The sequence below is a fragment of the Ochotona princeps genome, chromosome 3 (assembly GCF_030435755.1).
Source record: "Ochotona princeps isolate mOchPri1 chromosome 3, mOchPri1.hap1, whole genome shotgun sequence".
Taxonomy (NCBI): Eukaryota; Metazoa; Chordata; class Mammalia; order Lagomorpha; family Ochotonidae; genus Ochotona; species Ochotona princeps.
In genome coordinates, this window is record NC_080834.1 from 6,672,288 (window position 1) to 6,736,541 (window position 64,254).

The 64,254-nt window shown below is 39.7% G+C and overlaps 1 protein-coding gene across 1 annotated transcript; it reads right to left on the reverse strand.

Moving 5' to 3' along the window:
- Window positions 1-37,357: 37,357 nt before the first annotated feature.
- On the reverse strand, window positions 37,358-60,446 carry LOC105942475 (phospholipid scramblase 1-like). The gene is made up of 7 exons (XM_058661156.1): window positions 60,389-60,446; window positions 58,520-58,684; window positions 57,545-57,584; window positions 54,714-54,934; window positions 45,173-45,334; window positions 42,450-42,611; window positions 37,358-37,508 (listed from the first exon to the last, which is right to left on the reverse strand). Exons 2-7 carry the CDS (start codon window positions 58,610-58,612, stop codon window positions 37,479-37,481), a joined length of 708 nt encoding a protein of 235 aa, XP_058517139.1. The 5' UTR covers window positions 58,613-58,684; window positions 60,389-60,446; the 3' UTR covers window positions 37,358-37,478.
- Window positions 60,447-64,254: the final 3,808 nt, after the last annotated feature.

A 64,254-nucleotide genomic window follows, 5' to 3' on the forward strand; every position in this document is an offset into this window, starting at 1 on the left:
AGTGTTTGCTGCTTTAATTTCATCTGCACAAATTCACAGGAGTAGGATATCTGGGAACATGGTATATGTATTTTCAGATTTCTAAGGAATATTTCATACTGTCCTCCTTCATTATTGTAGAAGTTTAGAATCCCACCAGCAGTGGGTTAAGGTACCTGTTTTCACACATTCTTGCCAGAATCTACTGGGTTTTGTTCTCTGGTGATAGTAATTCCTCTTCTCTTCTTTCTCCTGCTCCTTCTTTTGCCTTTCCCTTAAGGTTAGAAATCCTAGGCATTTTTTATGTGTCAGTTGACTATTTGTATTTTACTTTTGAAAAGTAGCTGTTCACAGCTTTTGTCCATTTCCTAAGTGTATTAATTGTTCTGAGTTTCTGGAGCTCTGTATAGATCTCAGATACTAATCCTGTATGATTTCAGGAACTTACGGGTGTTTTACTCCATTCAGTTGGTTGCCACATGGTTGACAGTTCTCTTTGCAGTGCAGGTTCTTGTGTGTGCTGGGAAATGCTATCTCACCAGCTGGCTTGGACAGAGTGAGGGCCACATGGACATCTCCACCGTCATAAGGCAACACTCCAATTGTCCTGTACCTGACAGAAATTCAAAATGTAAGTAGGCAGAGCTCCACCATAATTAACAGCATGAGTATGTGATTTAAGTGAGTCCAAACATGTGAAAACCAAAAAGTAAGGTTGAGAGGTTATAATGAAGAATAGATAGCACATACATTATGCTCCAATTGTAAATATGTAACTTTTATTTAAATGTAAAAAAACATATTAAATAAGCATTTTTGGATAAAGAATCTAATTCATGATTGGTAGAATACAGTTGGAGATCAGAAGAGCAAAACTTTTAAGGCCAAATATTGAAACTAATATATTATTGTATACATAATATATATTATTGCAATATTAATATGGTATGTGATGAAGCTAAGCTATATTTGCTGTATTTTAATGCTTCTTATATTACACATGACACAGAAGAGAAAATACACAATTTGCTTCATTGCTAACGTGACGATGCCCTCTGCCAGGGCTGCTCTCATCCATAAGAGTTGTGTATTGCACAACCCTGAATGTGATTTAATTATTTTCCTGTCCCTGTCTTCAAATTCTTAGTTTTTGAACAATGAACTTTTCAGTTTTAGTTCACCCTGAATCCAGCAAATTATATAGCTGATGCTGTTTCTGAAAAAATTCTGTAAAGTGCTCTTTATTTGCATAGTTCTGAGCAGTTTGATAAATTGCTGACTGATCAACTAACAGAGTTATTTTGGACAAACTTCAGACTGATACAGTTCGGTTCATCTTTACTAAAGAAGCTTTCACTCTCAGACTTCAGTGTGCTAGGGTCCAGAAGGATGGCTCAGTGGCCAAATCCTCACCTCGCAAGTGCCAGTGTCCCACATGGGTACCGGTTCATGTCCTGACTGTTTCACTCCCCATTTAGCTGCTGCTTGTGGCCTGAGACAGCAGTACAAGATGCCCAAAGCCTTGGAAACTTGCAGCTGTTTGGGACACCCCATTGGAGGCTCCTGGCTGCTGGTTTTGGATCAGCTCAGCTCCAGCCATTGGCTTTGGCATTCACATATTGTTATAAAAATTGTAAATATTCTGGCCAAACTTCAGTCAAAGCTTCCTCAAACTAAAACTTTGTGAAACCCAAAAATGAATCCATAAGTGAGAATTATCTAAAAGTTATGCTTTCAATTAGTTCTTTTCCTATGCATTTTATTTTGTGAATGCAGTTGGGTTAATATTTTAGCTAGAAAGAAAGTGAGATACTGATTAAATGAATGCCATGATATTAAAGCGAGCCCTATTAGCATAAATCCTTCTCAGCAGCATTTCCCAGAAATCACTCCTGATCACGGAGCTGGCTATCTACGCCCCTCTCAGGCAGGGGGATCGTGGGGCTCCCTAGACTTCTGATTTTCTTTTTCACTTTTCGTCTTCTCTATCCTGAGATATGAAACTTATATATTTAATGGTTGTTTCTCTGGAAAGACACAATGTGATTGAGACCATGCTTCTCTCAGAAAATAAGGTTTTTCTTTTCTAGAATAGGCCAATTACTTTCAAGAGGGCAAAATCACTATTCAGATTATCCATTATGATCTCATGAATGACAACAATGAGAATAGTAACCATGGGTTCTGTAAACAAGCAGTTGTGTGTTGTTTCTGGGCAGACGTTTTAAGAACCAGTCTGTGCTGTGCTGTGCTGTGTCTTTCTCTTTATATCTGGTACCTCCCTCCCCACGTGCTAGCCCTTAGGAAGGGTAAGATCAAACATGAAATCTTCTCAGCCTGCTGTCCTTGAGTGTCTGAGGACGAAAATTTCTGCATGATCTGCTTGGACTTACAAGCAAGAAATAAATGAGTCTTTTAAACTTCTTTTAAATGTCTCTGGGGTTGCTTATTGCAGACCCATACCCTTGTTACAGGAACTGACAATCCATCCAGGTACATCACATATTCTGATGAGATAGATTTCTGCTAGTAACTATCAGCTTCTCCCTTTAGAAGTAATCTGCTGTCTCCAATTTGTTATGATCTGTGGAAGTCATTTCATTTATGTATTTATTTATGTCAGGCACATAGATGCTTCATAGAAATTTGAGTTTGTGTTACTGCAATGTATTCTACACCAGGAATAATTGTGTTTTGCAAGTGATATGTGAAATGTTTAAAATCATCCAGGCAGGATAAATATTAAAAGAGATAACTTTAAAATAAAGTTCAGAGAGTGGAGTCTTCGTTGATGGTGCATCCATCAGCTAAAAAGAGAGTAACTGCACTTTATGCACTGCCTTGTTTTCACACTTGTGTTGTGAGTGCTTCTTCACGTTTTGAGAATGAGTGGACGCTGGGAATCATTTGACCATCAGGATGCAGAGAAAGAAATATAGGATATGAACTGCCAAAATTAGAAGGAGTCATTTTTGTTTGTAGGCAAATATAACAATATGTCACATTATAGGAAGTGATTTGCAAGCAATCTAAGTTCTCTATATCTTGCCAAGCATATTGTTTAGAAAGAACTATTCAGAATAATCAATTGTTCTACCGTAAATAAATAACTCAATTAAATCAATCAACACAGGTAGGTTAAAAAATGTACCCGAGTTACAGATTTAAACTAATTGAGGGCCCAGCGGCGTGGCCTAGCGGCTAAAGTCATTGCCTTGAAGGCCCCGGGATCCCATATGGGCGCAGGTTCTAATCCCGGCAGCTCCACTTCCCATCCAGCTCCCTGCTTGTGGCCTGGGAAAGCAGTTGAGGACGGCCCAATGCCTTGGGACCCTGCACCCACGTGGGAGACCTGGAAGAGGTTCCTGGTTCCCGGCTTCGGACCGGCGCGCATCTGCCCGTTGCGGCTCACTTGGGGAGTGAGTCATCAGACGGAGGATCTTCCTGTCTGTCTCTCCTCCTCTGTGTATATCTGGCTGTAATAAAAAAAATGAATAAATCTTTAAAAAAAAACTAATTGAGTGTTAAGAAATATATCTTTTAATTCCGCTTTCTATCTGAACACATCCCATAGGCAAGCTGGGACAGCAGGGGCCTGTGGAACCCTGTTGAGAAGAGGCTCCGGGAAAGAGGAGGCGGAGGGCCACTCCCCCACAGTGTGCTCCTACCCCCCCGTGAGTCCTTGGATGTGTTTTGTGATCTCCCTGAAGATAGGCAGACATCTGTGCTCTGTCTAGTCGATCAAGGACAGACAGTACTCTTTACTCCCTGTTTCAATAACTCTTTGACTAAGTTGTCTTGTTAGCTTCTTTGTACTCTCTGTTCTTAGACATGATCTCATTCAGAGTTATGTCTGAACTATTTACTCAGAAAATGTATAAAAACTGAAACAGTGGAAATAAACTTTGTCAGTTGCCAAAAGAGAGCACTGTCCCTCCACTTCTCCAGGTCATATCTCCTCCCCAACTTCTATGCAAGCAACTGTGACCCAAAGCAAAACTAAAAATTTCTGTCCTTGTTATATTAAAATATGTCATTGGGCAGTGTACAAATCATGAGGCAGCTATCTTATAGCTCTGGTTGCCCTAACAACTCCGCAGGAATTCAGAGTTGTTCTCATTTCTCTACTACTTATACTTAGTAGTACGACAGAGTTCTTATTCTTCAACTCAGTTCACGGCCCTGGAAGAGAGTTTCCTTCATATTGTATAGAGCAGAATGAAGAAACAATCAAGGAAAACGCATATGCCTGTTATTTATTTATTTATTTATTTATGCACATATGTATTTAGAAGATTTATTCATTTGCTTGAAAGGCAGAGAAGAAGAACTTTCCTCCATCCGTTGGCTCACTTTCCACATGGCCGCATCACTTAGAGATGGGTCAGGTGGAAGCCTGGAGGCGGGATCTCCCTCTGAGTGTCACACATGAACAAAAGGGCCCAAAGACTCCGACCATCCTCTGCTGCTTTCCAGGTCCATCACTAAGGAGCTGGATCAAAGCGGAATGACACTCATTTGGGAGATCCACCCTGTAGGTGACCCTTCACCACAGTGCTGGCTGCTAAGTTTTAAAGACAGCACAACTCAGTTCTATTTGACCTTACTTTGCTTTCTCCACAATTTTAGAGAAGGGGGGATTGTCAGAAATAATTCTTTTTATTTCAGGTTTCTCATGGAATTGGGCACTTTATTATGGGATAAGAGGTTATGGTATAACGATGTTAAGAGGACAGGTACAACCTCTAACACAACTAACTTCCACTCAAGATGTTTCCCTGTGAAGAAAGCAGGATTTGAGAACACTTCTGATCCTGCTCTGGCTCCTCTTTAGAGAGCAGCGATGTGTGGTTGGACTGAGGGTTTGAAAGAAGAAGCTGTAAAAGAGCAGTTCAGCCGTGTCTCGTTGAACAGGGAGCCAGTTCCCAGGGGTCTTGGGTTTCTAGCTTTCCCATGCAATAAGATGCATAGTCACAGGGCTCCATAAAAAGGGCTGCTTTTGTCCTAATCTGCTGAGGCAGTGAGAGTACTGTTGCTTCTGTGCTCTTCTGTGGAGCTCGTGTTGCCAGGGAATGTATCCGTGTGCTCTAAGCATTGTACCAGGATAAAATGCGTGCCTGTTTAATTTCTATTCTTCTCTTTCAGGTGGTTGCATTCACAGAAAATAGATGGTTTTGTGATCCCTCAAAAAAAGAAAAAAAAAAAAGCAGGGCCCAGTCAGTAACCTAGCGGCCAAAGTCCTTGCCTTGTACATACTGGAATTCCATATGGCCTCTGGTTCATGTCCCTGCGGCCCCACTTCCCACCCAGCTCCCTGCCTGCGGCCTGGGAAAGCAGTCAAGGACAGCCCAAAGCCTTGGGACCACGCACCCCGTGTAGGAGATGATGAATAAACTGGCTCCTGGCTCCTGACTTCGAATCAGCACAGCTCTGGCTTTTGCGGCCAATTGGGGATTGAATCAACAGTCAGGAAGATCTTCCTAGCTATTTCTTCTCCTCTCTCTATATCTGACTTTTCAATAAAAATAAAATAAATCTTTAATAAAAAATACAACAATATGAACATATTTTCTGTTTTTGGAAGTTACAAAGACATTGGTGAAGAAAATAGAACCATATCTCCCTGATTTGCATGGGCTGGAATGAATCCAGGAACTTGGGTCTCCCACAAGAGTATAGGGGCCCAAAGACATGAGCTGTGTTCCTTTACTTTCCTAGGTATACTAGCAGGGAGCTGTATTGGAAGTAAAGACTCCAGGACTCAAACTGGTGCTCATATGAAATGCTGTTTTAGGATGTGGCTTAACCTACCGCTCCCAATCCCACGCTTCCCCCAGCCGCTGAAAGTTTACCCTTGATTGTGATTACTAACCGTGAAAGGATACGGACGAAACAATAGATGAATAAATAGAATAAATCATCGACGGTCATGGCATAGATATTTGAAATGCTTTTGGATTTGTAGTTTAATAATCTAGTCATTCCTTCATGTTTGAAAGAGTGCTGTGAGATTACTCCGGATTACTGAGATGTACTCTAGTACAATGTAATTTAAGATAATTTAAGAATGCATAAAGATGAAAAAATAGCTTTTATCGGCATGCTTTGAACTTGATTTTTTAATATTTATTTATTTATATTGGAAAAGCAAATTTTACAGAGAGGAGATACAGAGAGAAAAGTCTTCCATCTACTGGTTCTCTCCACAAGTGGCCACAATGGATGGAGCTGAGCCAATCTGGAGCCAGGAGACAGGAGCTTCTTCTGGGTCTCCTGCGTGGGTGCCGGTACCCGAGGCTTTGGGTGGTCCTTGATTGTTTTCCCAGGCCACAAGCAGGTAGCTGGATGAGAAATGGGGCAGCCAGGACCTGAGTCAGTGTCCATAATGTGATCCTGGAGTGTACAAGGTGAAGATTCAGCCACTGGGCCACCACACCAGGCTCCAAGCTTTAAACTCTTGAAAGATTTTGAGTGTGATCACAAGAATATTGGGCAAAATGAGTGAAGCCATAGCTACAGTTCTGCTCCTGTCTATTGATGCCCAGTGGGACTGGACATGTGACCTGGGTCTTTCTCACTTCCCTCACCTGTACATTAGTTTATACAGAACATAATACTCACAGTTCTTCTGAACACTAAAATGCTTATTTCTTTTTAAAAATCTTTACATATTAGTATTATAATAATTATCTAGCATGTACATAATTTCATAAAGAAGGATGTAAGTTTCATGGTATCCCATTTGTGCTTCTTTTATTTTCATTTTATTTTTTTATAATCAAATATTCATCTGCTGGCTTACTCCCCAGATGGTGGCAATGGCCAGAGCTGAGCCAGCGTCTTCTTTTTTTTTTAAGATTTATTTTTATTGGACAGTTAAATATAAGGAGAGGAGGAGAGACAGGAAGATCTTCCATCAGATGACTCGTTCCCCAAGTGACTAATGGCTAGAGCTGAACCTATCTGAACCAAGGAACCAGGAGACTCTTCCAGGTCTCCCACAACAGTACACGGTCCCCAGGCTTTGGGCCATCCTCGACTGCCTTCCCAAGGCCACAAGCAGGGAGTTGGATGGGAAGTGGGGCCACTGGGATTAGAACCGGCGCCCGTACAGGATCCCAGTGCGTGCGAGTCAAGGACTTTGGCTGCTAGGCTTGTTGCGCTGGGCCTTTTGCTTATTTTGTTTGGTTTTATGGTAAGGAGGGACAAAGATTGTGTGCAGCAGTAATTGTGCAAAATTAAATAATATTTTGCTTTTCTGATTGGTTCTCTCTGGTATTCTTCATATGCCTCCCTTTGTGTAGGCATACATTTCTGATGTTTTTTATTTCCTAAATCCATTTTGCTTTGATCTAGACTTCCATAATAGCAATAAAAACTACGTACATATAAGCAGTGACTGTTAGCTACAACCGTAAAGAAAATACACTTTTGAGACTATCAAGTAAATCATCTTTCAGGAGGGAGTTTTCTAAGACACGTATTTTCTATGCCTGAATTGTAAAACAGTCACTACCTATTAACTGAATGGTTTATTAGATAATAAAACAAACATGAAAGCAAATTGTCAAAAGATCTGGAATTCCACATGATAATGATAGAAACATCATGTGTCTCACCTCACCTAGAGAAAAACTAAATATCTTTTTAATTTATTTCCCAGAATAATTCAAAAGTAGAAAGCCATTTTTATACCAAATCCATGCATGCCTCTCCTACTTATGTCACGGCTACTTATGGCAATATTTCAACGAAGACAATATGAGGCTCCAAACATTGTGAAGTAAGTGTAATTACAAAAGTGTTTTCATGGAAAGCTGAGCTCTGAGGGAAATCAGAGAGTTCTAGAAGGCAAAAGGCAAGGAGCCAGATAAAGACAATGAATGTTGACTGGGTGGCTCGTTGCCTGCAGTGTGCAGGCAAGCAGCTGCCAAGGTCCTGGAGCAGGAGGATTTAATGTCACCCATTTCATCCAGACAGGGATGAGCACTGGACACTTAACAGAGTATGTTATAACAGAGATTCCCAATAAACTGGGAAAGTCCTTGGTAGAACAGGAAAAGTGAGAAGATGGGCTGTTTGAACCTCTGTCTGGTGTACAATAAGAGTTACTCACTGAAAATTTAATATCCAATTTTGTCAACATGAAATAGGGTTTCATGTTGAAAATAGCTGAGAATAAACACAAAAGAAGGTTTGCATCAGGCAACACCAAGGAGGCCCTGGCAGAGGGAGAAGCAGCCTATGTGGAAAGACACATCTTTCTCACAATATAGTTGGCAACATGTCGCCTTTCTCCATTATCTTTGCTTCCCTGTACTTTTGTTCTATACAGAGAAACCAAGTATCACACAGAAATGGGTCACGTGACATAGTGGTTCAAGGTGTTACCTTTGGATTTAGCCTCAAATCATGTTTAAGGGCAAATATTTGCTGAGTAACCTTGTGCAAAATATTGGAACCATCTATAAAATGGAAATTATCATGGCAACTTATTTCACAGACTTGCTACAGCAACTGAGTGAGTTAATATACAGGAAGTGCTTAGAACAAAACCACGGCTATAATAAAGAAAGCATTAAAGGGCAACAGCTGTTCTTATCATTATCAGCATAACCATTTTCATCATTATTATTGCAGGTAATTAGTTACATTATCTCACATATTTGATAATGAGGTTGGTTTTTCTTCATGTATGTCCAGATGTACCTCCATCTGGTCTGAAATTAAATTTTGATGTAAACCTAGCAACGGAACATCTCTAAATTAGGTGGTTTCACATGACTGGCTTCTTTATTGAGAAATGAATAGAATGAAGAATTGCAGAAAATTTAAAGCAACTGTTAACTAACTAATGGGCTGGCATTGTTTCACAAGCCACAGTCTGTAATGTACCTCACGTCACAGTGCCTGTCTCAGTCCGGCCAACACCACTTCCGATCCAGCTGCCTGCTCCTGTTCCTGGAGCGCAAGTGCTTGGGCTCCTACCACATTTGTGGGAGGGCAGGATGGAGTTCCTCATTTCTAGCTTCAGCCTGCCCCAACCTAGCTGTTGCTGCTGTTGGGGAGAGCTCATTGTGTATCTCTGCTTCTCTCTCTCTCTCTCTCTCTCTCTCTCTCTCTCTCTCTCTCTCTCTCTCTCTTTCTCTCTTTCCCCCTCACTTTTCCTTTCAAATAATTGCATAATATTTGAAAATGGGAAAGGATGATCCTCTATGCATGTAAATCTGTATCAAGGGAAAAAATAAATACATCTTCTCATAAAAATTAAAATGCATATGTATTTTTTCTTTTTCCTCTGTGAGACAGTGGTTGGGGGTGGAGTTGAGATCAATGAGGGAAAAATCTGGGGTAAGATGAGTTTAAGAAATCTGGAGAAGATGATAGGAGAAGACAGTCTTGAGGGAGAAGAGGGCAAAGGTCTGCTTCTGGAATCTCCTGGGCTGCTGTTTGCCAACCATAAACATTGATTTGTCTTCCTTTGCATACAGCCACCTGTTTCAGACTTCTAATTATTCAACAAAGACAGCAGATTTCATGTTCTGAAAAGACTGATTCTTAGCTTTATACAACATATAATCCAGATTTAAGAACTGAGTTCCTTTCTCAGAACAAGTTAGCATTAGATAGTCCAAGGATTGCTTAGTTGAGGAGTACTTTTACATTTTCAGGTTTCTGACTTCATATAGAGGAAACTTAAGACACTCGTCACATAATGAAGATGGAACGCTGTTGACGACCACATTGGATGACGTTGGTGAGGCTGTGATCTGCTGTCTTACTGGCAGCCCTGATGGGTTAAATGGCATCGCAAAGCAAGCAGACGTTTACTTGGGTATCATTCGCTGAAGCCAGGAACTCAGGACAGATGTTCTGTACTGGCAGGAATCTGACGAATTCACCATCACCTACTGCCTCCCCCGTACACGGTTAGTCGGAAGGCACAGTTGAGAGGTAGAGCTAGCAGTCACATGCTGCTACTGATGTGAGATGTGGGGATCTTAGCCTGTTCCCTAGGAATAAAACTACTTCAACATTTGGCTTTCTAAATCAAAGATATGACTTAGAAAACAAGGGAAAATGAGTTATTTTTATTGGCAGCAATTCTATTGGTAATAATAACACAGACTGGTTAAGTTGTAAAGAAGGGGTTTTTTTGGCTCATAATTCTGGTTCAGAGTGAAGGGTCCCATGCCACCTGCTGACGACTTTCCTCCAGGCTGTCACCTGGTGACACACAAGGAGCTTGGTGTGTGTGTGTGTGTGTGTGTGTGTGTGTGTTCCCTCTCCTTCTCCCTGTCAATCCACCAGTACTGAGTCATGCAGGATGTGTCAGTTTGATGACCACATTTAGTACTGACTCACCTGCCCCAGAGTCTTCACCTCTTTCTACTCTGGTGACACCTCACAATGGACCTCATACATGTATATTAGTTTTAAAAGGGAAAGACCAGCACAACGTAATATGTGTACAGATATACACATATGTGACAAATGTACAGATGAGTTCCCATAGGCACTGTCCTTTTGTGTGCGGGAGCCTCCGTGTGTTTGCATGGCGAAGGTGCTATTATAGCAAAATTAAGAACAACAGCAAGGGTGGCAATAGTCACCCATTAAAAAGAGAGTGGTTGGGCATGTGCAGGGTCACGATGGCCTTTGTGCGAGGCTGTGCTTTGGGCAGTCTTTTGTGAGTGATCCCTGTTATCGGACACGTGTGCCTGAGATTTTTTTTTCATAGACTTCTTGCTCTATTTGCTTGCTTCCTGGTTACGACCAGACGAAACGACTTCTGTTCAACTCTGACAAGTTTTACAATTGCACCCGTTACCATTGCTACGTTGTCTTGGCAAGCCATGAGGCTTAAATTGGTTTTCTTTGGATTGTATGCTAGGAACTAGGCAGTAACCCTGCTATGCGGAGTTACCTGAAAGTGTCATTTAAAATAAACAATTTGCTGTTGTTGAATCTAAAGCTAATGCTGAATTCAATGAAATTACAGTGGGAAAAAAATTAAATCTCTTTAAAGGAAACAATCTAAATGATTATTTTTTAGTTCAGTGAATGTTTGTAAACAGCTACCTGTCAAATGCTTCTGTAAGTTATGTAGATCCTTCTTATCTTGATTCTCATTTCTCATCTTCCAAAGGTGACCAAAACCTTCACCCATAAGAAATGACAGCTTTGCAGTTTGAGGCTTAATTACCTATGCCACAATGCCAACGTCTAGGCTTGATTCTTAAGACTAAAAGCTTGTGGCAACACACCAGCCAGTGTGGGTCACCTTACAAGGACTTTTTCAGTTGCTGGATTGCCCTGTTCTCCAGCTGCACCAGCCCAGTGCCTTGTAGATCATGGGACAGATAGAATCGTCCCAAGATTTTGCAATATTTTGTCATTTACTGTGCTTGAATAGCATGCCTTTAAGATGGGCTTGATTCACCACTGTGGGACATGGCATGTATAGCAATATTTTTAACCTAAGATTGTGGTTTGTTGGTTACCCCTACACCAGGAGAGACTCGGTGTTAACAGGTCAGTGGCTGTGTCCACATACACACACATACTTTGTCTACTCACTCACTGATAATAGAATAAGATGATCTGTCTGTCATTGTTTGATGGGCGCTAAGCCTGTGGGATTCCGTTTGTACAGATCAGGCAAGGCCCTGGGGACAGCTCAAGGAACAGGACATACACTTGCTCTACCACCTGTTGTGTTTCAATAAACTTTGACAAACACATGAGCACCCTGGGAAAGTTCTATCTTCCCTTTATCTCTGTGCATCCACTTTGTTCAGCAACCTGCAGTATGTCTTGCTCCTGGATGGCTGTAGAGCATAGTTTGATAAAGACATCTGCTTCCTGATTACCTGATGGTGACATAAGGCCGTGAACTGCTACAGGGTGCAGTGACAAGTCATCACGGATCCTTCTATCCACTTCCTACGTTCTGCCACATTCCCTACCCCCAAGTGGGTGTTCTCAAGAGTCAGCTCATGGTTCATCATTTTCTTCTCTTGTTTTCCATGACCTGATTGGAAATAATGCAGCCTTTTTTGGTGGCCCAATTGGCATAAAGAGAGATGAGGGTCATTCCAGAACAGATTGCAGTCATATAGACTGCGACTCTGCCCCACTGGCTTCCCGGGTGTACCCAGAACCCAAACCTAATTGTATCTGCTTTAGAACATTCAATACTATGCTATGAATGGAGACTGCCTCACCACATAATTATCAATGCTTTCCACCTCTTGGAAATCAAATGGGAACTTTTCACAAACCTGTGAACTTGCTGAAACATTGTGTTTTTAGCAAAAGAGGAGCTTCAGTTATTGAAAAATAAAGGTAGAGTTAAGAAAGGAGGGAAATGTGACATTAGTTTTGAACATCACTGTCAACCTTAGCCTGAGAAAATGAAGCCGAATAGTAACAGAACTGTAAAGCTGAGACCTCAGCCAATCCTAAGGAGGACTTCAGTAAGGAAAGCAAAGTTAGTGTGACCTCACTGTGGAGTTCTCAACAGTCTTGAGAACTGAGACAATGAATTCCCATTGCTGTTTTATGGTAAGGTCAAGAAAATCACAATTTATTCTGCAAAGTACAACCAGTCAAATCAACACGATGTGCGGTAACCATGGTTTAAGCTAGAACTCTAACGGAATGGCTTCAAGGCACAGTCCACCTTGCAGATGGACAGAGACACAGTCAGAGAGAACTTGAAAAAGAAAATAGGGTTTGTGTGAACATGCGGAAAATGCGCCAATCTCGTTAATGAATGGCAACACGATGAGCTTTTTCTTTTAGGGATTGAACATAGTCGTACAACGATCTTCAACAACAGCTTGTTGAACAAAGCAGCTATCATCCGAGCCATGTGAAGACATCCTTTTGCACCTGTCACTACATTCTGTCATTAGGTGACAGAGAAAGGCAATAATGCAACAGGCTCAGTGTGAAATCACTCCTTCCACTCTAGGATATGGAGAATTCTGATACAGGGTAAAAACAGAAATCTGAAGTAATCAAATGAAAGACAGTTAGGTCGAAATGGAATCAGTTCTTCAGAATATTTCTTAGAAGCTGGAGCAAATGCCTAAAGAAAAATGAAAAAAAAAATCATCAAAGAATGAGAAAAAGTAAAATCTAGACTAAAGCATTGAAAGTGAATGAAGCCGGAAGTTTTTAAGCAGATCACACAAAACAAAACAAAAATACTTGTAGCAAGCTGCTTTCTTTTGAAAAATATATTTATTTGGGCCCAGAGAAATAGCCTAGTTGCTAGAGTTCTCGCCTTGCATGCACCAGGATCCCATATGGTGTAGGTTTGTGTCCTGGCTATGCCACTTCCCATCCAGCTTCCTGCTTGTGACCTGGGAAACCAATCGAGGATGGCCCAAGGTGTTGGGACCTTGCAGTCCTGCGGGAGACCCAGAAGAAGTTCCTGGCTTTGGATAGGCTCAGCTCCCACCATTGTGGCCACTTGGGGAGTGAAGCAAGCAACAAAGCTTTTTCTCTGTGTCAATCTGCCGCTCCAATTAAAAAATAATAAATATAGATATGATTTATATAAAGGTCGGAATTACAGAGAGAGGGGAGAGACAGCCAGAGAAAGAGAGACAGAGAGAGGAAGAGAATGATCGTCTATCCATTGATTCTCTCCCTGAGTGATCGCAGTAACCAGGTCTGGAACATGCCAAAACAGGGATCCTGGAACCTGAGCTGGGTCTACCACATGGGTACAGCTGCCCAAGCACTCCGACCATCTTCTACTGCACACAGGCAGGAAGCTAGATCATACGTGGAACAGCTGGGATTCGAACTGGGACCCAGACTGACACCCATACAGAATGACGGCATTTTGCAGGTTGCAGCTTGAAACGGTACACCTTAATGCAGTCACCAAACACTTTAACCCGAAGACACTCATGATAACAAATGCTGAAATGCAACCAACATTTTGGAGCAAATATCCAGAGATTTTCATGCAATTCATGAAAATCAGTGCTTTAATCTAAGATAGAAATCCCTAATGCTTTTTAAAAATTATTTCAAAATAATTTGTTTCTAAAAATTTCTAATAGATTTCTAAAATGTTCAACTGTTGGGAAAGAGTGACAAGCATATATAATGCATACATAAATTAAATGATACCTCAAGGTAACCATGTCTGAATATTTCTCTCATCACTGTGCTTTCGGAATAATTATTTTCAATTTACTTCTCAATATACAGCTTCTTAATACTCTATACTCGAACATATGACAGTTATAAGTTTTTTCTGATCTGCTTTATACTTTCATTTTGTGAACGTATCATGATGTATTACATTCTATCGGTATTTAGTATTTGTTTATAATTTTGACATAAAAATTCAAATGTTAGAATATCTCTAAACTCCAGAACAAGCAGTTGTAAAAGGATAGAGTACTTTTCAAAGATTTATTTATTTTTATTGGAAAGCATATTTTACAGAGATGGAGAGAGATCTTCCATCTGCTGGCTCACTCCCTAAATGGCGCCAATTGTCAGAGCTGAGCAGATCCAAAGCTGGGATCCAGGAGCTTCTTCCAGGTCTCCTACACATGTGCAGGTTCCTAAGGACTTGAGCCATCCTCCAACACTTTCTCAGGACATACTCAGAGAGGTGGATTGGAAACAGAGCAGCCAGGAATCACTGGTCCCTGTATGGTATGCTGGCACCACGGGGCAGTGGATAGAGTATTTCTAAAAAATGTTTTTAGTGAAGATAAAAATTTGATACACCAAAATTTGTCTCTATTTCATCAGAATTAGCATGTTTTAATCTACAGATTTGTGTCCTTCTATATCAAAAAGAGATGAACATTGCGAATTTTCCTTTCGTTCAAGTTGGGCGCATGTTTTGTTTTCACTTCCCCAGGCCATCTGCTCTGATTTTATTTACTGTGTTTTAACGAAAATTCTGGAGAGGATCAACACCAACATGTTGGATGAATAAACAGACAGGGAGAGAGACTTAGGTTTCAAAATTGGTTGAAATATCTGGCAGATGGTCATTCCAAAATCTGCAGAGTCTGTGGATAGGCAAGAGGTCTGGGTACAGGCTGATGCTGGAGTTCAAGTTCAAAGACCATCTGCTGGCCTGACTCTGTCTTCTTCCTGGATGGCCAGTCTGTTCAAGTTCTTCAGCAGATGACGTGAGAACCACACACGACCAACCATAATCTACCATGTCAAAATCTACTGATAAACATTAATGTCACCTAAAACAGAACATTACAGGACTATCTAAAACAGTATTGGAGCGAATGCGTGGGAAATTAGAAGGCCTATCCAAGATGAAACAGAAAGTTAACCATAACAGTGGCAAAGTAATAGTGAGATCCATGTGTTATAAACCAGTGAAGAAAGTTGGCGCAGATGAAAGTACCAACACAGGAGCTCATGAAACACAAGGAAATTTGCAGTTGGTTTTTGATTTCAGAGTCCTGTGTGTTAAACACGAAACATACAAGGCAGTTTTGAGAATGTTGGATGAGGTTTTCTGGTCCAGCTGATTCCTAAGATGGAATCATTCCATGATCACGCCAGCAAAATAACACGTTTTGCCAGTTCCCAGAGTGATGTTTACTTTGCAAAGTCAGAGCACGCACAGGGTACAGTCTCTTCAACTTCCCCTGCTTTGTCCTGGCTGACCTCTGTCCTTGCTACACCTGGGTTTAGCCAATGTCTCTTACTTCCTAAGCTTTTCCTGGAATTGGGTAATTTTTAGACTTCAGGCACGTGGTGAGACTGACAGCTTCATGTGCCTGTGCTGCAGAAAACAAGGAACAACAACAACAAAAAAAAAAATTGGGAGTTCTGAAACAGACAAGATGAAGGAGATGCAAATCCCTTGGCAACTGCTTCTTCTGTGTTCTGGTTACCTTGGTTACTGAAACATAACACATGAAAAGGTTAGCACTTTTCAATTGCAGGGTTAATTGGGATCAAATGTTAGTGTAATTTTAGAACCTGTTTTGTTGAGAGGAAAACATTGAAAAACTCAGGTACTTTGTTTTGTTTTCCTCTGAATTTCAGAAGCCAAAATGCCTGGTTTTAAATTGTAGACCATCCACAAGCAATACAAAAATTTTCCAAGTTGTTAACATTTTTCTTGTTATTGGCTTAACCACTCTCTACCTCTGCCTCACTACCCACGTATGTGCATGTGTGTAATCATTTTTATCTGAAGCACTGTGGTAAATTGCAAGCATAGTACTGCTTTACTTCCTAATTCTTCAATATTCACTTAATATTAACATAATATACTTATCAAATTAGAATATTGACACTGATAAATATATATACAAGTTCTAATTGCTTGGTTTATGATTCACATTGCATTAAAGTATTACTTTAATACTTGAAATATTGTGCTTCATGGTTATTAAGCAAGTTGAATTTGTTTTTCACTCAATTCTATGTACTGAACAAGTTTTCAATTTAATATAGAGATATATCATAAACTGTCTTCCTGTATAACGTTGTATTTAAAATATTTATTTTTGTACTGTAAACTCACCACAATGGAATTCATCAACGTAATAGCCAACTTTTTTCGAAAAAAAAATGAAAGGAATATGCATGCAAAACAGTGGAATACAACTAAAATTACAGTTTGTCATAACAGAGTTAAATGAAACAGACCATCTTGGTTAGTATGCAGTCCCATAACTCTTCAACATTAGGCACTTATTAAGTTGCAGTGTTACTGCTCATTTATACACCTTAAAATTACACTAGACTGTGAAATTAGTGCGAGCAGATACCTTGTCTCCTTCATTAGCCAATATTTTGTAGCTGTTGAATTGATTCAGTGAGTAAACAAGTGCATAGTTAGGAAGAAGCAGACGTTTTGCACCTGCCAGCTGATTAGGAAGCAGGTGCATCAGGAGAGAGCTGCCCCAACTTCCTCTTACCTACACACACTGACCCACGCTTCCATCCGTTCACACCATGTTTTCTAACTCTGCAAGAGGAAACACGCCCTCCTCGTACCTCGCTTCCCTTTTCATCTTCACTGTTCTTCATTCTTGTTTCCTTGGTCATACAAAGTATTTTTCTCTTATAACTTCATCTTTTTCTTTATTTAATTGATTCGCTGGCTCTTCGTGAAACTTTAAACTTAGATTTACAATCCAAGAAAAGCGTCAGCAGTTTTGTTCATTTTTGCAATATAGTCACCATATGACGAGCTTATTATCTATTTCCTCTGTTTTGTTTTCCGTTTGTTTCCCAGCTATATGCAACCTGGATTTATTTCCAAATACTAGCACTTCAATAAGATCCCTCTGGCTTAACTCATCAATGACCTCTACCAAACATAGTGGAAATGACTTAATTCACAGCTAGTCAGCCCACAATATGTAGCCAGTGCTCCCCAATACTTCTCAAATTGTGTCTCTATATATTTATACTCCATGTTTTTCATTTATATGTTTTTCATTTATATTCCATGGAATGATGGTTCTCTCCATTTGAATGCAGCCGTTATTATCCAGTCAAATACAATTCTAACCATGTTATTCCTGTTTCAGTCTTTCAATGTCTCACTGACACATCCAGCATAAAGCACAACTTGAAAGCATTTGTTGTTTCTTTCCCTACTCTTCCTAGAATTGTGCTCATTGGAGCCCAACTTGTACCAAACTCTCCACATAACACACCATTGTATCTTTCCCTTGGCTCATGGCTTTTCCTGCTGGTTTACCTGTGACTTTCCAATTTCTATTTCTGCCCTTTACTGAAGCCAGGAGCCAGGACAACTCCTACTTCAGATTTGGCTCAGGTTTAACCCTGAAAGTTTTCAAACTTCTCACCATCTTCCCTTCCCTATATTGGGTTAAATATTCTTTCTGTGAGTTCACCAGTGTCTGCCTCATTGTCATCCACACAAAACGATACAAGCACACATCTGCTTTACTTCCTGATTCTTAACTTCATGGGGGAAAATCGTGTCTGCAATTAATACAGTAACTAGTGATGATTAAATTTAACATTTCCTGAATGGACATCTTACATTTTATGGGAACATTTAGTGAGTGTCAAGTTCATGAAAACAGAATAAGCCAACACATATTATTTGTTCCATGTTTTTTTTATTTGACCTAGTTTTATTTACACTATGATGAAAGAGTTTTTAATGCATTCTAAAAACTAATGAAACACCAAAAAACATTTTTGCTTTATGTTTTTATGGTAATTGATATGATCCTCTTTATCAGTTAGATAACCAGTGAATATTAAGTTTCTTTTCATTTACCTTGGAGTGGGGGAGACTGCCAAATTAGAATGTTCTTAGCTTGAGAAATGTTATTGAATTTCCCAGAAAATTATACTGAGTTTCATCCACAAGCTGATGAGACACATTGCATGATGTTTTCCTTCTAATATTTACTTGTTTTCAAGAAAGCTCGGCTAAATCTTCAGCGATTTACTTGTAAAAGCAGGTGGAGTTTCCTGAATGAGCTTCATGTTGTCAAGAAACTATAGAGGAATTTTTAAGTAATGGAGTAAATATTTTTAAATGATTATGAATCGTGAGACTTTGACACATAATGGCTGAAAGGATTTTGTTTCTATTAATTTTTTTACAAATACGAATGTTTTGAATATGTCTTTCTATCCTGATGACTTGGATTACAACAGAATAGAAAATCAAAAGCATCATGCTGCCATGATGTTCTACATCAAGAAAGGTATTGTAATCTCTATGACTTTTCCATCTATTCCGCCTATGCCTTGCTGTTTGGACTATACTGTTATCCATGCGTAGATGGTGCTATTTTATTGTCAGATCTGCACATCCACCAAGATGTTTTGTTAAATAAAGGATTTGTGAGTCATAGTTACACAATTCAAAACTTAAATATCTGCACTCTTATTGTCTGCCTTTGCTCTCAGCACAATACTAGCTTCTGACATCTTTGTAGGAAGGGACATCAATACAGGGCCCTTCATCAGTTTGGTCTCATACGGCCAGAACCAAAATGGAAGCAGATCATAAATATCACTAACTTGATTCAGAGCCAAAGAATGGCAAGGTGGGAGCCAGTGCGATAACTCAGCAGGCTGAATTTCCACCTGTAAGGACCAACATCCCATATGGGCACTGACTCAATACCATGTCCAGCTCCCTGCCTGTGACCTGAGGAAACAGTCAAAGATAGCCCAAATCCTGGGACCCTGTGCCCGTGCGGGAGACCTAGGAGATGTTCCTGGCTCCTGGCTTCAGACTGCCTGAGATCTAGTCATTGAGGCACTTGGAGAGTGAACCAGCAGATCCTTCTCTGTGTCTCTCCCTCTCTCTGAAATCTACCTTTCCAGAAAGATAAATGAGTCTTCCAAAAAATGGAGAGATGGGAGCTTACTTTTCTGATCAACTTCTCAGATTTTCGCACGGGAGGTTTATTCAAGTCTATTCACAGAACAGGCAGGGGGTTCTCAAACTTTAGACACCACCATTCCCCTACTCCCCCACCCCCCACCCCATCTGTAATTCAGTGTTTCTGGTCAGGGTCTGATTGGCATATCATCTAATTTGGAAATTCTTTTATAGTAAATGTTGAGGTCTACTGGGGGGTCACTGAGGTGGCAATCTTGTATCCGGTCAGACCATGAATGAACTTCCGGTTCCAGGACATCATGTTCTCAAAGAAAAGCATCGTGTGGAGGGGTGAAGCTGGGGTGCAGAAACTGGCAAGATATGCAAGTATTACCCAGGTACCATATTACTCTAGCAAAATAAAAAAAAAAGAATATTGGAACTCACAGTCATACATGCATCTTAGCCTACACATCAACTTGACCCTTGATGGGTGACCTTTGTGTTGCCACAGGAGAAAAAAAAATCACTTGCTTGCTCTAGGAACAGTTATGGCTTGTTGCTCTCCCATGTCTGGGAAAGGGTGCTGAGTCCTCAGGTTGTCTCAGTCATGCTATGGTGAGATCCCCAACTCTGGTTCCATTTGTGTTTGAATTCTAGCTTTCCAATTCAATCACACAAGGGAAATTCGGGGAGTTTCCAAACTTCCTTAAACCCCAATAGCTTCCAACGTAATGAGGGAATCATTGTATTGCCTTCTTAGATGCTTCTCATAAGATTAAATGTATCAACAATGAGAACTGCTTTTGAGAGAATTTGCTAAATATGTTGACTATTTTCACAACCATATATAACTTAAAAGAGAAGGTCAAGTGAGTAAATTTATGCCATTGAGCACTTGATTTAATTCAATTGGTTTCATATTTGTCATTGATAAAATGAACTTTGTACTTTCTGTCCTCTTTATCCCATAAAGGTTGAATCTGGTTTCTCTCACAAAGATTCCGAGTGGCCAGGAGCAAGCATTTCATTTTATTGGTGGGAGCTCAAAACAGCAGTTCAGTAAGAATCAGAGCCGTATGTCCTGTATTTCATTTGGCTCTCATACATGTCATTGGGCAATGAAACCCAGTTCATCTTAAACAGCCCCACTATCCAGTTCACATTGGTGCCAGCAGGTGGCACCATCTGTCTAGCCATGCCTGCGCCTGATAGAATTCGTCCCCTATGCCAGCATCTGCCAGCTGATGCTGTGGTAAAGTCCAACCCACCCACACCCACTCTGGCTTACCCATAAACCAGGAGCTACAGTCAGCCCAGCCTGCTCTTCCCCTGATCCAGCTCATATGTAGGCCATCAGATGTTGTGGCCCTGTTAGGCCTGGTCAGCCCTATCCCAGCTCTCATGATCACCAGTGCGAATAGTGGCCCAGTAGAGGGGCCCCTGCAGCCCCCCACTGTGTCCATCCTCCACGCCCCCGGGTTTCACATGTGCTGGTTGGGTGCCCAGTCTGGCACAGCCTGCCCCACCTCGGCATTTGCCAGTGGATGCTATAGCCTGGCCGGGCCTGGCCCACCTCCAATTCCAGCTCACACTTGTGGTGTCTACAGCCGAGCACAGTTCTGCCAGCCCCCAGTCCTGGCCTTCATGTGGACTGGCTGGTATTGCATCCTGACACAGCCCAATCCACACTCCATTGTGGTACTCAGATTCTCCAGCAGTTGATGTGAACTGACCCAGCCTAGCCTGCCCTCGACCTGCGCCAAATGTGTGCCGGTGGGTACCGTGTTGTGGCCTGGTCTCAGCTGCTTCCCATCTTGGTTCTTGCATGCACCTGCAGAGAGTGTGTCCCAACAGAAGAGTTCTCCAATCTCCTTCATCAAGATCTCTCCCAGTGCCTTGCACAAATCAATGGGTCCATGCGCCAGCCTTACTTACTCCACCTCCTGTCCCACAGGAGCAGTGGCCTTTCCTTACCAACCCTCACCCATTCTAATTCTTGTTGTTTTAGATATTAATCGAATGTTAAAGTAGGAAAGCTAACACTTTATTTTGATCACATTTCCAACGCTCAGAACTAAATATTACAATGACCTTCCTCACGTTGCAGAATAAAAATCTAACTCATTTATGTAAGGAAGCGTATTCACCATACACATTTTTTTTTTAAGAAATAGGATGAAATATGTGATCTGATTTCTGTTTCTAGTTCCACCATGTGTGGTTTGGGCATTAGAAGTTAGATGCTTTGTATATATTCTCAGAAGTGGGATAGCTGGTTCATGTGGTACACCAATTTTCAGTTGTCTCAGCACCTTTAAAACTGGCTTCCAGGTACACCCATGTTTAGTTTTGCCTTCCAAGAGTAAAGATTTTCTTGTAGAAAATTCCATTACTCAAATAGCCTGGTCTCTAGATACTTGGAAACCAAGAAATACCCACATATATTCATATATCTCACATTTTTAGTCAAAGTTAAGATCACATTGTCTTAATTAAAAGTACAGGTTTTGGATAGGAGAAGATGGCCGACCTGGGAGGACGGGCATAGAAAGGGAGGCGCTGAAGGAGAGACAGGGCGCGGCTGGAGAGAGATCTGCGGACTGAGGAACCACAGGAAGGAGTGCCAGAAGCTCCCTGGACATCGAGCATCCAAGAAGAAACACATGGTTCGGAAGAAATCCAGAGAAGGAACGCAGGAAACACAAAGACCCAGTTAAAACGTGGTGAGTCATCCCGGGAAGGGGGTGCAACAGCGGGAAGCCCAGAGGACCCAGGGCAGCTGGAGACAGCAACACTGGCCCCTGGAGGCACCTAGCTTGGCGACTTTGTGGCGCTGGGACACACAGGAACCCAGAGAGGTGGAGTGCGCCAGAGGTGAAAAAAAAAAAAAACTATTTTCGGGCTTTTCGCTCCCTGAGAGAACTATACTGAGACTGTCCCTGTTCAGTGCCCCCTGTCCCCCAGAATTCTCCCAGTCTGAGGCTGTGCGAGAATTGAACGTTCCAACTTGTGTGGGAGCCAGGGCGGAGAGTCCCTACAGGTCCCCCAGTGGTAAGGTGCAGGAGACTTGCGCAGCTTAACTCTCTCTACTGGACATCGTTGGGCAGACCACATAGTACAACAACTTCTGGGGTGCGCCAGCACAGCCTCTCACTGCTGAAAGCCCGTGGCCTCACAAAGGCGGGCACCAGCGGCGGGCGCCAGCAGCGAGCGCCTGCAACGGGGAGTGCTGCTTCAGTTCCTCCGAGGGATCTGCCTCGGTAAAACCCCTTGGTGCAGCAGCAACTTCTGGTGTGCGCGCCTGCAGCTTCTCACTGCTGAATGCCTGAGGCCCCACAGAGGAGGCCGCCAGCAGTGCGCGCCTGCGGCAGGGAGTGCTGCTTTGGGTCCTCTGAGGGATCCCCCTAGGAAAACTGCCCCAGCACAACAACAGCAACTGGGGTGCAAGCCAGCACAGCTTCTCACTGCTGAATGCCTGTGGCCTCACAAAGGCGGGCACCGGCGGCGGGCGCCAGCAGCGAGCACTTGCGGCAGGGAGTGCTGCTTCAGTTCCTCTGAGGGATCTGCCTCGGTAAAACCCCTTGGTGCAGCAACAACTTCTGGTGTGCGCCAGCACAGCTTCTCACTGCTGAATGCCTGTGGCCTCACAAAGGCGGGCACCAGCGGCGGGCGCCAGCAGCGAGCGCCTGCAACGGGGAGTGCTGCTTCAGTTCCTCTGAGGGAGCTGCCTCAGTAAAACCACTCGGTGCAACAGCAACTTCTGGTGTGCGCGCCTGCAGCTTCTCACTGCTGAATCCCCGAGGCCCCACAGAGGAGGTCCCCAGCAGTGCGCGCCTGCGGCGGGAGTGCTGCTTCGGTTCCTCTGAGGGATCCCCCTAGGAAAACTGCCCCAGCACAACAACAGCAGTCCTCTGAGGAATCCCTCTGGGCAAACCCCTCAGCACACCAGCATCTGAGTTTCACATCAGGCCAGGGTTGGGCAGCTCCACAACTGCAGGCCTGAGGGGCGCTAGGGGTCTTCCAAATCCACCCCAAAACTACAGACAAGGAGCCCTGAAGCTACAAAATACTGCTACTAAGCCCTACCCCTGAAAACACACACAGGACGAAAGGTCTAACCAACAGACCTTACAGAAACCAAGCTACAGAGGGTTATAGACATTCAGGGGTTGATATAGCTATCCCCCCGCACCAAACATCTCCAATAGAACTCAAAGAAATTCTCCTTCAAAAGTAAACCTAAAGGAAGCAGCGAACTCACACCTACTCCAAACTACTGCACAAAGACCAGAAACTGTAGATAAACAAATCAGAGAATACATCCCTGAAATCAACAAGAAACAATAACGCAATGAGAAGAAACTTCAGAAAAGGGAATGATCCAGACGAGAGAGCCAGTACCTCACCAAAAAAAGACCAAAAGCCAATATCTATTTCGGAGATACGAGAAGAAGACATGGAAGCTCTACCAGACAAGGAATTTAAAAAAATAATGTTAAAAGCTGTCAGAGACAATGAGAAGAACTGGGAAGACTTCAAGGAATTCAAGAACCACATAGTCACAGAAATACAGCAAGTCAAAAACAAAATCCTTGACTTAGAGCACAAACTTGAGAGCCTAACTAACAGAATAAATACAGCAGAAGAGAGGATCTCTGAAACAGAAGACACACAAAATGAACACACCCAGCTCATTAAACAGCTAGAAACAAGCCTGAACAAAGCCAATAAGACCATTCAGGAGATGAAAGACAACCTAAGAAAATCTAATATCAGAATTATGGGACTGCCCGAAGGAGCAGAAAGAGAATCAGGAATGCAAACGGTGCTCAACGAAATTATACAGGAAAACTTCCAAAACACTTGGAACATGAACCCAGCCCAAATCCAGGATGGTCAGAGGACTCCCAGCAGATATGACCCAAAGCGATCTTCACCCAGACATATGGTGCTCAAGTTCCACTCCAACGAAGACAAAGAAAGAATCCTAAGACAAGTACGAAGCAGAGAAAAGATCACATTCCGGGGAAAACCAATCAGGATCACGGCTGACTTCTCTGAAGAGACCCTACAAGCAAGGAGAGAATGGACAAAGATCTTCCAAATCCTGAAACAGAACAACTGTCAACCAAGATTAATGTACCCAGCAAAGATCTCATTTATATTCGAGAACGAAATCAGATACTTCCATAGCAAAGAGAAACTTGAAGAATATGCCAGCACAAAACCAACTCTTCAAAATCTCCTTAGAAATGTGCTAAACACAGAAAAAACAGGGGCAAACCACAAGCAAAGATGGCAAACAGGAAGATCTCCCCACTAAAGCCCACACAAGGAGGGGTAATTACACAGATAACAACACCCACAAAGACACATATGTATGGCAGGGCAAAATCGCAGCATCTCAATATTGACTCTTAACACAAATGGCCTGAACTCACCAATCAAAAGGCACAGATTAACGGAATGGATCATCAAACAAGATCCAACTATCTGTTGCCTACAAGAGACACATCTAACCAGAAAAGCCTCTAAGAAATTTAAAGTGAAGGGATGGAAACAGATATTTCACGCCAATGGACGAGAAAAAAGGGCTGGGGTAGCTGTCCTAATTTCAGATGATATAGACTTCAAGCTTACACACATCAAAAAGGACAGAGAAGGACATTATATATTGGTGAAAGGATTGATCCATCAGGAAGCAATTACCATCGTGAACATATATGCACCAAATCCCAATGCGCCTAGCTACGTGAAGCAATTACTTACAGACTTAAGGGGAGACATAGATATGCACACAATAGTAGTGGGTGACCTTAACACCCCACTAACAACAATAGACAGATCAACAAAACAAAAACTCAACAAAGAAACAACAGAGCTAATACAAACAATAGAACAACTGGACTTGGTTGACATTTATAGAACTTTTTATCCTAAAGCCACAGATTATACATTTTTTTCAGCAGTACATGGCACCTTCTCCAGGATCGACCACATGATAGGACACAAAGCAAATCTAAGTAACTTCAAAAAGATAGGAATCATACAATGTACCCTCTCAGACCACCATGGAATGAAACTGGAAATCAGCAATTCAAAATGCCCAAGGAAATACAGAAATTCTTGGAGGTTGAACAATATGCTATTGAACGAACAATGGGTCAGAGAAGAAATTAAAGATGAGATCAAAAAATTTATGGAAACCAATGAAAACTCTGACACAACATTCCAAAACTTGTGGGACACAGCCAAAGCAGTGCTACGGGGTAAATTCATCGCAATTGGAGCTCATGTCAAGGCCCAAGCGAGGCGCCAAATACAGGAACTAAACACACACCTCCAGGAATTGGAGAAGCAACAGCAGATGAGCCCCACACACAACAAGAAACAAGAAATCATCAAAACAAGGGAGGAAATCAACCATATAGAAATAAAAAAAACCATACACAAAATCAATGAATCAAAAAGCTGGTTTTTTGAAAAGATAAACAAAATAGACACACCGTTGGCCCGACTGACAAAGAAAAAACAAGAGAAAGCAAGAATTAACAGCATCAAAGATGAAAAAGGCAACATAACAACAGACATTGCAACCATTAAGAACATAATTAGAAATTACTACAAAGCACTGTACTCCAACAAATCAGATGACCATCAAGAAATGGAAAAGTTCTTAGATTTATACAACCTGCCAAAACTTAGCCCAGAGGCAACAAACGACCTGAACAAGCCCATAACTGAAGCAGAGATTGAATCAGTGATTAAAGAACTCCCAACAAAGAAAAGCCCAGGTCCAGACGGCTTCACTACAGAATTCTACAAAACATTCCGAACAGAACTAACCCCAATCCTCTACAAACTCTTCAATATAATAGAAAAGGAAGCGACCCTTCCAAACTCATTCTATGAAGCCAACATTACCTTAATCCCAAAACCAGACAGAGATCCTACAGAGAAAGAAAACTACAGACCTATCTCTCTGATGAACATTGATGCTAAGATACTCAACAAAATCCTAGCCAATAGAATTCAAAAAATCATCCGACAGATCATTCATCCGGATCAAGTAGGATTCATCCCTGGAATGCAGGGATGGTTCAACATTCGCAAATCCATAAATGTGATACACCACATCCAAAAACTGAAAAACAAGAATCACATGATAGTATCAATAGACGCTGAAAAAGCTTTTGACAAAATCCAACACCACTTCCTGCTAAAAACCCTAACCAAAGTAGGCATAGATGGAAAAATCCACAACATAATCAAAGCAATATATGAAAAACCCAACGCCAGCATCATACTGAATGGAGAAAAACTGGAACCCTTCCCACTAAGAACTGGAACAAGACAGGGATGTCCACTTTCTCCACTGCTATTCAACATAGTCCTAGAGGTACTCGCTGAGGCCATAAGACAAGAAAAAGAAATCAAAGGAATCCAAATTGGAAATGAAGAAGTCAAACTTTCACTATACGCAGATGACATGATTCTTTACATAGAAGAGCCAAGAGGCTCAACACAGAGACTCCTAGAACTTATACGAGAGTTTGGGAGTGTGGCAGGGTACAAAATTAATGAACAGAAATCAACAGCCATAGTGTATGCAAACAACCCCAAGTTGGAAAAAGATCTAAGCAGCAAAATACCATTCAAAATAACAGAGAAAACTATGAAGTATCTGGGAATTAACCTAACCAAAAATGTAGGAGACCTATTTGAGGAAAACTACAAACCACTTAAAAAAGAAATTGAAGAAGACCTCAAAAGATGGAGTAACATCCCATGCTCCTGGATAGGTAAAATCAATATCATTAAAATGTCTATATTGCCAAAGGCGATATATACATTCAACGCAATTCCAATCAAACTGCCCAAAACATTCTTCATGGAACTGGAAACAATGATCCAAAAGTTCATCTGGAAGCACAAAAAACCACGAATAGCCAGAACCATCCTGAAGAACAGGAAGTTAGCAGGGGGAATCACAGTTCCAGACCTCTGGACATACTATAGGGCAGTGGTTATCAAAACAGCGTGGTACTGGCACAAAGATAGAGAGGAAGATCAATGGAGCAGAATAGAATCACCAGACAGTAATCCACATAGATACAGTCAATTAATCTTTGACAAAAAGACAGACAACAATCCAAGCAAATGGGAAGGTCTGTTCAATAAATGCTGTTGGGACAACTGGTTGATAGCCTGCAGAAACAAAAAGATAGACCCACATCTCTCACCATACACTAAGATCAAATCTAAATGGATAAAAGACCTAAACCTACATCCAGAAACCTTCAAACTTTTGGAAGAAAATGTTGGAAACACACTGCAACACTTAGGAGTAGGCCCTCACTTCCTAAAAAAGACTCCAAATGCAGTAGAAATCGAGACCAAAATAAACAATTGGGACCTCATCAAACTAAGAAGCTTCTGTACAGCTAGAGAAACAATCAACAAAGTAAAAAAGCAACCCACAGAATGGGAGAAGATCTTTGCGCACGACATAGGTGACAGAGGGCTAATTTCCAGAATATACAAAGAACTACAAAACAACCAAAATGTCAAAACAAACAAGCCACTCAAGAAATGGGCACAGGAAATGGGCAGACATTTCACAAAGGAACAAACCCAAATGGCAAACAAGCATATGAAAAAATGCTCAAGCTCCCTGGCAATAAGGGAAATCCAAATGAAGACAACCTTGAGGTACCACCTAACTCCAGTAAGGATGGCACACATACGTAATACCACCAACACTTGTTGGCGAGGATGTGGGGAAAAGGGAACCCTTCTCCACTGCTGGTGGGACTGCAGATTGGTACAGCCTCTATGGGAATCAGTTTGGCGAATACTCAAGCAACTGAAAATCAACATGCCATATGATCCAGCAATAGCACTCCTAGGGATATATCCAAAACATCTCCTACTCAAGAAACCAACATGCACGTCAATGTTCATAGCAGCACAATCTACAATCGCAAAAACCTGGAAGCAGCCAAAATGCCCATCAATAGAAGACTGGATAAGGAAGCTATGGTTCATCTACTCTATGGAATACTACTCAGCTATTAAAAAAAACGAAATGCAGTTCTTTGTGGACAAATGGGCCCGACTGGAATCCATCATGCTAAGAGAAATGAACCAATCCCAAAAGGTTAAATACCACATGTTTGCCTTAATCTGAGATGAAAAGATGACAACCTGATAGTACCTGTATATTGTAATATTATTGCAATCTCTAACAACCTGTATCCAATACAATAAGATAATGTGATATAATCTATAAACCAACAATTAATGTCAGAATACTTAAGATCTACATCGAAAAACTGTAAAACCTACTATACCCTCAATACGTTATGTTAATCCGTAATGGGGGGGAGTGCAGGGAAGCCTTTCAGGACCATAAAAAGAGTGAGGAAAAAGTATAATATAGCCTATCATGATCAAATCTGGTAATTCATAGACAACAGACTCAAAGCAGCACTAAACAATAGTAAAACTACTATACCAATGCATGAGGGGGGAATCGGGTGCGATCCTGACAACCTCTTAACAGGAGGTCATGTGCGTGGAGCAGGGGGGCACTCCAGGGTAGAGCAGATGGCAAGGAGAAAGCCTGGATCCCAACCATGAAGACTCCCAGACCTTCACCACAAACTACTAATACGAGCAACAAGGACTATATCCCAACTGCCAAGGAGGCCACAGGGAATTGGATGCCCTCGGAGGCCGAGTACTCTGAGGTCACCCACCCCTAACCGGAGCTCCCGCAGGGGATGGAAGAAGTCCAAACACTACCGCGCAGAAACCAACGTCATCGGAATGACAACCAGAAGCCCTGAGCGGTCCGCAGAAACAGAAGAACAATAAACGTCCCTCGGGACCAGGGAGGAGAGCTTTCTCTGGACCGAGCCTGGCTCCACCTCTGGACCCCCACCCTCCCTTGCAATGACCATCAGGATCGCTCCGAAAACCCCTCACAGCAAACAAACAATCATACAAACTAAAAAAAAAACCTAAAATAAATAGACAAACAACAAAAAGTAGAGCTTGAAATCCGACAGGAAAGAGCTGGCATGGATTGGCTAATGCCTCGCTGGGTAGGACACAAAGATTAGTCACTCCTTACCATGGTGTTGGGGACTTTCCTGCACACCCCCCCCCCCAAAAAAAAAAAATGTTCTGCACCTTAACTGCTGACAAATGTCTTGTTAGAGTTACAAGCCAGTCTAGATTATCCTAAAATCTGCCAAGATCAGTAAAATTAGACTTCAACACAACAAATGGCTAAATACTAAAATGAAACAGACACGAGACAGCTGAATGGTACCTTATAGCCATTTTAAGGTATATAGCAGCTGGTCCTGTATATGAACTAAAATTGAAATGTCAATGAGCTAATCATAGGTTGTGGTTAAGAACTTGCTTCTTTTTTGTTTTGTATTGTTTTGTTTTGTTTTTTTTTAACATACTGGTTACGCAAAACCTTGTCAATTCCATAATGTTACAAATTGCTGTTAATGTTATATTGAGACTCTTAATTGACTGGGATGATATTCTGCCGGCTCTGACTTTGGACCAGAAATGGTCTCCCCAACAAACTGTTCAACCCATCTGGACAATGAGTGGCTGGACTCTATGCTGGGTATATGTTTGCAAGGAAAGAATCTTGATGGAATTTGAGCTGTAATACTGCATCAAGGTGGAGGAATCCACCAGGGGGGAGGGGTGTAGGGAGGGGTGGGGGGATTCCCAGAGCATATGAAACTGTCACATAATGCATAATAATTAATAAAAAAAAAAAAAAAAAAAAAAAAAAAAAAAAAACTGGCTTCCAGAGTTGGAAGGAGGAAAAAAAACTAAAGGAGAGCATTTTGAATGTTTTCACCACACATACACACAAAGATAAATGAAAATAGGGAAACGTTTATTATGATGTAAACATTAAACAATGTATGTATGTCAAAATATCACTTGGTATCACCCAGATATTTATAAAATAAATATATATAAATAGATACATAAAAATTATATGCCTCAGTTAAAAATAAAATAAATAGGGCCCATCGCGATAGCCCAGTGGCTAAAGGACTCACCTTGCACATCCGGGATCCCACATGTGCGCCAGTTTTAATCCCAGTGGCCCCAATTTCCATCCAGCTCCCTGCCTGTGGTCTGGGAAAGCAGTCGAGGACGGCCCTAAGCCTTAAGCCTGTGTACCTGCGTGGGAGACCTGGAGGAGGATCTGGGCTCCTGGCTTCAGATTGGCTCAATTCTGGCCATTGTGGCCACCTGTGAAGTGTATCATCGGACAGAAGATCTTCCTCTCTGTCTCTCCTCCTCTCTGTATATCTAACATTCCAAAAAAAAAAAATCTTTTTAAAAAAAGCACAGCAATTTCAATCAAATTTTAGAACAAGATTGCTAGAATCTTGCAAGACACTTCAAAACAAAATGCTATTGTGCATAAACATACATTACCCTTTAGTCACAACAGGAGTGTCTGTATGGGTGACACCCATATCTCAGAAAATCAAATTCTGTTAGAAGATATTCCTTAAATAATCTGCCAAAATAACTCATTGTTTGACACTTTCTGAAAACTCCAGGGACCCTGGCTTTTCATTTCTGGTCATATACCAACAAACTAGACTTCAAAGTTTGGTCGGTTTCAAAATAATCCGGCGAGTTTTCAGATAGACCGTTGCACCTGTTGTGCAAGTATGGAGTTTAGTGAGTCAGATCAGCTGGCATTTCCTACTTCTAACAAGTTTCCAGGTAAAGCTGCAGCTGCTGCTGCTAAGGATCACATCCGGGGAGTTGTGGCACTGAGGCAAGCAGCTTTGTTTCAGCCAGAATTCTATGAATGGTGAAGATAACACACTGAGCACATTAGACAGACTTGCTAAACATTTTGGAGAACTTCTGGAATCACCCGAATCACCCAGTGTTCCAGCATCAGGGCTTGGGATCTGCCTGTGGAATCTGCAGAGTAGCCTGGATCTAACCAGATCCTAACAGATACATGAGCTCAGCCGATCATCACCACCACTGGGGACTTGCCCATCTCTGCCAAGAATTGTTATAATTGTTGCTTTTTCATGTGCATGTGGAATGTTAACACTGAAGGCCTTATGAGGACTCTATCCTCAGCCTGCTCTGTAAACATTGATAAGGATCAGGGTCTCCAGTGAAATTAGAAACCCAGGAGTGTCCGTTGGCCACCGTCGCACAGGCAAAGTCAGGGGGGAGGATTTTGATAAAATTTCAATATTTGAAATACTAAATAGCAAGTAAAGATTTTTCATTTAAACTGCTCAGTTTAATTTAGAATGCACACATCTATAACTCATTTGTCTTCCAACTATTCCAAATAATTTTTACTTGTAAGCAAGTCATCCTTACTATTGAACAGATGATACAGTGATGCTTTGATTATTTGGTTGTGAGAAGAAAAATTTGCTAAAGGCAATGCGATGATAACTGCAACACTTTTTGGGCTAACGTGTCCTGTTGCATGCATGAATGTCATTTGTGGAAGTAGAAGATGGAAAATTAATGTTGCCATCCAATGGGTAGTTGCTGAAGAACATTATATCATGACTATGTACAAGTAAGAGCTGTGCATAATTTTAGATTATCTGTTTGAGCCTAAAATGATTGGTATCAGGAGATCAGAACTTCCTGGACTTGCTGCTAATATTTCAACAACTTACTTAAATTTACACTTACATGGTTTTTCTTTTTGCTGCCTGCATATTTTCCTATCTGACAGCCATCTGAGCAGTACATCCTATGGCTCCATCATGTCTCCCAAAGCAGCTGACCACATCAGGAATCACTGCTTGTCCTTTCTCTTCAATTGCTTTTAAAGTGAAGTGTACACACTGAGACTGAATCAGCAACATAAACACAATATAGAAGCTTTTACAAATTATTTATATTGGAAAGGCAGATCAGATTTACTGAGAGGAGAGACAGAGAGAAAGATCTTCCATCCACTGGTTCACTCCTGAAAAGGCTGCAATGCCAGAGCTGAGCCAATCTGAAGCCAGGAACATCTTCTGGGTATCCCACATGGGTGCAGGGTCCCAAGGTTTTGGGCCGTCCTCTACTGCTTTCCCAGACCACGAGCAGGGAGCTGAATGGGAAATGGAGTAGCCTGGACTTGAACTGGTGCTCAAATGGGATCCTGGCACTTGCAAGGTGAGAAGTTAGTCATTGAACCATCACGCATTCATTGGCCTTACCCTTGACCTATAAAATTAGATACTCAAGATGGGGGCCCAGCCTCCTGCTCTACAGAATTTTGAAGATATATACAAATGTATGTGTGTGTGTATATATATGGCATACATATATATGCTGCTTTGCTATTTTCATTAAGTTTATTACTTCTCACAAACATACCAGAGACAGCATTTGACATATTTGTTTTTAAGGAAGGGGTTAAGTGATGTTCTCCAACTGAAACTCATAAAAGACCCCTAGTGAATGTTACACACTGTAGGAAAACAAGAATAAAGGCCGTCTACGACCCTGTGGTCCTCTGGAAGACAGGCGCTTCAGCTCACTCCGAGCCAAGCCAGAGCAGGAGCAGGTTTACCTGACTATCCAATGCACATCTCGGCATACCTGTCCGGCCATTTATCTCTGGGTCTGAGGTTCAGAAGGGGCATTTGCTCTTCTCGCAAAGTATCCTTAAATGCATTCCCTTTTCCCTTTGGATAAGAAATTTCTTTTTAAAAAAATTTAGTTTTATTTTTAATATTGTTTACATAGTTGGGTGGGATGACCACCTATGTGGGCCTCTGATAGGGTGGGGAGGGTTAGGTATGGAGGAAGGAGGGTGGGACCAATGTTTCAATTTTTTCCTACTGTATTCATGGAAGGGGAAAGAAACGGTAACTGCTTGCTGCTGAACCACATCCGCACCCAGGGTTACAGAAAGGGAGTTGATGACACCTTAAAACCCCATTGTGGCGGAGAAGGCTCCAAGGGTGTGACTTGAGTAGTTTTGACTCGTGAGACACCCTCAGCTGGATGGCGTGTGGTGGCATGCAGCATACATAAAGGCTGCAGTGACATGTCCCTGTCCCGTCCCTGCATCTTCTGCCACATGCCACTGCCTGGCAGTGCACAGTCCCCCACATATCCTTTAAAACATTAGAATGGGCAGCGGTGCTGGCATACTGACTGATAGAGTTAACACAAATTTGACATTAAATAGGTCCAAAATGCCCACCAGCTATTGGCTGCTGTTCTCCCAGTAGCATTTAACACTTGCTTACGTACAAGGCAACAGAGGCAGTTGCCTAGAGCCGTGGTGAACAACTTCTGATAGCTTCAAATTTTGGATACCATACCTTTCTTAAATAATCTGAGCAATGGTCTTCCAAACTATTTGAAATGCAAATGGCATTTTCAAACAAAATCCTCCTAGTTGCTCCTGCAGACAGAGATTCCTACTACAAGAACAGGGTTTAACTATGTTTCTGCTTTTTTAGAAGAAAGATTAGCTACTATGTGGGAATAATCATTCCTCATGCAATTATATTTTGCTAGGGTTTTTTAAAGATTTTATTTTTATTAGAAAGTGAAATTTACAGAGAGAAGGAAAAGAGAGGAAGATCTTCCATCTACTGATTCACTCCCCAAGTGGCCTCCATTTCCAGAGCCCAGCCAATCCGAAGCCAGGAGCTTCTTCCAGGTCTCCCACGCGAGTGCAAGGTCGCAAGGCTCGACTGCTTTCCCAGGCCATAAGCAAGGAGCTGAATGGGAAGTGCAGCAGCCAGGGTAGGAACCGGAGCCCATATGGAATCCTAGTGCACACAAGATGAAGATGTAGCCACTATGCTACCATGCCAGGCCCAATATAACTTATAAGCTATTCATGTTTCTTTTGCTTGCCTTAGGCAAGTGCTCATGTATTGTGATTTTATCTCTGAATGACGCAAACTTTATTTAAGATGCCTCATACATATCAGCGAAGTAAATAATGCCATATAATTAAGAATAAGATAACAATAAAAACTACTTCAGAGGTAAGGCAACAGAAGCCATCTGCTAAATATGTAAGAACTTTGAGGAATTCATGGAAAAATGGAAATAAAGCATACAAATTTAAATCATAAATTGTTCTCAGCATAAGCGCCATCAAGTTAAAGGTACTTTTGTGGAAGACACCATGTAGGCCATCCCTAAAAAAAAATGAAGGTATTAGAAATTTAACCATGTCAATGCAGTTTGTTTGTTTACACTATAACTAAAGCACAAGTGCCTTTTAAAATTAAGAAACAAAAGGAACAAATTCAGGTCTGAAAGTCAGATACCTAATTATTTCCTGTAGAAATGCCCCACAAACTGCTTTTGTTTCGTAAGAATCTGCAGGAGCCGTCCCCTGGGGGAGGGGGCCTGACGCTTGCCCACGTGTTTTCCCACTAAAGCTTTGGCTCATTTTGTCAAAATACTCCCCTACAAGAAGATACTGGCATTCTCGAGGCCCCAAGAAAGTTAAAAAAAAGAAAGAAAAACAAAAGGCCTGAGTGAGCATCCCCCCAAACGCTGTGGCCACAGTCCTTCTTGACCTGGTCAGGTTTGATCAGATTGCAGCACGCCCGTTTTCCTTTTTTATTGTGCTTTATCTTCAGGATGATTGATAAAGTTATATTTCATCTGATGTGACGATTCTCCAGAGAAGAGTCTTGGGACATTTAAACTACTCATTTACACTTTCCGCTGGAACTTTTCTTCTTATTTGCAGCTGATAAGGCAGAACAGTCCTGGCATCCGTCAAGCTGAAAATTTGGTCCACTTTACTTTTTCAGTCAAAATAGTTTGGAATTGAAATGTCTCTCTATGGTATAGTATTTTCACTGATATTTTTACTTCACATCAGTTACAGCATGAAGGAGATTAATTTTTCGTTGCAAACTGATCTGCACACTTTGCTGCTGTATGCTTCACTTCCAACATCGCCCCATCCCTTGGTAACTGAGTTACTCATTTGCAAACTGCGGATTTTTTAGGGGACTTGTGCAGACAGACTACTCATCATGCAGCAATGACTGCATCGCCCTCTCACTGAAACCTCATTTCGGGTTCGGTATTTTGTCTTGACTCACTTTCAGTAGAGTTTACATTGCTCTAACAGAGCCCCTTTTTGAAACTGATGACTTTTCTTCTAAGCATGTCAAACTGGATCAGTTTTAATGAGTTCATTTTGGTGTAAAAAGTGAATGATTTTGTCATACGCAATTTTCATGAACTCTCTGAATATCATTCATACTACGTTAGGTTGTAAAAATGTGTAGAATATAGCTGCACCCCAACAAGAGGTGGGGTTTGCTTCAACATCCTTGTCATGTAGTCTTAGCCATGCAAGTTGATTTAGTCTATGCTGTGTTCAAAAATATGTTGCAAATGGAGCTTGAAAAAGTGTTTTTCAGCAGGTATTTACTCTGTTGATCAATACACATGAGTCCTACATTGCAGTATTTAGATCTAATTCCTGGCTAAGGCTCCTGCCAATGCAAACCCTGGGAGGCAGCAACAATGGCTCAAGAAATTGATTTCTTGCTCTCCAGGTGGGAGATGTGTATTGTGTTTCCAGCTCCAAGCTTTGGCCAGGATTCTGTTCTGGTTGTTGGAAACATTTGGGTAGTAAACTGATAGGAGTGTCTCTGTCTCTAAGATTCTCTCTCTCTCTCTCTCTCTCTCTCTCTCTCTCTCTCAAATAACAAAATTTAAAGTGAAGAGACACTTGTCCTTAAGGATGAATTTTCCAGCTGTTCTGCAATTTGATAAGCATGAAAGAAGGTAAGCTATAACAAGGCCAGAAAGAGACAAAACAATCTTGAAAATAGTGAATGTAAGTTTTTTTTTCAAGCCAGTATTGTGCACTAAATTTAAAACATGGCCATACATAGAGCTGCTAAAATTATCCAAGCTCAGAATAAAACAGACTAAAACAAATTAAAATGAAGAGACTAGTTCTTCCAATTTTCCTGAGTAAGAAGGTGGCTCCAAAGCCCATTTGGATGACAAATGTGTCAATTTCATCCAGAAAAGGAAACAAGTTCTGAGAGGCAGAACCAAAAATCCCAAAGTTGAGCAACAGGTCATACTCTCCATCCTTGGGTAAGAGGAAATAAAAACCATGTGCTCGTCTCAGTTCCATAATCACTACTGACCAGCAGTTGCCACAGAGATTCCATTTGTTTGTTGTAACTATTTTGATCTTGTGTCACTAATGAATGTTGGGTGAGGTATTTTTAGCTTTCAGATTTCTGCATCTCAAAAGCAATTGCATTCAAATGTCGGCACTTGCATCCACAAAACATGCATCGCACATGTTACTGGACTTGAGTCTTACACCACAACTGAAAGAAAATTTAGGAATCTGTATAGCACTGAAGACATTTTGCATATGGGTATAATGTAAATAACTGTGACTGGAAGATGGGCAGTGATATATGGGGGCACGAACATCCCATAATTTTTAGCAATGCATTTAAAAAGTTTAATCTATCTGCATATGTCCTGGATCTGATCTTAGATATGCAATTTGGTTTGACCAAATGGGACCTTTGTAAGTTTACTAGGGATAAAGCTTGGGATAAACATGAACATTTGAACTTGCCTTTTGTCTGGTTTTGTAAATATTCACCATGCAAAATGGCGACGTGACCTATTGTCCCTGTTGTTCCTGTCAACAGCCAGATACTGGATTGAAGCCATCTGGAATGGGACCCCCAAAAGCCCGTTAATTAACTGCACATGCATGAAGGATCAGCATGGACAGTCGACTCATGAGCTAAATACTGGGGTATTTCGAAGTGTTAGCGGAAAAATGAGTCACAAATTAGTTTATTATGGTGTAAAATAGCTTAAATCCATCCATGCATTTCTAAAATATGCAGTTTCTCTTAACTTCTTGGAGATGTCACACACATTTAAATTTTAACTTTCTGAATTTGGGTTAATTTATTACACAGAGAAAAATTTACATGGATCATCTCAGTGGCCACCATCTTTATTTAGATGTTTCAGTGACAGTTGTGTGATGACCGTGGCTGAGGCATGTCAGCACTTAATGACTTAACGTAAACACTTTTGTCATGGTCTTTCAGGCTGATTGTTAGGGCCAGAGTTCATAATACATGTAGTTCTAGAATGAAATTGAAAAGTTAATATAATTAGATCAGGTTAATAGTTGAAATACTATAGGCATTAAACATAAATACTGTGTTACCGTAATATAATGATAAAACTTATTAAAATTAGAATTCTAAAGAAAAACTGCATGAGGAACTGATTTTTAGAGGAATAAAAGTAACAATTGTTTGATAATGAATTTTATTTTAAAGGCCCATATTGAGCAGCAACTTATTGGATCTCATTTCATTTGTACATGTGTATATGTAAATATATATATACATTTATTTGCACTTGTATGTACATGTCTTTCATATATACTCATTGTGGAGAATTTGATTAAAAGAGAGAATGTTACAGTCTCAATCCATCCTAGATCTACTCTTCATATTTTCATTCAAAGTTCTGTAGTCGTATAAGTTGGTAGTATAACACGCTTACATGCCACCTTTTTGCTGTGTAAGATACCATGAGTGTTTATGTCATGAAATCTTCTGAAAACATTTAGTTTAAGCCATTAGTTCATTTGTTTCTATGATATGCTTGACAAACTTCTTAAAATTTTTGGCTGTTTTGCTATGTATTTCAATGAAGTTCATTACATGGTACATTTCTCCTTACAGATGATTCATAAAATTTTCTGTATCTTAAAGAATGTGAACTTTAAAGTTGAAAACTTCACTGATTATTTACTTGAGAGGGAGAGAGAGAGAGGAAGGAAGAGAGACAGAGAGATAAAGACAGGGGGTGAAAGGGAGAAAGAGAGAAGGGAGGAGAGAAGGAGTATGCCCACCTCCGGGTTCATTCTCGAAGTACCAACATAGTCTGCGCTATGCTATGCTGAAGGCAGGAGCCAACGTCGGCCGCTGTCTCCTGGGGTTTACATTGACAGGAAGTTAGAGTGAGGAGCAAGGGACTCAGTCCAAAAATATGCTAATCCAAAGTCCTGCAATTGTACAAATTGGTAGTATTTCTGTATATATAAAATACAGTGAAAAATGTAGAATGTACGTGTATGTATATATATATATATATATATATATATTCTCCCTTTCATGATTTTCAGATTACATTTTAGATAATCTACACAGTGTCATTGGGAATTTAGTATTTTTTCTCTTATTTATATCGAATTTCACCAGCATAAAAAAAAAATGATCCCCTGAACATATCCATAGCAAATGCTTTGAAAATGTATTACTTGCTTTTTAAATTCTAACATTTTGATTTGTTTGGAGGTGCAGAAGTTACAGTATTTGGGGTCTAGCCCGGTAGCCTAGCACCTAATGTCCTTGCATTACATATGCCGGGATCCCATATGGGCGCCGGTTCTAATCCAGGCAGCCCCATTTCCCATCCAGCTTCCTGCCTGTGTCCTGGGAAAGCAGTCAAGGATGGTCCAAACATTTGGGACCCTGAACCCTGTGTGGGGGACCCAGAAGAGGCTCTTGGCTGCTGGCTTCAGATCGGCTCAGCTCCGGCCACTGCGGCCACTTGGAGAGTAAATCATCGAATGAAAGATCTTGCTCTCTGTCTCTCCTCCTTTGTGCATATGTGCCTGTCCAACAAAAACTAAAAAAAAAAAAAAAAAAAAAAAAAAAGTATTTGAATTTACCAGTTAACCTCACTTTGTGATTTCTTTGCTGCCCCACTTGGAGAAACCTTTTTTACCACAAGGCTAGATACAGATGCTGCTTACTAAAGTTTTCACTTTTTCATACTTGAGCTCTTTACACATGTTCACATGTAAACTTGTAAATGTTTATTTCTATTAATGTGTACTTTACTTGATCAGATGCTCAAGTCGGAATTTTACTGGTTTTGTGACATTTGTTAAGACTTGCTCACTGTGAGATCAATTTTAATGACTAATGTTTATTCCAGAACCATGTATGCTGCCTAATTTTATTGTACAAACTTCTACATCTACCCTTTAAATCAACTCTTTTTTTTTTTTTTTCAAATTTAATTACCTGCGTACAGTGTTTGGTACAGAAGGTAATGCACTGGTTGGGATTACTCAAATTCTGTACTGAAGTGCCTCACTTCAAACCTCATGTCCAGTTCTGATTCCAGCTTTCCACTCATGTGTGCCCTGGGAAACAGCAGTGATGGCTCGAGCACGCGAGTCTGCCACTGGTGTGGGGGACAGAGCCGGGGTCCCCACAGGGAGCTGCAGCCTGGCCCTGGCTGCTGCGGGCATCGGGGCAGTGAGCACTTGACTGGAAGATCACCGTGCCCTTGCTTTCCATCTCTCTGCCTGTCAAATAAGTAAAACTAAAATAATACAATTAAGATAAGTTTACTAATGTTCTGCCTCCTACTTATTAAAAACTAAGACACATAGGTTAATGTCCTGCTACGGGATTTGTCTCTCTGATTTTTTAACATTCGTTTCTGTATTTTGAGGTTGTTAAGACAGGCACTCAAAGCCAAAATTTTGTACAATGCTTATTGGAATAGAACCATTAACGTCAAGCAGCTAATTTTGCTCTGTGCGTATAGTTTATTTTTAAATCGGGTTTTATGTATGTGGCACTTTTTCAGCTTTTCTAGCTTTCCTATGGGTTGATATTTTCCTATTATATTTTACATGGGTTTGTTTCATTCCATGGAGGGGGGGTCATTATTTGTTCCGGATAAATAACTTATTAACATTTCAATTTCCATTTTAATCATTTTTTCTGTGTTAATCGGTTAGTTTTAGTGCTTACATTTCTTGTGGCTATTTGCAAAGCTAACACAGAATGCATTGAATTGACATCTTGTTATACCTAATAGGTTATGTACTTAAAGCACTGAAAGTTTAATCTTTGTCCATCCCACTTTTTTCCCCTGGTTTTTCTGTCATTGGTTAGTTGGGTTGCTTGCTTATTTTTTAACATTTTCCCTATATTCCAGTGCAAGACCTATGTGATCTTTTTTGGTGTTTAAATTGTTATCCATGGAAAAAAAATTGTTATCCATGGAATTTTTACAGGTGAATTTCACTTACATCCAATTTCAGGGCGGTATTCTAATCTCCTCCTCACAGTTTATACACACGTTACTATTAGGTTCTTTGCTTCCCTTTAACGTCACCAAATCAGTTCCTTGCTACTATTTTAATTTTGGAATATATTTACAACTGTAGATATATTTAGCATTTTATTTGCTCTCAGACATATTGAATTTCAGATCATTTCAAGATCATGTTCCTTTTTCTGATGTATCACCCATAGAAATGACCTGTGGAGCGTGACACTTTTAATAAAATGTGTGTTTGTTTCAAGATAATCTTACAGAAAATAGAATTGGGGAATTAATTATTTTTAAATAGATTGACTATATTCTGTACTATTTCTGCTTTCTGCTGGGAGCTCTCACTCTGGTTGTGGACAAACTCTTTTCTTTCTGGTAGCTTAGTTTTCTGTTGCTTTGTTCTGACACAGTTGCTGAGATCTAACTACACACTTGGGATATGTTGTCCTCCATGAATAACTAAGTTTACATTTCTACGTATTATCTAATTTGTCCATCTTCTTTATTGAAAGCACTTAGCTTTCTTATTTCCATGTCGCTCAGTGCTGAGAATGAATTTCCTCAAATGGGCTTCTAGTTCGCCAGTTCTTTCTCAGCTGTGTCTTATTTTGTATTTAACCTTTTCTATTTAATCTTTCCCACATATTACCTTCATGGCCATGTGTGGCCTAACATTACATACTTACTTGGCCACTTATTGTCATTTAGAACTGCTTGGATTGTGAAGACAGCTTATTATGTTCATTTCGTTCTTGGACACAACCGTAATGAAGAATAACGTTCTATTTAAAATGTCTACCTGTATGTTCCAATTTGAATATTTATATCCTCTAAAAGTCAAATTTACACTGAATTCCATAACGGTAAGGGTGGAGCCATTGAGGTGATGGTTTAAGGGCTCCCCACCCCATGAATGGATGGATGAGTTTTTCTAAAGGGGCTGTTTTGCCTTTCTGTCCCTTGGCCAAGTGAAGGCATCCTATCCATCCGTTGTGAGGAACGCTGTGTTCATCACACCATCCTGGAAGCAGAGAACCTGTCTTTACTAGATGCCAAAGACCTGCTCCTTTGGTTGTCTTGGGTTTTCCAGTCTCCAGAACTATGAGAAATGCATTTGTGTCACTTTTCCATGACCTAGTCTTGGTATTCTGTTACAACAGCAGCAGTAGATAAAAACAAACTATGCTATCTTCATAGTTTTCAAACTAACAATACACTTTTTTCAATGAAATATGATTTTAAAAATTATTTTTTTTAAAAAAACCCTTACATTCTAAGAGATAAGTCACATAGAATAAATCACTTTGCTGGTGTTTTTAGTGGCAGTCTGATAAAATCAAGGCAAAGGACCGAAGCTTCAATGATCACATTGGCAGGATACTCTGTTTCCTCTGCAAGGTGACACTAAGTCCATAATACGATTGTAGGACTGAAGATGAAGTCAATAAGTGGAATTATTCCGGATAATTTGAGAAGAAATACTAGCAAAGATGTAGTGGCAATTTTCTACAATATAATTTTCAGCTAAATTTTCACAAAATAAAATGGATTTAAGGTTAAGATGCCTGCACCCCATAACAGAACTCCATCTATGACTCCCTACTGGCTTCCTATGGTTGAGCGCCCAGGAACACAGCTTTTGGGGGTACAAAATTTAGGTTCTGGCCACCAATGCTCAGATACTCCAATTGAGTTTCCAGCTTGCAAGAATGGCCATTGCCAAAAAACTCTGTTGGTCCACCTCTTTCTCTGTGCCTCTTAAATAAATAAACAAACAAACACCTTATACAGGTTAGCAGATGATTTTATGTGATCAATTGGGTCTTGTGGACTTTGGCAGAGCGTAGCAGCTGGTAGGAGCTCTGCCTGCCTCTGTTTCTGCCTGTTGAATAAATAACAGATATAAAATTAAAAAAAAGGAAAATCGACTTACAATGAGAAAGCTTGCCGCAAGTACCAATGCCTTAATTTTAACATCAAGATCAAATGGAAACTGGATCCCAAATTTACCAGTATCACTCAGTAGTCGCTTCACAACTGCAGGGCACTGTTTTGAAATATTTCCAATAGCTGTTTCCTCATCCAGAGACAATAGCTAAAAGGGGGAAACATAATGTTGGGAGAAAAAAAAAATCTCTAAAATTAAAAAAAAAAAAACATTTTGACATCAATTTTAGAAGATGAATAGGATGAGCTGTCATGAGACTCTGTAGCCTACAATTAACAGAATATACAACACAGACACATAGTAGCCTGGGAAAATATGTACAAGTTTTACCTACGAATGGATTTTCAATTTGTCTACAACTATTTGTGTGTTTCTTTGTGTATTACTCTCCTATATAGTCTCTAGTTCATGTATATAATTTGTTGAACTTCATTAGGAAAATCAATCTAACTCCAAACTAAAAGCTACTGGATTTTTAACTCCTATACTTTGTTAATTCTTTCCTAAGTGATACTGTCTACATCCTCCCACTTTTTCTCACCCCCTACTCACTTGTGCCCATCTGAACTGCCTATTGCATTATTTGTCGTACAAGTACCACTCATTCTTTCACTGTAAGAGATACTTACATAAATATAAGAAACCTGAGATACATTCCAATTGCTTTCAATGAGTGCCCTGAGACAAAACATTAAGTGTTGCTGTAAGAGCACAGTGGAGGGCCCGGTGCCGTGGCCTAGCAGCTAAAGTCCTAATCCCAGCAGCTCCACTTCCCATCCAGCTCCCTGCTTGTGGCCTGGGAAAGCAGTCAAGGATGGCCCAATCCTTTGGGATCGTGCACCTGCGTGGGAGAACTGGAGGAAATTCCTGGCTCCTGACTTTGGTTCGGCGCAGCACCGGCTGTTGCGGTCACTTGGGGAGTGAATCATCAGATGGAAGATCTTCCTCTCTGTCTCTCCTCCTCTATGTATATCTGACTTTGCAATAAAAATAAATAAATCTTAAAACCCACAGCAGCATCCCATCTAAGTGCCTGATTGAGTCCTGACTGCTCTGCTTCCTACCTGGCTGCCTGTTAATGCATCTGAGAGAAGCATTCTGATTGCCCAAGTACTCGGGCCTCCACCATCCATGTGAGACACCCAAGTGGAGCTTCTTGCTGCTGTCACCCATTTGGGGGATGAACCCATGAACGGAAGATATTTGTCTCTTTCCCTTTCCTCCCTGTAACTCTGCCTTTCAAGAAGATAAGTAAACTTTTAAGACAAACATACAAATAGCACTAAATGAGAAGGGCATACTTTTCGGAAAAATATCCACCACCACCTCCTGCCCCCACTGGTTTATGTAGTTAAAAGTAGGATTAGAGTAGGGCTGTGAGACAAGTCGCACAAAATCATTTTCCTCAGCTTAAATTTGTGATATTTGTTCATAATGGAATTTTGTCACTAATTTTGGCTTTTAAAAACGCTGTGTGTAGCGATCACTGCTGCCAATTGCTGATGGTTTGGGTGCTCCCTCGACTTTGCACCTGCCTTCCCCCAGTCCTTGTTCTATCACCTCCTGTTTTGACTCTCACCTACTTTATCTCTGTCCTCACTCTCACAGCAGAAGCATTTGAAGGATTGTGTACATTCTTGCACAAGACGACTTTCTGAGAAGACCATGCCTTCCCTTTCTTGTTCCTCACTTTGAAGTTTACACAAGAATGCCAACCTAAAAATTATTTTGGTTCAAACTTAGAATGACAGATATTTTCTGTATTAGAATAAAGTGGGATTTATTGTACCAAACTGTGATACACAGAGATAGAACATTGTGATTTGATGGCAGCAAAAAATGAGCTACAGTGGTTGATGCTTTCAGAGTTTCTAACTCAGGCGCTCTGTTACTTTGGCTTTCAACTAAAACTGACCTCTTTGTGCTCGTTTTATTATTTCTCAAACTAAACATGTTATTGCAACTAATTTGCTTAAGGATGTTTTGTCAGTGTAAATAGGTGATAGTCACACTTCATATTACTGAAACTATCTGACATAATCCTAGAGAACGGATTAAAACTAAGTAGCATAATAGGTTGTATGCAAATTTCTGAGTGGTCATTGTACATATTGAAAACACACAATGATGTAATTGATAAAAATTTGAAAGATATTTTCTTGAAATATGCCATCAGACCAATACAATGTTGCCTGTTGTATGGGAATCTTTAGATTCAGTTATATGTAGTAAGTTGTTCCATTTTATTAATTTTACTCAGTACCTGCATATTAGTAGTTATGACACAAATTATGGTTTAGATATTGGCCATAATTTGAAAACTAAATTAGTAAACATATCCACTTTTTAAAAAGTATGTATCTTACAAGAGTAGTATCACAATATGTGGCTTTTAATAACTATAAACATGCTATACTACAGTGATGTTCAATTTTCTCTTTTGATACTCTCTGAAATATTAAATACCAAACTTATACTTGTTAACTATAGACATAAAAGATAATATAAGCTACTCTATGAGTCATATGAATTTATAGTAATTAATTGAACACAGACATTGTAAATGAGTAATTTAGATTTTTTGAAAGGGCAAACAGAATATTGTTGTTTATTTTCCCTTAAAAACATTTACTACTTGTATGTATTATGAAATAAGACAAATACATAATTTTAACACAGTGGTTCTTAAAATGCTATGAATTACTTACATTAAAATTTAGATTCCTGACACAGCTGGAAATCAAACACGGTCCTCTGATTTTCATAATATCTTCCTTATTCTCGTTTTTTATTTTAAACTTTGGCAAAAATGGGTGGAAGGATTGACAAACATATCCAATTTTGTTGCCAGGTGGAGCCTCAACTTTCAGCTACAAAAGATTGGGAAGAGCAATATTGATCGAACGTGGTAGGTTGCATTTGTAATGCTGGTTTAATTCCATCCTACATCTCATCTGAAGTTTTGTATATTGGAACAGATTTACTGTCCTTAAGACATGTTTTATATCTGGAAATGGACATGTAAGTGAAGAACTCTGTTCTTTCATGTTAAAACACTTGTCTAAAGGCATACTGCTGCTTACCACTATTTGAAATATGGAAAAGCAACTAAAATCTCTGAAATATTGTGCATTTGAAAAAGTGGATTGAACCTGCATTAAATATAATTATTGCCCATATCAACGTCACTAAAGGAGAGATGAGAACTGTAAGCAGAACACAGCGGACAGCGATACACACATTTCTGTCGCTACCACGCATTTCTACCGCCTACAGCGCCACCCAGCTCTCACCCTGGTTTCCTGGCCATGGGTGCCATCTCCACTACAGGAATGCTCTCAATATTGGAACTGATGACAGTAACTGGGGAAAGATTTTAATCAGAGGTGATTCTACAGAGAGCACAGGGCTCTCAAGGCCAGAGAGAGTAACAAACACAATGTTTTCTGCCAGCACCCACCACTCCTCCATCCTCTCTGCTGGGGGGCATTTTCTTGCCAGGAAGGGGCCATAGCTACTCTTCACCTGCTCCAGGTAGGCAACCCTAACTACAGTAAAAGTCCCACAGTCCTCACTGACATTAAGTTCAGAGGAATTGTCTGGGATCTGAGCAACTGCTTTGATCCAAAGAAAATCCCTCTGTCCAAAAAGTGGAGGACCCAAACTGCTTACCAGTGCACTGCTAAATTCCACCTGTTTCAAGGGGAAGCTACTAGAAACCCTGAAACAACAAGGGCACCTTCCAGGGCAGGGAGCTGGTTGCTGTCAGTCTTGCCACCATGGCAAGTCTGGTCACAGGCCCTGGAGCTATACCTACTTGCTTTGTTTCACCTAGGAAAGCTTCCCATGGCTTCTTGGGGTTGGTCTGCAGCAGCAACTCATACATAATATCAAGGGACCAGACCAGAAGAAGCCCATTCTAATCCCAAAATGAAAGACATTTCTCAGAAAGAAAACTACAGACCATGTGATCTTGGTGAAAACAGATGCAATAATGCGTAACAAAGAATTAGCAAACTGAATCAAACTCTACAACAAAAGATGACACACACACACACACACACACCACTATCCAGAAGGATTTATCCCACCAGGATTTATGCAAGGGTAGTTCAACTTTCAAACATCAATAAATGCCATAAATCATATCAACCGAATGAAGAGCCAAAGCCATATGAGCATCTCAATATTTGTAGGAAAATCATTTGGTAAGACTGAAAGCCTTTAAATGATAAAAACTTTCCCCAAAGTCAGTGTAGAAGTAACATATCTCAAAATGGCATAGGCTATTTATGACAAATCAATGACCATTTTCATACTGATTGGGGAAAAGTTCTGATCTGGATCAAGTGAAAGATGCCCATACGTAAGAAAGATGTTCTACTTAGAGTAAAAACCCAAAGACTTAGCTTAAGAAGCATACGTAGAAATATGATGGCACACTTCAACTTTCATCTGTTGGTTATACAAAATGATGTTGAGAAGATTGAACAGCGCTGAAGTGAAGAGGCATAATAATTCTCTATATAATCTATCCGACTTGCCTATTTGTGATGAGATCTTAGAATGACAAGAAATTGCTGGAAATAGAATCTAAACAACACAATGGAAATTGTCTTTCGGATGTTCAAAACTTAAAGGTGAAGGTGGAAGAAGTGTGCATAAAGGTAAATTTCACAAAGAATAAAAACTCTGTATCTAACATTTCATGTTAAAACAAAAAGTTCTGTGCCCTGCACGGTGGCATATCATGAAAATCATCTGCCTGCCACACCTGTGTCCCATATGGGCACAGGTTCGTGTCCTGGTTACCCCACTTCTGATCCATCTTCCTGCTTGTAGCCTAGGAAAAAGGGAAGGATGGTCCAAGTCCTTGTGCTCCCACACGTATTTGGGACGCCCAAAAGAAACTCCTGGCTCCTGAGTCAATCTTTGGATTGATTCAGCTCTGACCATTCAGGGAGTGAATCACTGGAGGGAAGACCTCTCTTCTCTGTGAAATCTGCCTTTCAAATAAAAACAAAGAGAGCTTTTAAAAATTTCCAAAACTAATCAGTATGGAGAATATTCAGACAATTCAAAATCAACATACCGTATGATCCAGCAATAGCACTCCTAGGAATATATCCAGAACACTTGTTTTATGAGAAACCAACATGCACTCCTATGTTCATAGCAGCACAATCAGTAATTGCAAAAACATGGAAGCAGCCAAAATGCCCATCAACAGAGGATTGGATAAGAAAGCTATGGTTCATCTACTCCATGGAATACTACTCAGCTATTAAAAAAAAACAAAATGCAGTTCTTTGTGGCCAAATGGGCCAAACTGGAAACCATAATGCTAAGGGAAATGAGCCAATCCCAAAAGGTTAAATACCACATGTTTGCCTTAATTTAAGATGATATGATGTTATGTATAACATGTTATGTTATGAATGTTATATGTTGTGTATAAACTAAAATTGAAATGTCAATGAGGTGGTCACAGAAGGTGGCTAGGAACTCGCATTTACTTTTAACATATTGGTTACTCATTACTATGTCAATTAATTCCATAATGATGTAAATTTTTGCTGATGGTATGTTGGAGCTTTCAATTGACTGGGATGATACTCTGCTGGCTCTGTCTTCAGACCAGAAAGGGTATACCTAAGAAGCCGTTGAACTTGACTGGACAATAAGATGCTGGACTCTATGTTTGGTATATGCTTGCAATGGGGGAATCTCAACTGAACTTGAACTGTGGTTATGCAACAAGGTGGAGGAATCCACCATGGTGGGAGGGTTTGGGGAGGGGTGGGGAGAACCCAAGTACCTATGAAACTGTGTCACATAATACAATGTAATTAATGAATTAAAAATAATAAAAAAAAGTGAAAAAAAATTCCAAAACTATGTCCAGTAAAAGGAGTCTTGCAAAAATATATTTAAAAACATGCAAATTTGGGCAATGAAAAAGAATTGTTGTTGAGTCAATATTGATGCTAATATAGTGTGATATTGTACTAAAAACAGAATAATGTTCAATTAATGATGCTAGCAAAGAAAAGTTACCTGCTTTCAAATAATGCAAATTCTACCTAACATGATATTTAAATATCTTAAAGCAACTGATAGCACGAATAAGCAGTGTGAACCAAAAGTAGAAAATTTAGAAATAAAGTCATGAGGAATGAAATGAAGAAAAAAATCAAAGTGAGTTTGAAGACATTAACAACAACAACAACAAAAGCCCTAGGAAAATAAGAAAAATCAGTTAAGAATTGAAAACACAGTATCTAAAAGAAACTCAAGTGCAAAGTAACACTGCAAGAATTATAATAAAATAGGATATAGAAGAAAATCCAGTATATTTTAAATAAAAATCCTTGAAGAAGAAAAATAAAGCATTGGATTAGAATAAATACTGAAATTGTCAATGTAATAGGTTTTTAATTTAAAAAATAGTTTTATCAAGTCAACTCATATTCCAAAACAAAACCAACTTAAAAATTAAAAGGGAGCCACTGTGGTGTCTCAACTGGCTAATCCTCCGTCTGTGAGCACCAGCACCCCATATGGGCGCCAGTTCATGTCCCAGTTACTCCACTTCCTATCCAGCTCCCTGTAGTAGAGGATGGCCTAAAGCCTTGCGACCCAGCACCCACATGAGAAGCCTGGTGAAGTCCTCGCTCTGTATTGGATGGCTACAGATAGGCTCAGCTCCAGCCACTGTGACCATCTGGGGAGAGACCCACCAGATGGAAGATCTTCCTGTGTAGATCAGTAGATCTGCCTTTCCAATAAACATAAATAAATCTTTAGAAAACATTTTTAAAAATTGTAAGTTTATTCAAACCCACCAAGTCAATTATAAGGATGAAAATCATGTGTTCTTTTTTTAATTTGGGTCACATTACAAAGAGAAATAGACTATTCTTATTGTGTGTGGTCTACAGGCTTGGTTACTTGGAATTATCCCAAGTAACCTGGTGCATGTATATGTAGTGACATTATTTATTGGGGGAACAAAATCAAACTAGCAACATTTAGTTATCTACACTGTATGCTAAAACGCAGGTTAACATAAGTTCAAGGAAAGAAAATATGATCCAAGCAATTTATATTCAATGCAGCTAATGTTTAACATAAAGGTTATGAGCAAATTGTTATTACTCTGAAAAAGTTCTGGAAGTATCTTTGCTTTGAGCATCTACTAGCACATGTATCTAGTTGGGAGGTAATAAAAAAGCAAGGTAAATAGTCAGTTGTTGGAACTAAAGGATGAAAATTACATGGACAAAATCCTAAATAATGACCACATTTGTAACAATGTGCAGCAGTATAGATAGTGAAAGTACAGGGAGTGGATGTTCGGGGAAATTGTGAAAACCATATAAAATAATTATGCTAGCAATTTGGTTATCAAAATAATGGAATGAGAATGGAGTTAACTTTCAGAAATTATTCTGAAGATACACTTGAAGTAAGGAAAAGAGAAAGAAACTGATGATGGCTGAGTTGCACATTATATATGGCTTCTTATTTGAAAGCTGGTGCCAGTTGGTGTTATGAGTCCTTGTGAAAACATCAGTAGAAACTTGATATTATTGTGGGAAAATGAGAGAACCTGTGTTGAGGTAACCACTGCTAGTAGAAAATCCCGAGGAGACAGCCAGAGAAAGGCAACCACAATGTATGGTTATATTCTTTCAAAAGTTCTTGTTTATTCCTGAACTGCACACTGAGTACACTTAAAAATAAAACTGCTAAAAAGAAATTTTGATTGCTGCATTTATGGAGAATTTGCAGCTTAAGTTGACCCAAATTGTCTTTTTAACAAATGAATCAAGAGAGGTCAGAATTCCACAACACAACCCTTAGTCTCTACAATAGGTTATTCCAGGCATCTACAGTGACCTTGAAAACTACTAAGAACAGTAAAATGAGACTCAAACTTTAGAGAAAAGTTATTCAATGATAACAACATTTGAACTGGGAGATGAGGCAATTGCCCTAATTATGAATGAAATATGTTCATCATAAAAAAAGAAGAGAAAGATGTCATAGCACAGAAACCAAAACTTAAGAATTTGATGCAGTGATTACCATAATGCTTAGAACAATCACACCCCTGTGTGACTGTAGCACCTGAGTTCAATTCCTGATGCTGGCTGCTGAGTTTAGTACAAATCAAAGCCACAATGAGGTTTTACCTCACACCAGTTAAAATGGTTATCACCCCAATATCAAAAACCAATGAAAGCTGGTGAAAACATGAAGAAAAAAATGTACCTTAATTACATTGCTGCTGGGAATGGAAACAAGAAAGATTGCTATGGAAGACAGTATGGGAATTCCTCAAAAATCTGAAAATAGATTTACAATAAGACCTAGCCATCCTACTCCTAAGAATTTACTCAAAGAAAATGAAATCAGAATATGGAATTATCTGTATCCTCTTATTTATACCAATTCAATTAACAGTAGCTAAGATATTAAATAAACCCAGATATCCACCAATGAATGACTGGATACAAAATGCGATATATGTAATGAAATCCCATCTTTACAGCAAAATGAATGTAACTGAAGACCATACAATTAGTGAAATATACTAGTCATTGCAAAAATCAGTTTCCTCTATACAAACGAAAATAATCTCCATGGTTGATGGGAATGTTAAGAAATAAAGCCACTGTGCAAAATACTGTGGAGATTATTTTCGTTTGTATAGAGGAAACTGGTTTCATACAAACATGTCTTAAGGACATAATATGTCCTGTCCTATCCCCTCTTCTCTTTTATCTTGTAATTTTTGTGATGACATATTTTGAAGTTACTTTACAATCAGAATTTAATCCACCATTAAATAAATAATTCAATGAGTAGTGAGTAGAAAAAACACTATTCTTCATGAATATACATGAGCTATAAATGATAATCAAGTCTCAAAATGTCCGTTTCGCTTGTATACTTTTTCTTTCTATATATGAGTTACCACAAATCAGAACAAATATGAAATCTGTCTTCCTTGGCCCATGGAATTGGGCCATCCTTCGCTGCTCTGCCAGTCCATAAACGGAGAGTTGAATTGGAATTAGAGTAGATGGCACATGAACTGATTTCCGTATGAGATGCTGGTGCTTACAGGAAAAGGGTTTGCTGGCTGAGCTCCTGCACCAGCCCACCATGCTCTTTTCATTATTATTCCTTTGTAAGTATGCTTTGAAGTCAGATATTGTGATGCTTATAGCTTGATTTTTTTTTTTATGAAACAGTTCCATAGGCTCAGGGATTTGCCCCCCCCCTCCTCTAGCCCCGTTCCTCTTTATAGCTTGATTTTCTTGTTCAGTATCATTTTGGCTATTCTGGGCCTTTTGTGATTCTATATGAATTTTCTAATAACTTTTGCTAATTCTGTAAAGAATTGGTATTTCGATAGAGATTGAGTTGAATCCTTAATTGTTTTAGGCATTATAACAATTTTAACAAAACTTCTGACTCATAAATAAGGCATATTTTTCCATTTTTGTGCATCCTTGATGAGTTCTTCATCAGTGTTTGATAATCTTCATGGTAGATTTGTCCATATTTTGTTTAAATTGATTCCTAAATATTTTATTTTGTGGCTAGTTTGAACGGAATTTCTTAATTTCTTTTTTCTATGAACTCATCATTAACACAACTGTTTTTGCATCTGATCAATTATGTCAAAAGCAGTTATTTGATGGTTGAAAGTCAGAGGGAACAGAGTGAGCGTGAGAGCAAGGGATACGGGAAGCTCTTCCATCCGTGGTTTATCCCACAGATTTCCCCCAAAGTAGGCTCTGAGTCAGGCTGAGGATGAGCCAGGACTTCCTTCTTTATCTCCCACATAGCAGGTGGAGGCACAGGCCCTTAGACCATCTGCTCCCTTCCCGGTACACTACATGAAGCTAGACGGGAAATGGAGTAGTCAGGGCTAGAACTCTCAGATTTGGAATGTCACATATCGCCCCCCCCTTCTTTCCTACTTATATTCAACATTACACCTGCACGTGAGTTTCCAATCAGCCACAAAAGGCCACAAATAAATCTGTGCATATACACATTCTTACACACAAAAAAGCACACAGATAGCAAAACCAGAAAATGTTGTTTTTCATATTACGTAACTATATAAAAACCTTAAGAAATCTGCTTAAAAGCTACTAAAATTCATGTGATCATGACAATGTCAAAGAATATAGGGCCAATATACAATGTTAAATTCTATGCACAAATACCAAATAGAAAAATAAATTTATATTATTATAAATTTATCTAGAAACATGAAGTATCTTAAAATACATCTCCAACTGAATATGTGAAACACCTAAGCACTGAAGATGAGCAGTCATTAGTGGGAATTATTAAGGATCTAAGTACAAAGAGAAGTATACAAGTGTCACTGAACATAACATTCCTTGTTCCCTTGAACTATCTTGTTACCTTCTTTCTTTTTTTAAAGTTGTAGTTGTTTTCAAGGAAGAATGACATAGAGGAAAGAGATTGTCCATTCACTGGCTTTCGAGTCTGTCTCTTCCATTTTCCCATTGATGCGTGTATGTATATATATATATATATATATATATATATATATATATATATACACTTCCACAAGTACTGGCACACACACACACGAGAGAGAGAGAGAGAGAGAGAGAGAGAGAGAGAGAGAGAGAGAGAGAAAGAGAGAGAGAGAGACTGAATGAATATTGGAGGTATGCATGCATGAATGTGTGAACCGCTAAGTGGATGAATACTAGATGTTTGGGTAGATGAACAGATACATAGATAGATACTAGGGAGATAAATACTAGATAGATAGATAGATAGATAGATAGATAGATAGATAGATAGATAGAGAGAGAGATATCCAAAATGAAATAAGCCCCAGCCCATGGCTCTTATCTCTTTTGTTTTCTCTACCTGCTTGGCTGAGTGCATTCTTGGATGGATCTCTGTGGCCTCATCCCAGCTATATTCTCTAGGACATATAAGATCAGTACATGTGTTTCTGTTTCTCTCCTGTGTCCTTCCTCGTGGCTACACTTGACTTACTATGGTATGAAACAATACAAACTGGGGCCCGGCGGCGTGGCCTGACGGCTAAAGTCCTCGCCTTGGACGCCCCTGAATCCCATATGGGCGCTGGTTCTAATCCCGGCAGCTCCACTTCCCATCCAGCTCCCTGCTTGTGGCCTGGGAAAGCAGTTGAGGACGGCCCAAAGCTTTGGGACCCTGCACCCGCGTGGGAGACCTGGAGGAGGTTCCTGGTTCCCGGCTTCGGATCAGCGCGCACCGGCCGTTGCGGCTCACTTGGGGAGTGAATCATTGCATGGAAGATCTTTCTCTCTGTCTCTCCTCATCTCTGTATATACAGCTTTTCAATAATAATAAATCTTAAAAAAAAAAAAAAAAGAATGGGGCTCGGCAGCGTGGCCTAGTGGCTAAGGTCCTCGCCTTGACCCCATATGGCCGCTGATTCTAATCCCTGTGGCTCCACTTCCTCTCTGTCTCTCCTCCTCTCAGTATATCTGACTTTGTAATAAAAATAAAATAAATCTTAAAAAAAAAGAAAGAATACAAACTGTACTAAAGAAGCCTTCCAGAAACTATGCAATTGAGACATTGTAAACTGTCATTTATACAGATCATCAACAAGCACAGGTCAAAATAAAATATTGAATAGAAAATATCTTATAAATATGATTCTTGAAAAAAAGCACATGTGTGATATACGAATCTCAGGCTACATGGGGTGAACATTTAGGGCGCTCAAGCGTTTTCATTCTAGACAAGCCTTGGTAGCCAAGCTGAGCCTCTGAAATTTTTATTTTTTAATTAATTTACTTATTTTATTGGAAAGACAGTTATTCAGAGATGAGACACAGAGAGAAAGATCTTCCACCCACTTGGTTCACTCCACAAGTAGCCACAATGACCTGAGCTGAGCTGATCCAAAGCCAGGAGCATCGGGGGCTCCCACGTGGGTTCAAGGTCCCAAATATTTTGGTCATTCTCAACTGTTTTCACAGACCACAAGCAGGGAGATGGATGCGATGTAGAGCAGTCGGAACAGGAACCAACACCCATGAAGGATCCTGTCACAAGCAAAGCGAGCACGTTAGCTGCTAGGCTAGTGTGTTGGGCCATGGAATTCTTCCTACTGCCTAGTATCAGGGCTTTCTTGAGGAACTTAAATATATTTGAGATCATGTACAATTAATAATGTTTACTGACCTTTTGTAAGCAGCAGCGACTCAAGCAACAGCTACATCTCAGAGCCTTATGGATAGTAATAACATCTTGGCCTAAATTATCATAAATTGTCATAGTAAAAGGTCTTGTTGCTCCACAAAAATTCTGGATGAACCAATTGGTTTTCTCTTCTGCAAAATAGAGCCTGTGTCCTTGATTATTCATGACTTCATATGTTTTATTAATTTCCAAGTGACTGAGTACTGAAGAATAAAACAATGTAATAATTTGTTAGCCTTACTAATGCAAATCTTATACATTACACACCAACTGACTGTTAAATATGGAATGTAGGTTGGATAATAAACTGCTCTAAGTTACTTGCCTTCATGTATCTCCATGTTCTCATATAGAGCAAGGCAGGAGATGAACTAGGTGTTACTCTCTTATTGTTTTTATTCCTAAAATTTTGCAGAAATCTCTTTTGTGTTATTTTGAATTTCAGAGAAGATAACCAAGATGACTATTATTAAATGTCACTGTTCCTCATCTTTTTCTTCCAATAGGAAATAAAGAAGATGTAATTAGAATTTAATCGAAAAAATAAAAGGTAATAATTAAATCTAACTCTTTTGCATGCAAAAGAAATGTTATGTTTTTTTCTAATAATTTTATTCAGTGATTATACAAACAAATTCTAAAATTAAAAAGAAAATTAGGGGCCCGGAGGCGTGGCCTAGCGGCTAAAGTCCTCGCCTTGAACGCCCCTGAATCCCATATGGGCGCCGGTTCTAATCCCAGCAGCTCCACTTCCCATCCAGCTCCCTGCTTGTGGCCTGGGAAAGCAGTCGAGGACGGCCCAATGCCTTGGGACACTGCACCCGCGTGGGAGACCCGGAAGAGGTTCCAGGTTCCGGGCTTCGGATCGGCGCAGCACGGGCCCGTTGCGGCTCACTTGGGGAGTGAAACATCGGATGAAAGATCTTCCTCTCTGTCTCTCCTCCTCTCTGTATATCCGGCTTTCCAATAAAAATGAGTAAATCTTTAAAAAAAATTAGGCACCAGGTACTCACTACTGCACCATTCAGAATGGAAAGAACACAGTGGAAGAAAAGTATGTGTCCAATAAAAAGTAATGCTCTGTTTCCTGAGCTTGAAAATTACTGTGTGGCTGTTCACATTCTGCAGTGTTAGGATAAGAAGGCTAAAAATTAAAAAGGAAAAGATACAAAATGAACAATGATTAAAGTGATATTTTTGAAATCTCATTAAAATGGGAGCCTGAGCTAGCCTGTGGAAGAAATAGCTGTGCTTGGGTGGCCCAGTAGAGTGCTTTTGGAATCTTTTCACATGTTTTTAATGGGTAAATGTCATTCCAATAACACAAGATTCAATTTATAGCTTTTCTTTGTGATAGACAAGCATGGATTTTCCTCACTGATGATTTAATGGCCATATGAATGCAACTTTTATTTTGTGCCAGTACATTTTAAAGGTACATATTTTTATTAGATATTGAAATCTAAATCATGATTCAGAACTTACGAAATTATTTTTGAAAATCCTTTTAGAATTCATTTATTTTTATGAGTAATAATCGCACATGCTTAGCACAAAATTTTAAATTCCAGAAGAATATAAAAGGAAAAGTGACTTTTCTTTCTACCCATATCCCATATTCCCCTTCACCTACAATTTCATTTATATCTCATAGAAATATTATAAGCATGCACAAAATCTCTTCATAATTTAAACACACACCCGGATATCTTCTATTAATTCTTACCAACGTAGTGGAAACATTGTTAATTACAAAGAGCTTAGTGTGGATGATAGCAACACACTTTGGGCTTTACTTATTTGGGGATTCTGTGATGGAGGCTGGGAATTTCAATCTCTCCCATATTCTCAGGTGATGAGTTTGTTCCCCTTCTAGGGACCACACTTTGAGAATCACCGGTTTGGAAAATTAGTTTCTTCTGTGTAAGTGTTTAGATTATTTTCCCTCTACACCCATGACTTCTTAAGTTATGAGTAACTGCTGTTGTCTTTCTCCTTTGAATTCTCACAGCTAGCTTTTACCTTTCCCATGACTTTCATAACTTATTAATAGTTTATTTAAGCATATTAGCACCTCACACTTAAGGGAAAGCCCTACACAGTAAGCCCCAATCAAAATCTTTGAGTCATTGGGTACCTGCAATGAACAAGACATGTAAGGAATGAGGACTCTTCCAGAAAATATACATTTTTTTGTGAAATGAAGCGAGAAACACACAGAACATGTTCTTCCATAATATTACTAGGTATAAAAGCTTTTGTGAGTTAAATGAAACTATAAATGGCCTATTATAATAATGGAACCACTAGTATACACAAGGAAGCTCATCAATTATAGTAACATGATTTCAAAATGAAAGCCATCTTTTATGTACATGCATTCCAGCTTCACAGCCATGAGAGAAGCACTTGTACTCTGTTAGCATAGGTGATGGAACTCTAAAAGACAGCTTGATTTCCCAGCTTGGAGAGAAGAATTGCTGAGAAACTTTTCTACTGGCAGAATTCCTGAGGAATCTGGAAGCTGAAATGCCTGTATTTGAGGAATTCAGGATGCAAAACCACTTCAGGAGTGAAATCTGTGTTTAGCAAAGCTGATAGGATAGAACAGATTCTGTTAGCATGACCACGGAGGCCGGGTCTTTTTGCTTTCGCACAAGAAGAAAACTGATGCATTGGTTGTCACATTGTCTGAGGACCCTGTGGACATGCTCTTTAGGCTTGCATGGTCTGGTTTTCTTCAGACAAAAGACTCAACTAAACCAAACAAGTAATATTCTCAGCAACTGATATATCAGTATTTTGGTACATACCTTCCATATCAAAACGTTGGCACACTACTAACTGATTCACCTATTAGAATAGAAAATAAAAATGGTTGATATGAAGTAGTCAAAGTAAATTTAAAGAGCATATCAACATGAACAAATACATTTGAAGTGTCTAAAATAAATAACCCATTAGCTACATCTCTGCTTTCTATCCTCTAATATATAATATGCTATACTAATCTAACATTACATTTTAGTATTTTATCATAGAAATTAAAATATATAATTATTAATCTGTAAATTGATTCATCACTTTGGTAATTAACTTAACATTTAGATTTATATAAATTGTAAATACCATCATTAGCTTTTTGAGATTCAAGGAGAAATAACTGCAGCATAAATTCAAATAAAGTTGTTAGTATAGCTTTTATCAAATTCTAAACATCTGATTTATGTCATTATTTGAGACCAAATTGTAGCTCAGTTTTAAATGTCAAACATAGTTTCAAGAAGCGGCACTCATGTTTAATTTTCAAATGCTACAAAATAGGATGTGGCTAATATTCACATAAATTTGAATTGTCAAAGTTAATGATTCTGAGACAGTACTACAAGAAATTTAGTCGTAACAGATAGCATAAACAAATTGACAGTTTATTCTTACAACGTCTGGTTCAGAACAGAAGACATTTTCTGACTAATTTTCATTTTTTGTGGTCCCATTTCAGACAACATGAAAATTACTAAAGCAAATGTTAAAGTACATTCTTAAAATTGAATTACCTCTTTCAATAAGTCAATGTTTCTTTTTAAAATGGACTTCCTAGGAAATAAACTTGTGAATACCCATATTGTGTATTTAAAATACTTACTGCCTCAGTCAAAACTGAAGATGTTAAACAATGTCAAAGTTACAATATTTTGATCAAAAGCAAAATGTTTTAAAGAAAATTAAAAATTCTGAAACATATGAGTTCATATTATCATGGACCAAGTAAGCATGAATTTTCTTACCTTGTCCAAATGTTCTAATCCCGGAGGGCAATAGCCAGTATTGTTTGGTGTACACATCCGTTGTGTTGTGGGATGCAAATCATGCAAAGCCATAACACAGATACCATAAAAGTTCTAGGGCATCAGGTTGCACAGGTTTACTGCTGTTGTCTTTCAAACATAATGCTATAGAAACAAGAATCAATTTCATCTTCAGGCTTGGGTTTTTTTTTCTTTATTTTGTGGAATAAATATCAACCATACTCAAATTTTTATTTTCTTTCCCATGGAAATATTTGTGACTTTATATATCAAATCTGTTTCTCAACTAAAACCAAAAAATAAATCTTGGGAATACATGAAACTCTAGATTTCTCTACCATAATTAGCTTAAGTGTTAATAGTTAAACACATTTCTGTATGGCATTCATCTAATACAGAGATTAAATTTTAATGTTTCAGAATCATTTTAAATGATTGGATAAATTTCTCCTCTCTTCTTCTCATTTCAGCAGTCTTGGGGGAAAAAGTGTCATGGTGAACATGGGGACGTTTTATGCTCACTGAAGATCAGAAAAAAAATCAAGTGTAGTTTAAGGAGATAATTCAGAGTATCAAAGATATGGACTCAGCCAGATAGCTTGGGTAAGAAAATGTACATACCCACAATGGAATACTACTCAACCATAAAAAAGACTGGAATCCTGTCTTTTGTAACAAAATGAATGCTGCTAGAAGCCATTTTGCTTGGTTAAAAAAAAAAAAAGGAGGACTGTCTCAAAAGCACAAATACTATATGCTTTGCTATGTGTCAGTTAAGATAATAGCAAAAAAAAGCATAGCAATTAATTGCTGACTTTGGGATATGATTATCTTTCACAGCTGCTTATAGTCTTATGGAATTAGGGTCTTTCTACTTTTTACTTGTTCAAAGTTTGGTCTGTCACAAATTAAGCCTGAAGCTATATAGTGGATTAAAATTATGTCTTAGCAAACACTGATAAAGAGGACAAGGATGAAGAGGGCTTGGGTGTAGTTAGGGGACGTGTAGTTGTCTTCTTAGGACTGCACATACAGAATGCATAAATTTTGTTTTCTTCATATTAATAAAACATTTTTAAAGGAAACTATATATAATGAGATATACATATATATATATGTATATTTAAAGAAGAGTGCAATTTAAAATGTTTTGCATTCCAAAGATCTGAGCTGTAAGGTAAAGGTGATGTAAAGAAAAATGAAGAACAGGTAAACTTGTGACAATATGAAATTTGAAGCTGGTTTAGTATGAGGAACCAAGTATCTATACATAAGGCTAAAATGCTGCTTTGTCTCCTAGATTTAATAATGGAAGAGTTATAAAGAAAACCCACTCCCCCAAAAGAGGAAAAGGAGCAGCATTTGTAGTGAGTCATGTGATAGGAGGGGCCACGGGGGGAAGAAAAATGTATCAGGATGGGAAGGAGCAGCATAGATTCACACAAATTTTATATTTCATGCAATTATAAGTTGAAAAGAAGATGAAAATAGATTTTCTTATTCTACAAATATTATTTTCTCCAGTTTCTGGATAAAAGCATAAGGATTTTTTTATCATACTTTACAAACTGAAACCTGGATGAAACATTCCACATCCTGTATGACTTAGAATCAAGTCATCGTCTAAGAAAAGACAGCAAAATCTTCTCATAGCGGATCAGAACAAAGAAATAGAAACAAAGCTTTGGATATTTTAACCCGAATATTCCAATTTCTTTACATAAGTTAGAAAAAAATGTCAATTTGATGGGTTGAGAAGGGGCCATAAAAATAAACAAAGGGGAGAAGCCAGTGGTACGAGCAAGGTAGAGTACATTGGTCTCTGCAAAGCACATGTGGAACAGCTACCTTGGATGTCAGTTTGAAGAAGCTTGCTTCTGGCCCAAATACCACATCTCCCAGTTGCTGTTGGAAGGCCTCTAAGGTCGGCAGATCCAAGCAGCCACAACAATAAAGATTCCATTCAGAACTCTACAGGTGATTGGTTCTGTGCCAGTGTGTGTCCTAGAACATAAAGCTGATCATTTTCTACTGGCGTAAAATGGCACAAGAGAAATTTTTTTAAAATGTCAAGCACTACACACTGTAAATTTGATAACTGGCAAAGTTGGGCTGCTTTCTCATGGATATATTGACAGAAAATGTTCAAATGGTCTTACAATTCTTTATACAACAACAAATGGGAGAACGATTTTAAAATCACATTATCCCCATAACTAAACCACGTTATGTATTGTTCTCTGGTTTCTGGTTTTGTACTTTATTGTAAAGGGGATGTTATTGAGACTCTGTAAGAGAAAAAGACTGAATGGAATGTGAACCAGAACATTATCTTTGGTTATAGATTTCAGCATAGATTTGGTTATAGATTTGGGTTATAGACTTAGCTGGAGACTCCTCAGCACACGATGACTGGGAGGCAGTGTTAGGGCCACTCTCGAGAGAGGATTGCTTTCTTGATTCCTTTTGTAAACCCAAGCTTTGAATGATGCACAGTCTTCGACTCTTCGAATCCCTTCTGAGTCTAAAGAACTTTACTCCTGTGAACAGATGCAGGCCTGGCCTGGCAGGTGTTGTCTTCCTGCCTGTCTTGTCAATGTAGCACTGAAGGAGCAGTTCTGGGTTGGAACAGGGGCCCAGCTCCTCCCATAATCAGCTGCTCCGATGAGACAAGAGTTGGAAAGAACGTAGGCTCAACAGATGAGCTCAACCTGGCCAAGAAGAGCTGTGTCTTGGGATAGCCAACTTCTCCCTGAAGGAGGTGAAGGAGCTAAGGGGGTCACAGACAAGGAGCCCCAGTTTCTGAAGCCTCTCAGCCAGATTCACTTGCTTCAATCTCTTCCTTTTCTGAGGCAAAAAGGAGCAAGTGAGTCTGTCAGAGCTGTGGTCCATTGGCCCCCAGTTACTGAGTTAGAGCTTGTGGAAAATTGACATAAATGAACAATTTTTTTTAATTAGATATGCTGAGTCTCACTTCGAAATCAAGTGCAAACTTCAAACAGAGCTATTTCCTCTCTCCAAAATAGAACCATTTCTTCCCCATCTCTTGAATCATAACTGCCTGTCACTGAAGATAGTATGCTATTGTCCACACTGTACCACTTAGAATCATTAGGTATTCTAGAGCTCTTAAAACCCAACATTAACAGAAACACTCATTTCATGACCTTTATCATTCATTTGGTAGTATTAAAGCTTCAGTTTGTCATTTAATTATTATAATTCAGCGTGCCCTCCAGTTAATACAACTCTGTGGTTATGCAGTCATTTTCAAATAGACATTTTTTTAATTCTGAAGAAAGTTGAAGCGTTCAAGATTTGATATGCAGAATTATGCTAAATTAAATGAAGGGGTTTACAATTATGATAAAATTTCAAGACAACAAAAATTTGGAAAATAAAATTAGAAAAAGATAAATTATATATGGGCTAATCATTACACACGTATGTATTATTTTTTCCAGATAATAATTGTTTCAAAACCTGAAATCATTTCACAAACAAAAGGCATGTTTTCCTCATTGTATGTAGAGTATTCTCTATTAAAAGCATCTGGGTAAAGAAATCATTATTTTCTCTAAGTATTAATCTCCCAGCTAGACAGGAATACTTTTTAAGTGTTTACAGGGTGATGAAGTCTAAGAAGAAGACAGAATCTGAGGCTCATAAGTCATAAAATTAAAAGCAATAAATGTTCACATTTCCTTCACTTTAACAAAAGCCCTAACTTATTAAATAATTTTATAACTGATTAAACTAATAACTTATTAAACTAATTTTTAAGGTGAGAACCAGAAGGGTGGAGAGATTGATCCAGGATTATGTTCAGATTCATCCATCTGAAAATCCTGACCTTATTTGGATTTAAAAAGCAAAAATTATACTTTTATCTGTTTCTTAAATCTGATCCTGGCCAGGCCTGGACATTGCAGCTGGTTTATGAGTAAATCAACAGATGGAACATCTGTTTCTTTCTCTTTGTATCTCTGTGTCATTCTGCCTCCCAAATAAATAAACCAATCTGGAGGCTTAGGCAAGTACGTAAGCTTGTGCTTCCAAAGCCAGCATTCCATATTGGTGCTGGCTTGAGTCCTCGCTATTACATTTCCTGTCCAGCTTCCTGTAAAGGCGCCTGGGAAAGCAGAGCAGGCCCAAATGCCTGGGCTGGGCCCTGCTTCCATGTGAGAGACCTGTAAAGAAGCTCCAGGTTCCTGACTGGCCTGGCCCAGCCCTGGTTGCTGTGTCCATTTGAGGAGTGAATCAGAGGATGCCAGACTTCTCTGTTTCTCCTTCCTTCTCAAAAAATTCTGAATGTGGATTTATACATATGACCATATATACATGCATGTAACTATGTGTACAGTTCAATTAATGTTTTTATACAGCAATAAGATTAGATTTCATTTGATGATACAGTGGTTCAGTAGTTTGCCAAGTCAGCAGGAACTGCATCACATTAGGAAGTATTGGAGCACAAATTCTGCTTATTAAATCTCAACATGCCTCAAGAAACTGGGGGTTGGGCTGAGGCCCAAGGTGGGAGCTGAGAATATAACACATGTCTTCCTTCTAGGAGGCAGTAACCCAGTCACTGGACTGTCACTTTGTGCCTCCCAGGCTGTGCATTGCTAATAGAACCATGACTTGAATACAGTATTCTGATACGCAAGTTGGGAATCTCAACTGTTGCCTTAAGTAGCAGGCCAAAGCAGGCCCCTTCAAAACTTCAAATGCTCTTGTGTGTATCAAAGTTTGACAGCACTGTATCAACAGAGCCTTGGCAAATAGCTTAGGGATAGTGGGTGTAACTGACAAGTGTTCTATAACTGTAATAAAAGTCACCTACAACACCTGTGGGCCTCATGTGAGTTAGATCAGGGAAAAGCCAGGCTGGGCTGACGGTTCCTACTGGTACAAGCATAAATCAGAGTGGGTGAGAGTTGGTTGGGCTTTGCCGCAGCAACAGCTGGCAGATGCTAGCACTGCAAGCTAATTCTGTCAAGTTAAACTGCAGAACCACCTGTAAAGTGCATGTTCCAGGAGTGGGAGTGGACCCAGTAGGGAAATAGTGGGCATCTCCCTCTTAGATTATCACTCCCACTAGAGGGCATGAAAACCAAGACTGGGCATGCATGGCTGGACAGAACGGCACCCACCAGCATGTTGTGGAATGGATAGTGGAGCTGATTGGGTTGAACTAGGCTTCAATGCCCATTGATATGTATCAGAGCTGAATGGGATTTGGGACAGACTAGACCAATCTGTTGTTCATAATAGCAAGCGAGGGAACCAGGGCTGGGGGTGGGCCTGTTGAAAGTTATTAGGAGTCTCCCCAGCTGGGCTGCAGCTCCCACTGGTTTACGTGGCCAAGTGTGTGGTAGGCAGGATTGGGATGGGCTCTGACACTCATTGGTTCGCATAGAAGAAAGGGCTGGAAACAGAACTGACCCAGCAATTGCAACCACTAGCATGTGCATAAGCAATGGACTGTGCTGGACCCTGTACTGGCATGCACACACAACGATCACCTCAAAGTTTCTCTGAGCATCCCTTCCCCTGAACTGCTGATCTCAGAACCCCAACCATGAAGAGAAATACAGGAACCATTGTCCAAGCATGGAGTGTATGTGCCAAAGCTGAGCCTCCTCAGGCTCAGGTGAAGCAGTGACAACATATCCAGGTGCACATGGAGAATATGACAGATCACAGGAACC

What these genes read in the sequence shown, in the direction of transcription:
- LOC105942475 (XM_058661156.1), bottom strand. Translation starts at nt 58,612, where the DNA reads ATGGCTTTGCATGATTTGCATCCCACAACACAACGGATGTGTACACCA. An exon ending in TCAGGAATCTAAATTTTAAT is followed by an intron (nt 42,612 to 45,172) that starts GTAAGTAATTCA and finishes TCCCCCTTTTAG; the next exon opens with CTATTGTCTCTGGATGAGGA. An exon ending in TTGCGGCAAGCTTTCTCATT is followed by an intron (nt 37,509 to 42,449) that starts GTAAGTCGATTT and finishes ATTTCATTCTAG; the next exon opens with AACTACATGTATTATGAACT.